Raw genomic sequence first — 72,089 nt, forward strand, 5'->3', positions numbered from 1 at the left:
AATAGCCTGCGCGTCTCTCCCCCTCACTCCCCAGCCTCGCAAGCATTCCCCCGCGCCTCGACAGCCCCGGTCTCTCCTGCTTGGGCCATAAACGCACCTCTAACGCGACCCTGTCTCCGAGCCATATCCCGTGCTGAACCCCCTCGCTCTTTCATCCCATTCATGGAACACCCCCTTTCTGACAACCCCTTCCTCCCTGCCCGATTGTCCAGCCTCATCCCAGGCCATCACCTAGCCCGACAGATGCAGTTTATTGCCCCCTACAGTAGGACCTCGCCTCACATCAAAGGAGCGGTGGTTAATCAATACCCTCACACCTCCAGATCCGACCGATCACCCACTTTCCCGTTCCCAGCGGAATGTCCAGCTGCGCAACAACCACCACATGCTGAGATTGGGGTGGGAACTCTACTGTAGATGTGTGTGGGAACGGGCCTGAACCGGGTATTCCAAAGATGCCTTTTCCGTACTTCAAGGCAATACCACGGATGTCACAAATGTAATAAAACCATAAAACCGTGTATAAGAAGCCAGGCCTCAGAGATGCGGTTAGAGCACCTCTTGAAGACATTGTGTGCGTGTCCGAAATGACAGGCTCTCCTCATGAGAAATAAAAATCTGTTCTTGCATTCCCGCTTCCAGCGCCCGTCTCTTTATTTGGTAACTGACCAAAATGGGAACTAAGAGGCGTCTTGTGCCAGCAGCCTGGGCATCGGTTGTAATTTGGGCTGTTTTTCCTCAACCGCTGCTGTTCTCCTGTAGATGTAGCCGGTAGCCCTTCGTAACTCGTTGTCATTGTTACACCCAAACAAAAGATATTATAAAATATATTATTTACGCAGCACAGTACAAACAGGACTGTATAAGAAAACGTCCACTGGCAACTTACTTGCTGCGGGATTCCATAATACAGACAAATAGTAGAGCTCTTACAGAACTTGAGGAAAAACAATACATCACCTACAGCGTATGCATAATAGAAACTGTATACATTTCTAAAACATAAAAACAGGTATAGCACTACAATAAAGAACCTATAAATATGTAACACAATATGAGTTAAAAAGACAGAATTCCAGCTAGATCTTTTGAGAAATCAGCCAGGTCATGTGATTGGCAGCGCTAGAGCAGGTATAAGTAGCACAATCCAGCCATAAGGCTGATACTTATCTTTGTTCATTGATGAGAAAAGGAACTGCGCATCGCACTGCTGCAAACCCAGGACTTACTGTGAAGTTAACTTTGATCTTTGTTGAGTCTTTTTCTTGAAACTGCAACCACCCACTAATCCGTAATGCCAATTAATCTGGGTTTTGACTGATCCCAAGCATCACTAGCTATGACAATATACAAGTACAAATCAGGTTAGTGCATTAATCTTACTTTTGTTTGTTTTAATAAGAACATTGTCCCCAGAGACAGTCCCAAACTACATTTTCTTTGAACCCTCGTCAAAACTTTAAGTTGAGTCATGAGGAAGTGACAAACTAATTTACCAAACGGAATTTGAAGAGACTTCACTTATTTAGAGACTGAGGGTTTATCGCAAGAGGAACTCAACAATCTTACCTGAAACCCAAACAACCTTGAGAAAGATGTAACATTGTAAGAAGTATCCCTCAAAGTGTTAACTCTGTGGTTGTTCAGTGAGTTGTATTAATGCGACAATTCTATTATGTAACTGGGTAAAAGGTTGTGCTGTAATGTATATCTAATTGACTTATATACGTCTGTAAAGGAACCCTATAATAGTTAGCACCAACTGTCACAAAACCTAAATATATTCTGCACTTACTCCAGTGAGTCAAAGAATTAAGCCAGATGGAGTAGAAGTTGGACATCATATCTCACTCTTTCCCCAACCCGCTTAGGGACAAATACCATCACTTGTTGACATAAGCTTATATTGAGAGGTGTTTCAAGAGGAATTGGGTGGATAGTCCTCACTCCTGCGGAAGACCAGGTGAGTGGCATTGTGTAACACTTTGCCCCCTTAGCTTGCACATCTTCCGCAGCTCTCCTGTGCTGAGTGTCTTCATCCTGCTCAGGGCTACCTCCATGCTTGCAAAAATAACAGAAGCAAACATTAAGGACAGGAATGAATTTAGTAAAAATGTAAAATGACTAATTAAAATGAAAAAGCCAATTAAAAATCCATCTTTTGCAGTCAATTTCAATTACTGTGTGGTACTGCAAAACATGAGACCTAGATCCCACCGCTGAACACCAATGCAAGCAATTGGGGGCATTAGTTAAGGATGGTGGTGACTTCCCACAATCAATTACCATAATTCTTGTCAGGGTTATCCGCTGAAGTCAATAAATTAACTTAAACTAAATTCCCTTTTAGCTAAGGTACAGAGCAGACAGGCTTAATTTGGAGGCCCTGTGTACAGTATTTGTGCAGTACCCAAAACAGTAATAAAGTCAAAACATAAAATAATACAAAAACAAAAACCAATTTAGAACACTAGAGTTTATTTTAATAAATAAAATGACATCAAAACGACAAAAAAAACAATATTGGGAACTGGAGAAAGTTTTAAATAAAAATAGCGCCAAAAAGCATTCATTAAGCACTAACCATGTTCTATTGCTTAACAATAAAATCATGTGTGTGAGATGCTCTGCCCGCATGTTTCTGAGTATTATAATACCATCTAGATAAGCAAAGGCGTGAGTTTATGGGGGTTGTAAGATTTGATCCAGGAGATGTTGAAAAGTGGCTGGACTCCTATGTAATCCAAAAGCTTGGAACAAGCCTTGGGGAGTGGGAATTTAGTTTTTCCTGGTCCTCAGGTTTTAGTGGGATTTGTCAATACCCCTTGGTTAAGCTAGTCCTGGTGATACACTTAGCTTCGCCTAAGCGATTCATTCCTCACTACAAGGCAATGGATAACCATAAAATTTAGAAATGTTATTGACAGCCTGAAAGTAAATACAAAATCTTATAAAGTCATCTGGATTGGGAACTAGCACTATTGGTGAACGCCACTCACTATGAGAGGGTTCATTGACTCCCAGTTCTAAAATCTTTTCCACTTCCTGTTGAATGCCTGTTCTGGGCTCAGGTACTCTATAAGGGAATTGTTTTGCCACTTTACTGGTTTCAGTGTGTGTTGGATGGAAAATAAGATGGGTTTTCCCTAATAATTCTGAAAAAATATCCTTAACTATTTAACTTATTTAACACTTTCGCCTGATGGGACTCGGTTAAATATTCTCCAGCATCCCTTGGAGACTCAGAAACTTTCCATATTCTTAAACCTCGGACAGTACATATAGCCTGGAGGAGGATCATGACACCTTTTCAAGAGCTTTATGTGAAAAATGTAGTCCTTTCTGGTCTTGCTAGTCATTCTAATTTAGTATGTGACTATTCACCCTTTCTGTAATCTGGTATGGGCCCTGCCACTCAGACTGGAGCTTGTGTTCACTAGTAGGTAGTACCACTAGAACACAATCATCAGGTAATAAATCCCTGTATTTTGCCCTTTTATATTGTAGTGTAGCTCCTATTTTCCCAATAGGCTCTGCGCATTGGAATAGTACCTACAGCAGTAAAGGCCTAGGCCAGACGTTAACTAGGTCTACTACTGTCGATACTAGACTTAATTTTTGGGTTTGCCAGCTAAGCTCAGAGTTTGCTAGAAACTTTCTCGAATGTTCAAGGAAGGATGAACTCCCCTGATTAGACAAGAAGGGATTTAGTTTCTGACAACCATAGAACATGACAACTTTGCTCTCCCCTAATCAAGAGTCAATCTCGAGAGTCGTGTGAGCACAAGGCAATTATTTTACTCAGTCAGTACGTGCATTCTTAGTCTCATCAGAATGTAGAGAAAAGGAAGAGACGGGCGTGTTCAATAAAAGATGTTATTTATTGATCAGTCTCTTTTCTGGTACAAGAGAAATGGATCGATATTATTGCAATACTTATAGTTAAGTAAAGTGCATACATTAGAAGCAATAGTATAAAATAATACTGTAAAAACATTGATATGGTTTCTGAGCCATATGATGTTTAAAATGATTAAAATATATTTACATACACATATACATTTTGACTAAACGTACTCAACTGGTGTTTCTAAATACGCCTACCCCGTGTACCTGACCTAAGTCTAATGCGTGGGCGGGAATAGAAAGTTACAGTTTAAGTTAAGTTTGTTTTTGCCAAGTGAATAACTAAAGAATTCTCTAGGAGGGGTTATTCAGTTCTGTACCTGGAATTTAGGATGAATGAGGAATGGTATCTCTTTCTCTGCTCTCGATATTCCAGGCTGCCTGCGAGGGCTGCCCAGAAGCGCCGGTGCTGGGTCTCTCGGCTTGAGATAGCAGCGCGTCTCTCAGCGCGTCAGGAAGGCGGGGCTGCTGCCTGCGGGGTCTGCTTCTGCTCTCGGCTTCGGCAAGTATGGCTGCTCCGTCTTGTCACCACGCGTGTGTTTGCATAGGGCAAGGTCGGCAATATTTATACCTTAAAGGTGCCGGGATTGACGTAAGGATGGACATAGGTACGTCAATAAAGATGTCATACGACTTGCTCGTTAGCACATTCTTTACTAAAGTTCTCTGTGAAATCAAAACAATGGCCGCACGGATTATCCAGGTTGTCATAGGTTTGATTTGTTATGAGAACGTCGTATGCCTTATCAGGGGCTGGAGGAATGTCGCTTGTCTAATTAGATCTCAAGCGTTATGACCTAATCAGATAACACGTTCCTGTGCCGTAGTGTGACTGCGTCAGATAACGGTATCTGCATCATGGGGGTTTTCTTGCCTCATGGGCTGACTGTTAGTTAACTAGCTAGTAAGTTTAACCAGAATAGGGTCAGGAATAGGGGGATCGAATCAGAACCTATAGAAATACACGACACCCACTCCACGCTAACTATGGTCATATCTACTAATCTATGCATAGTATAACATAGTACAACATACTATAGAGTATAGTGTATACCTTACCACCCCAAAATACATAAATGCATTTCGAAATTTTCAAATATACTGAAAAATTGCAGTCATATATATTGTATGCACTTAAGCTATGAATTAAATGCAAAAGTAAACACGCATTGTTATGTATTATTGCTTGTTGGTATATGAGAAATACACATGAAATGGCTCTTAATATGGCTATACAGAAAAAAAGTCGAAACCATTTCATCACATAAAATCTATTGCGAACATACCAGCGGGCAGCTAAAGTCTATAAAGTCTATAAAGTATCTAAAATAGAAATCTTAGTTCTCTAGGAATAGTCTCTTACTTTAAGCAGAAAATCAGTGTCCCGGGAAAAAATATATAGAAAAATATTTTAGGGGCTTGCTGAAAAAAGTTGCTGTCCGTGAACTGGATTGTAATTGTTCATGTGACTTTATTTTTAAAGTTGAAGGCCGAATTCAGGGAACGCCGTGTGCGAGTTTACTCAAAAGTCTCTATTTCTGTTCCGGAGAGAACATCATATCATTCAGGCTTTCGAAAAAACTGTCAACAGCTTCATGTGAAAGTTCCTCTAAGTCGGAAATAGGGGTAACCATGCATTCATGCGCATGATTGTCTCCATTGACATTCTGATTTGCATTGCTGACAGAAGGTCGTACCTGTTCGATGCTGCTTTCATCTTGAACTTCACTACTCTTCAATCGCAGTGGTGAAGATTCCAGGAATGCCGTCATCAGAATTGGCAGCCTTTGAGGGCAGCACAGTGCGTGAACCTTGGTAGGAACCAACAGTGTATCTGCATCCACCGGCGCATCCGATTGTAGCGTCAGACAGGTGTCTAACACGCATTCTTCTCCGCATAGCAGACACCTTAGTACAGGTAAAACACACCTTTGCCACATTGGTCGAAATGATAGAAACCAAGTCATGTTTAGGTCTCTAAGCCGGGATAGTCCCAGGATTTTTGATATCCGGTCCCGGTATCCAATGGCTAGGATCGTATCTTCCATTGTCGCGAGAGTTTGATCTGTGACATGGGTTGCCATAACGAAAAATAAGGACTAGGAATAGGATTCCTGCAATTAGTCCTAGGATCAGGGGAAGTCCGCCAAAAATCGAATGGACGAAGTCTGGAAAAATACCCAGTATGGCTTTGAATGGTGTTAATGCCATCGAAAATACTGTCTTAAATACCTTTGAGACCCCAGTGGTATCAGAAATATTTAAGATTTCGCTCAGAATTTCTGCGAAATGTACGGGGGAATTAGTTGATAATAATGTATGTATCTCTGCAGTCGTCCTTGCGACTTGTAGATCATACGTTTCTTTAGATGACGTGAGCCTTGTAGGCGTCTGAAGAAGCACTGTTTTCATTCTGCTTAAAGTGTCTATTCGAATAGAAGTAATTTTCAGACTGGGCCATGCCCTCGCCTCCCTGTCTGGAAAGGAGCTGGGGAACAAAGAACGTCCACAGCACTTGACCTTCGCCGTCGTAGTGACGAGATAAGGAGTCCCGGGCATAAGACTACAGCATCTGCGGTCTACAATAAGAATGTAACTCCCATTATAGAGTCTTTGAAAGAATGGTTCTATTTCAGTTGCAGGTGCGCCTTGCTGGTGACATGAAAGGTTGTATGAATTCCCTTCACAGGCTCCGTGCAAACTAATACCGTTACACAGAAGCGTGCCGCTTAGTGACATAGCACAATTGTTGCCACTAAGAAACACTTTCTGTCCTTTGTTACTGACACATGCATGTGAATAGGGCAGGTTCCATGTTGTTTTAAGGTACCCCTTTCCCAATTTCTCGTACATGCCAGCCTGTATATATTTTTGGCAGTATTGAAACCTGAAGGTTGAGATTGGAATATTTATGATTCCGTGGATTATCCATTCACTGACAGGTCGTTCTGACATTGTCAACGGTAATCTTTCTAGTTTTTCAATGCTCAAGATTGTATAATCAGCACCCTTCTGCGCCATACCGATCTGTCTATCAGTAAGGTTAAAGATTTGAAATAGTGACGTTGTGTTGATTAAACGCCAAGGCACATAGCCTGAACGCAGATTTTGTAACGTCCAGCCAAGCTGTACAATAGAACGCAATTGTGACTGACCATGTTGTAATAACAGTAAGTCTTGCGATAATATGTCGATTGCTGAAGACACAATGCTGTCCAATGAAAAAATTCTGGAGGACAGAGTCATTAACCCATTGTCCACTACAGAAAGTGATTTTTCCAAATTAATACGGTCAATTTCCCGTATTCTCTCTGCTGTCTCAATTTGAGTAACCTTCCAGGCCTCATTGTATGCTGCATATACAGAGGCTGCTATGAAACGCTTTTGACGCTGTTTGCGTGGTCCCATTATGAAATCACGCAAGTCAGCACCATCAGTAAGTAAAGTTAGGTGTTGCTTAATTTCAGGCAGTGTGGAAGTTTGTAGCCATTGAAGGCATAATTTGCCCACACTGTAGGTTGTTATTATCCCTGGGTGATGTCTTTGAGGATATCTAGGGTCTGGCCTGGTCATTTTGAAACCCTGTGTTTTATTCAGGAATCTATCTTGACAGTTATTTGTATCTGTGGGCCAGATCAACCATTGTTTCCAATCAGGATGTGTTCTGTTTTGGTTAAGTATATGGTTTATGTCTATTTCTTCATCTGTTTCAGAGTTATTGCTAAACATTATTGGCTTTGGAATAGACAGGTTATTTAAATCTTTGATTTTGGCTAAGCCAAGACAGGTGGTTTGTTGAACGGTGTCATTTAAAAATATCATTTGTTCTGGGATCATGCAGGCTCTAAACAAAGCTTCTATACCCTGTACTTGCCATTCTTTTGTACCCCAAACACTTTTCAAATCAACATGTTTGTCCCAATAATCAAATCCAAAAGTATTCATTTTTTCAAAGAAAGAATCTGAATATATCAATTTTGTGTTGGTTATCATGGTTTTCATCCCTGTCTTGTTTGACAATTTGTAATAAAATGTTTCAGCATTAGTTATGTTAAAACCTGAAAAATACGAATATTTGCCATACACGGTTCTAGAGCTCCCTTTTGGAGGTGTAGCACAATGTTCCCATTGATTAAAATTTAAAACATTTCTAGGTTGTGCAGATTTATGCAAGAAATGGTTACCATAATGGTTATAGCAGTACATGCTGTCATAATTTGTAGAACCCTGCAAATAATCATGTTTTGTAAATTTAGCAGACATTACTAAGTCAGACATCATATTGTTTATACTTTCAAAGTCCCAATCATCAGCAAATGAGTTTGATTTTGCAAAGTCACTCAAGGAGATCTTGATTTGGTGTGGATATTTCAGGATCTCGACCGGACCATAAATTTCATAGTCAGTGTTGTCCCAGGCTACCCCACCAGGTATTGGAATTGCTGTGAAGTTGGCTGAAGAAAGTTCTGAAGAAAGTTCTCTTTTCTCGACGTGTGAAGATGTGTGTGGTTTGAGGACCAAGTTGATGTTCTGACTTGCTGTGTCCATTTTAGCATATTTTCCCTCAATGAAGCGTCCCAAGGTAAATACCATGATGAGCCAAAGTATGAGGATAAATGCACCAAAACCCACCCAAAATTCAATCCATGGAGAAACTAGATATGTTTCTTTCAGTTGTTTCAAAAGTTCCTTAGCTTTGTCTTTAAAGGATTTTGATGATGGCTGTGTCTTTTGTTCGCTGAAGCCTTCAGAGGAATCATCGAAGTTGATGAAGTAACCGGATGCAGTTCTGTCAATTGTTCCAATTGGTTCAGGATTTTTGTTTCTCGCATTTTCACTTGGTACTTCTGTATAGATTGGTGTGTCTCTGCTAAATGTCTTTATTTGGGTTTTCAGAGGTCTAAGTTCTATTGCATTGTTGCATAGTCCTTGTTGTTCTTCTGTAGGCGTTTCGAATGTGATGAGCCTCTTTGATAGGACCTCTGTACTGGTAGCAAACCTTGGTGTTCTGCTACTTATTGGGAGTCCACTTGGCCTACTGTTGGTTATCGGCCACATGTTGTGGTTTTACCAGGTCGATGGATACAACTCGGTTCTCCTTTTTTCCAGCAAGTGGCGGTAGTACAACTGATCTTGTCCCGTTGACAGACAATACAGGAACTGCTTTTCTGTAAGAAGGCCCAAATTCCTTCTTTACCGCGATCTTCTCCCTGACTAGATCCCCGACTTTTGGAATCCAGACAGGTCTTGCTGGGACAGGTGGTGATTCTTCAGTGGTCGTTGGCTGTTCTTTCAACTGTATGTTGCTCAGGTCTTTTCTTGTTTTGTTTAAGTCCTGCAAAATAGCCAAGCGGTCTTTGACATCAAAGCTTTTTTCTGTTACCACTGAAGTCTGACTATCAAGGTCAGAGATCAACATCCTAGTTCCGAATAATAATTCGTACGGACTGAATCCCTTCAGAGAATTTCTTGGCAAGTTATTTAGACTACGTTGGACACTTATTAGATGTTTGACCCACCCAGCTCCCGAACCTAATATCCTTTCTATTATAGATTGCTTTCTGTCTTGGTTTTTTCTTTACACCATCCCATACCCTCAGGAAGGAAGTGAGAAGATTCCCGCTGGGCTGTGCTCATTTGGCCATTCTTTCCCCCCCCAGGCTGGATTGCCTGAGAAAAGGAAGAAAAAAAAAATGGTCGAACGTAGCATGCTCTTAGCGTATATGCCATTTAGACTCGCAAATCTTGTATAACAGTCCGGACGTCAGCCGAGTGCTGTGGATCTACATTATAAGTGGGAACTAGCCTGTATACGTTAATCGCAAGCCATTCTTTTTAGTGGTGATGTTATCTGCCTTGATACGACGAGGTATTAAACTGCTTCTCTCCCCACTGCGATCTCTGTTGCAGTTTGGGCAGTTTTTTACAAACATGGTGTAGTGCAGGCTCATGCCTGGCCACCAGTACCGTGATTGTAATTCTTCCAGAGAATCTTTTAATTTAAGGTGTCTGAGACCCTCGCCCATGTGTGCGTCTGCGATTAACAAGTTTCTCCTGTCCATGTTTGGAATCACTCTATCCCCCACTCCAGGGATTCGAGCAAAAGGAATGGAGTTTGCATCTATGATGTATGTGTAATTGAGTGGATAGTTGATCGGTAACGCCGAGCAGTCGCCTTTTGATGACGTTTTTACTGCCAGCAATGTTTCGCCGTCAATGTATTTTAATGTACGCTTTTTTCGATCTACGGGAGCCGGTTTACTGGCTGCCGCTGCGGCTGTTTCAGCCAATGAATTCCCTACAACGTGAACGCCATCACGCTGATGACTCAGTGAGTGTGTCACGTGAGTCTTTGGTAGTTCTTTTTTCAAAAGAGCTACCTGTTCCCAGAGCAATCTCTGCTTTATTGGTGCATCTGTGTCATCTTTGTAACCGTTCTGAATCCATGTCTGCAAATCCTGGTTATATGCTTTGACGCAGAAATATGAATCTGACACTATAAGTGTCGGGAATTCGCGATCCGCATTATCTAGCGCCATTTTCAAAGCTAATATTTCAGTTTGTAGTTCTGAATTAGTTTCTACTGAGTGTGATTTTGTTAATAGAGGTCTTAGTTTACCTCCGTGCCACACTTCTTTTGTAATCTCACATGTGGGATTGTATGCATGTTCTCCCCAAACGGAGGGTTGGGCATGTCCGTCTGTATAGATTACACAGGCGTAATGTCGTAGAGGCAGAATGTCGATTGGCAGAGGATACGTTTTTTCATATTTTAGATTTTTTAATTCTTCTAGTTCTGGATCAAAGAAGTAATATACTTTGTCCGTTGTGATTTTATTTACCCATTGTAACCATTCTGGATCCAATGTTGTTGTTGGTAAATTACACGGTGTTGTTAATGCCTCAAAGGCTGATTCTGCTGTTCTGACTGTGATATGTCTACCGTCAGCTATGTCTTTTTCTCTAGCTATTGCGGTTTGAACTGCTTGAACAATTTTTCCTTTGTTGTTGAATCTCTGTTCAGCTTTTGTGTACAAATGTGATTTGAATGCAATTGGTACCTTATCTCCCTCATTAGAGGTTAGGTATGTGAATCCGTATCTCCCTGGGATGACTCGGATCACAAGGTTGCGTGTATTATCACGGGTTTCTAATTTTGTTTTAATTAGCATGTCTGTTTGTAAGGATCTCAAAATTTCTGTGTGTGCTTGAGTCCAACTGGATCTTTTAAAGTCTGGTTTAATTAGATCGTAAAGAGGTTTGACCCTTTCTGCGTAATTTGCAATATATGTTCTTCCGAAATTTAGGAAGCCTAGAATTGACTGTAGGTTTTTTAGTGTTTTAGGAGCTTGGATTACGGCACATTTCTCTAGGAAATTGTCTGCCAGGCTTTTGCCTTCACTTGATAACTCATATCCTAAGAATAGGACCGTCAGATGGGCAATTCTGGACTTTTTGAAGTTGAATTTGTAACCCTCTGCAGCGAAACCAAGTATTATGGTGTTCACTCTTTTCAAGTGAGTCTCCAAGTCATCATCTGTTAAGTAAATGTCATCGACATAAGATAATGCTTCATCATCATATAGTTGTAGTAATTCTGTTACTCTCGCTGAGAATACCCCCGGGCTATTCTTGTACCCCTGGGCTAACCGACAGAATTGTTTTTGAGTGCCATTTACTGAAAATGCAGTTAAATATCTGCTCTCTGGTGCTATGTTTTGACAAAAGAATCCATTGGAGATGTCCAAGGTTGTTTTGTATTTTTTGCGCACTATGTTATTCATTAGTGCAGCACTGTGTGAGTTTTGCACTGCAAAAGTTTTGCAACATGTGTTAAGGTGACGGTAATCCAAAACTAGACGATATGAATTGTCTGGTTTGGAGACCGGAAACAAAGGATTGTTCATTTGTGAGGTGCAAGTTTCAATCACCCCTTGGTATTCTAGCTGATCTAGTATTTCATTTACTTGTTTTTTAGCTTCTTGCTTGATTGGGTACTGCCTTTGTGCAGTAGGTTGTGATTTTAACTGGACTTTGTGAGGAGGAGAATCCTCATCCCATCCTACATGATTTTTATATAAAGCAGGTGCTAAGGCCACTGCCCACTTTCTAGCAAGTGTATATTTTTTATGAATCGGTATTTGATTCGAGAAGGCAGGCATAATTACTTCTTCGCCATGAGGGCACTCCCTGACAAACTCTGGTGGCCAGTCTTTTTCAGCTAGAAGGATGTCATAGCCCTTGGATAGGTTATCCCAAAATAGTCCCCTTATTTTCCTAGTCTTATCTCCCTCTATACGTAATGTTATCTCGTATATTTTGTGGGGCTTGCTAACTCTGGTATCTGCAGTTTCCACTTGAAGGTATTCATTCGTGTCCACTGTCTCCAGATGATTCATAAGGACTTTGCGAGCTATGCTCACCTCTGCTGCGCTGTCTAGCATTGTCTGAGCCCATTCTCCGTTTTTCAGTTGTGTCCTCAGTATTCTCGGCATTGTTAACTACCTTGATACTGGCTACCTTCTTTTTTGGAAATTGTGATTTCTTTTTCAGTTGAGCAGGTTCCTTGTCTTTGGACTTGGCGTGCTCTTCTGATCGTCCTCTTCTTTCCGATTTCTGCGAGGAATTCTGAAAAGATTGAGAGGGACGTGTATCAATGTCTTGATATCTATCAGGTTTTTTAATATTATCCCTATTTCTAAGGTTATATCTATTCCCAGAGGGTTCACTCTGAGGTGACCTTTGTCTCGGGTTTGGAGATTTCTCTCTTCGCCTAGGAGACCTTCCTCTGGACTGGAATTTCTTTTCTTTAGGATTGGATTGTTTATTTCCATCCCAGTTCTTTTTTGGTGAATTATTATTAAAAAATATTTTTTCTGGACTTGTAGTCAGTTGCGGTTTTACTGGTATTCCACCTAGACTATCTCTGCCTAGTTCTTCATAGGATTTTTCTATGATTCTGGCAATTTCAGCTGGTTGGTCTGCTATATCTGTCTCTTTTAACCTCTGGCGGATCGCCACGTTTGCTGCTTCACCTTTTATGTTGGCTAGTAATATAGCCGAGACTTGCTTGAAGTCTTTCAGTAATTTCATAACAAGAGTTAAAGCAGGTTCTGGACCGTATTCATCTTGAATTTGTTTTAGCACATCTGGTATTACCGAAATGGATGGAACACCGTGCGTTTTTGTATAGATGGAAGCAAAGACTGTACCCCAAGTGTCACAGTCCTCAATGTGTGGTGCGATTCCCATTGGGAGACATATAGTCAGAATCCTGTGTTTTTCTAATGGGGTGGTGTCAGGAAACACCGCCTCTATTTGGGTAATTTTCTGTGCCAACCAGAATGGTATTTGTTCCCGTTTAGCTGGAACTTTACCTAGGCAGGATTGGATGTTCTGTGGTGTAATTTTATTTGTGTTCCCCTGGTGAGGGGTCAGCTGTGGAAGTTTAATCGCTGGCTGAATTGTTGAAGTCCGCATTACATACTGAACTAATTGTCTGTGAATTTTTAGTAGTTGTTTTAGCTGTATTAACAGCTCTGCTGCAGACATTCTTTCGATGTCTGGATGTGGTGTGTATCCGGCTAGGACCGGCCACGTTGCTCCTGGTCTTCCTAAAGGACCGAGCCTTGTAATGTGATTGTTATGTATTAGGGCGCCATCAAATAAGAGCAAATGCTCTTGGAATTTGAGTGGTACTTCCACCTCCTCGAAAGGAGTGTACTCATTAGGAGGTTCCTCTACTTTGTAATAGTGGAAGTACTTTGTTACAGCATTTGCTGCTGGAAAATGTATCCATGTATAGTATACCTCTGTCTGCCGATATTCGTGTGCCTCGATTACGAATATGACTGTACCACCTCTAGGTGTCAGTCCATTTTCTATAAGTTTTAGAGTTATAGCTCTCCTTTTGGCGACCTGGATGAGTATTATATCCGGGTCTGCATCGAGTGCTGTAGTATCAGCTGCTGCTATTTCAGTAGCTAATCTAATTGCCTCTCTTTCATCATCACTCTCTGCCATTTTACAGAAAGGATGGTATTATGTTTGTTTGCAGATCAGGTTTCTTTATGGAAACAGAGATTAGGTGCACAATATTCTGGAACTGTTTTATCCTTCAACGTTGACTAGACCAAGAACCATACATAGGAGTTCCCTCCTGCGAGGTTTTGGAGGATATAATTAACCTTTCACCCACTCCAGACGTCTTTGGAGTATTTGGGAGAAGGGGTCTGAGTGAGAAAGCACGACTGAGTTACTCTAAATGTCTTACGTTAGTTTTATCGCCCTTTCCAAACGCGTTGGGCGCCATGTAGTGTAGCTCCTATTTTCCCAATAGGCTCTGCGCATTGGAATAGTACCTACAGCAGTAAAGGCCTAGGCCAGACGTTAACTAGGTCTACTACTGTCGATACTAGACTTAATTTTTGGGTTTGCCAGCTAAGCTCAGAGTTCGCTAGAAACTTTCTCGAATGTTCAAGGAAGGATGAACTCCCCTGATTAGACAAGAAGGGATTTAGTTTCTGACAACCATAGAACATGACAACTTTGCTCTCCCCTAATCAAGAGTCAATCTCGAGAGTCGTGTGAGCACAAGGCAATTATTTTACTCAGTCAGTACGTGCATTCTTAGTCTCATCAGAATGTAGAGAAAAGGAAGAGACGGGCGTGTTCAATAAAAGATGTTATTTATTGATCAGTCTCTTTTCTCGTACAAGAGAAATGGATCGATATTATTGCAATACTTATAGTTAAGTAAAGTGCATACATTAGAAGCAATAGTATAAAATAATACTGTAAAAACATTGATATGGTTTCTGAGCCATATGATGTTTAAAATGATTAAAATATATTTACATACACATATACATTTTGACTAAAGGTACTCAACTGGTGTTTCTAAATACGCCTACCCCGTGTACCTGACCTAAGTCTAATGCGTGGGCGGGAATAGAAAGTTACAGTTTAAGTTAAGTTTGTTTTTGCCAAGTGAATAACTAAAGAATTCTCTAGGAGGGGTTATTCAGTTCTGTACCTGGAATTTAGGATGAATGAGGAATGGTATCTCTTTCTCTGCTCTCGATATTCCAGGCTGCCTGCGAGGGCTGCCCAGAAGCGCCGGTGCTGGGTCTCTCGGCTTGAGATAGCAGCGCGTCTCTCAGCGCGTCAGGAAGGCGGGGCTGCTGCCTGCGGGGTCTGCTTCTGCTCTCGGCTTCGGCAAGTATGGCTGCTCCGTCTTGTCACCACGCGTGTGTTTGCATAGGGCAAGGTCGGCAATATTTATACCTTAAAGGTGCCGGGATTGACGTAAGGATGGACATAGGTACGTCAATAAAGATGTCATACGACTTGCTCGTTAGCACATTCTTTACTAAAGTTCTCTGTGAAATCAAAACAATGGCCGCACGGATTATCCAGGTTGTCATAGGTTTGATTTGTTATGAGAACGTCGTATGCCTTATCAGGGGCTGGAGGAATGTCGCTTGTCTAATTAGATCTCAAGCGTTATGACCTAATCAGATAACACGTTCCTGTGCCGTAGTGTGACTGCGTCAGATAACGGTATCTGCATCATGGGGGTTTTCTTGCCTCATGGGCTGACTGTTAGTTAACTAGCTAGTAAGTTTAACCAGAATAGGGTCAGGAATAGGGGGATCGAATCAGAACCTATAGAAATACACGACAATATGCCTTTTGTTGTACTTGAGCATGTTATTTACTGATTAGTTTCTGCCATTTCTCGTAGCTTCCCTAGTCACATTTGTAACTGGGTACCATGTTCTAATAGGGTTTTACCTTCTTGAGATCTTTAAAATCTCTATTCATTTCTAATAAGGTACTTGGCTTCTGACCAAACAAAAGGTTTGAAGGGTGAACAACCTAAGCTGGCCTGAATCTTATTGCGAATTACAATGAGAGCAAAGGGTAATGATTTAGCCCACTCTTTTCCTTCGTATTTCCTTAAGAGTAAGCTTAAGGGTTCCGTTATATAGATCAGACCTTCTGTTTGGGGGTGTCAGGCTGAAGTTTGGAGTTCTTTGATGCCCAATTGTTTACAGACCTGCTTCATTAATTTGGAAGCAAATAAGGTACCATAGTCTGTTAACACTTCTTAGGAAAGCCTAACCGTGGCGAAGAAATCAATAATTGTGGTTGCTGTACTTTTAGGGCCTGATTATGAGTTTGGCAGTCCGAGGACCGCCAGACTCATGGTGGCACGGCAGTGGCAGTCTCCCAGCTGTTCAATTACAACTTGAGTGGTGGAACCGCCATTGGACAGCTGACGCAGCAAGGGAACCCCCGTTACCTAGAGGTGGCGCAGCGGTCCAGAAGCCACAAAATGCTTGGCGGGACCACCTTGATCCCGCCAAGCATATTACGAGTTTCCTCTCCACCAGGGTTTTAATGGCGGTTCCTGCTCCATGAAAACCATGGCGGAGAGGAAACTGGGCACCCTTGTGCCTCACATCCTGTGGATGCACACAGGGGGGCACAACATGTACCCCCCTGTGGTCATGCACACCAGTTCCTGCACGGCGTGGACTTTCGAGTCCATGTCATTCAGGAACTCTTTTCGGCATCCCATTGTGGTGCCTACTTTTAAAGGCACTGCTGTGGAACGCCAAAAAAAGCCCACCAGACACGAGTTTAACTTGTAATCTGGTGGCAGGCCTACTGCAGGTTTGGTGGTGCAATAGCAGGGCAGACCACTCATAATCGGGCCCTTAGTGTTAATCTTTCGATGACGGATGCGCAGCTTCATGATATGTGTTCAAACCTACCCAATCAATCATGGGTTTGTTGAGCACGACAACTCACCCGTTTGGGTCTCAATGTGCTGGGGAAGGGGGAGGTGCAGATTCCAGTGCATCAAGGAGGAGGTCTGTCAAAGAGCCGTGTTTTGAGGTTTTTCGTGAAGATGGTCTGAGGTGGAGCAGTAGGGTGTTCCAGACTCTGGCCGCGAGGAAGGAGAAGGAGCGGCCTCAAGATCTGGACTTACGGGTTCTGGGGACCACGGAGTAGGAGAGCTGGGCTGATCGTAGGGTCCTTTGAGATGCGTGGAATTCGAGTCAGCTGTTCAGGTATGCTGGTCCGGTGTTGTGGAGGGCTTTGAGTGTGTGGGTGAGAATCTTGAAGGTGATTCTAGCCTCGATGGGGAGCCAATGGAGTGTGCGCAGGTGCTGGAAGATGTGGCAGTGTCTTGGCAGTTTGAGGACTTGCGGTGGCGTTCTTGATGTTTTGTAGATTGCGGTTGAGTTTTTGGTTTATTCCGGCGTTGCTGTAGTCAAGTCTGCTGGTGACGAGGGCATGAGTGGTGGTGTTTCTGTGCTTGAGGGGGATCCATTTGAAAGTCTTGCGTTGGAGGCTGAGGGTGTGGAAGCAGGAGGATGCAACGGAGTTGATCTGGAGGTCCATTTTGAGTTCGGAGACCAGGATGATTCCGAGGTTGCATGTGTGGTCCGTGGGGGTGGGCAGGTTTCCGAGGGTGGAGTTCCACCAGGTGTCGTTCCAGGCGTCGGAGTGTGGGGTCATGATGAGTACTTCTGTTTTGTCAGTGTTGAGTTGTAGGCAGCTGCTTTTCATCCATTTGGCGACTGCTTCCATGCCTTCTTGAAAGTTGTGTGTAGTAACGTGACGCTACACAAACCAGTAAGTTCAAATACTTCTTTATTTCTTGTAAGTAGAGAATAGGCACATCCCCAGCTGCAGGCACTGGGTGAGACAAAGACTCCTCTCAGTGAGCGTTCTAGGGCCACCTTCAGTAACGTTCCAAGGCGGTACCAACAAGGGAGGAGAAGGAGGGGGGGAACAGGAGAGGGGAATGTTGGTGGAAGGTTACAACACCTCTTCCTCCCACCAGGAAAACAACATCAAGAGCAAAAACATAGATATGTGGCTGCAAGACTCTGTGGGAGTGTATACACGTATATTTTTTGAAAATCCTTATGCCACCCCGGGGTTTTGCGAAACCTGGTACTTCTTCTCAAACTGTGCTGATCTCCCTCTTCTTCTCTCGCTTCAGCACTGTTGTGACCACCAAGTTCTGCACTGGATTTCCCTGGGGCTACTCTGTCCATACTCCATTTCTTACCATTCTCCAAGGTCACCATGTTTTTATGCACCTCTCTTATCCTTTCAGGCGCTAAGTACTTGTCCCCTTTTCTACCCAAGCCATCCGGCTTCCTTATGTGCACCAACTGCCCTTCTCTAAGCACCTTTTCTCTAGTACCCCACTTCCTGTCATACCATTTTTTGTACCTGTCCTGACGTGACTCAACATCCCTTCTGAACTCCTCTTTGTTCACTCTGACTGGTTCTTTGGGAAATAACCAGTTAGGAGACAACTTGGACCCCGCTTTTTAAACTCTCAATAATTCGAAGGGGGAGTAACCTGTGCTGAGACTAGGTGTCCTGTGATATGACCAAAGCATGTCTTTTATGGTCGGTTCAACTGATATGTCCGACCTCCTAGCCAGTTGTATACACTCCTTTAACATCCTATTGGCTCTTTCAACCTTCCCATTGGCTTTGGGGTAGTAGAGGGGTGTGCGAACATGGTTAACTGACAGTTCTGCTAGAAAGACCTTCATTTCCTCCGACACCAGTTGTACACCGTTGTCGGTGATTAACGTGGAGGGGATCCCTTCTTTAGAGAAGGTGTCTCCTAAAAAGTCCAAATATAGCCTTGGTGTTATGCTGGACGTCCTCAGGATCGGTTTGAAGATTATGTTCCACCTCTCAATCCATCCAATGTCTGGACTACCGTAATGGTACAGCACATTGAACGGATTAAGTGAGGGATGTTGTGGGGGGGTTTAGGAAAAAGGAAGGAAAGGAAGGGGACAGCAGGGAGGGAGATCCGGAAGACACAAAGAGGGCAAAAACTCATGAATACCTTTCCTTTTCAGGCATTCTACATACAGTAATTCCAAGTGATACCTTAACCTTTCTAAATACCTGTAAAGAAAAATAATCCTTCTGGAGATAGGTAGGTGATGGTAGAGGATGGGATAGAGGTGTTGCTACAGTAATACAAAATCAACAGGGACATGTAACCTCCTGACATGCATGCATACACAGCGATATAGCGACAATTATCGGAGGAAGTAATAACATACCCCTAGCTCATTCCATGAATGCTTCACAAGGATCGAGAGTTAAGACTACCACTCCTGATCAATCCCTGTTAATAAATGAGCCAAAAACAATTGGATTAAACACCATGCATATCATACCATGTCCATCTACAGTAAAATAATCAAACTAAGTTGTTCCGGTGTTCACATCACACAGGGACCTTCTCCACTATCATGAAGCTTCTTTAGCAATAATTCATTATGGGAGTCAAGAGCTCTTTGCTCCCGCCTCTTGCTATACACAGTGCAATAGAGAGACAAGGTAAAGGTACTCAAAAGGGATCCGTGGATTGGTAAGCATCCACTTCTCCGTCGGTCGACAATACCGACCGGGTCAAATCCTTACTACCTTGAAGGTTTTGTCCCCGAAGAAACAACAAGAACAAGTGTGTCTAGCAAAGCCGCTAGCACGAATCAAATTCGTTTTCAAAAGACTGCGGTAACTGTATCCCGGTGCAAGCACCCTTACCGCACCCAACAACGAACCGCATCTGCAACGCCAGCTCGGACTGGAGGAATTCCCGACACTGAGCTCTGGAAGTCTTCCTCCTTTATGCTTCCGCGATCAAGTCTCGCGAGAACCGCAAAGGAGCATGGGAGCGGTAGTTCCCCACCGCGTCTTGCAGGGAAACGTAGTCCGTTCCGCAGCGCGATCATGACAGTACATCCCCCTCACATGGAAGGCAGCGTCAAGGCCCCGGTTTAGCAGGATGTCTCCTATGAAAAGCCGCCACCCACGCGGGGGAATGAATCCCCGCGGCCGGCTCCCACGAATTCTCCTCTGGGCCATACCCCTTCCAAAATACCAAATACCAAAGTTTACGGCCTCTGTACTTAGAATCCAACAGACTCCGGACCTCGTATTCAAGTTCACCATCCACCACCACCGGAGGAGGCCGTGAGCGACCCCGCACTCGAGATGGTTTTAACAGGGACACATGAAAGACTGGGTGGATCCGCAAATGTGAAGGGAGCTTTAGCTTCACAGCAACCGGATTCACCCGTTTAACAATGGTGTAAGGCTCAATGTACTTAGGGTTGAACATGCTGCGCTTCCTGAACTGTAGATTCCTAGTGGACAGCCACACCACATCCCCTCTGCAATACAACGGACCCTGCCTCCGATGTTTATCAGCGGCAGCCTTGTACTTAACTTTGACCATCTCCAGATGCTTCTGAGCCTTGGATAAAGTGTCACGGATATGCACCACTCTTCGTGCAACCTCAGGCAGTGCAGGATCAGCTCGTGGATGAACAAAAGGAAGGAATCTGGGATGCCTGCCATAGTTACAGTAGAAAGGCGTCTCCTTGGTGGAACCATGAGTGGCGTTGTTATATGCCACCTCTGCCAGCCATAGATGGTCCAACCAATCCTCCTTACCCTGATCCACGTAACACCTCAGATATTGTTTGAGGGTCTGATTCAGGCGTTCAGTCTGCCCATCCGTCTGTGGATGAAAACTAGTAGAGAGGGCAGTTTGAATGTGGAGCATCGAACACCATTTCCTCCAGAATTGGGCCGTAAACTGCACATCCCTATTGGACACAATCACACTGGGCAAGCCATGGAGACGCACCACCTGTGACACAAGCATCCCTGCCAGTTGCCCCGCAGAGGGCACTTGCGCACAAGCGATAAAGTGCCCCATCTTGGTCAAATAATCGACCACCACCAGAATCGCCGTACATCCCTGATCTCTTGGCAGGCCCACCACAAAATCCAGAGATATCCTATACCAAGGATCAGAAGGAGTAGGAAGAGGTTGTAGCAGGCCTTGCGGACGACCATGGTCTGACTTCATTCTAGCACATTGTTCGCAGGCGGAAACCCACTTCCCGACATCAAGTCTCAAGGAGGGCCACCAGAAATGTCTGAGTACGTGTTCAACCGTCTTGGCCACCCCTAAATGAGAAGCGCATGAAGAGTCATGGCACCATACAAAAACCTGCTTCCGCAACTGTACTGTAGGCACCAGTAACCGATTGTTATACAACGGGAGACCCCCATGCATTTTCCATTCAGGGTGTCTCTGAAGCCAAGTTTTCCAGGAAAAAGAAGCAACGCCTCTCACGACATCTTTCAAAAAGGAATCTGGCTGCATTGCACACAGGACCTTACCAGGGTCAATGATGCTGGCCACAGGAGCCCCTTCAGGAAGAACCACAGACGACTGACGGGTAAGAGCATCCGCCTTATGATTCTCAGCTCCAGGCCTATACGTGATGACGAAATGAAACCCAGAAAAGAACATCATCCATCTAAGTTGTCTAGGGGAAAGATGACGTGCTGCCGTCATAAACTGCAGATTGCGGTGATCCGTGTAAACAGTGACCACATGTCTGGCACCCATGAGAAAATGCCGCCACTCCAAGAAGGAGTCACGGACCTCCAACAGTTCCTTCTCGGAAATATGATAGTTCTTTTCGGCAGCGTTAAGTTTCCGAGACATAAATGCCACCGGATGGAGTTGACCCGTATCAGCACTTCTCTGAGACAACACTGCCCCGATTGCCACCTCCGAAGCATCAGCCTCCACCACATATGCCTTGTCAGGATCAGGATGAGCCAAGACAGGTGCCGACACAAAGGCCATCTTGAGAGCAGAGAAAGCCGTTTGCGCCTCCTCTGTCCATTTGAACACGGTAGCTTTCTTTAGCAGGTGAGTGATAGGTGCCACCAATTTCGAGAACTGATTGATGAAGCGCCTGTAAAAATTGGCAAAGCCAATGAAGCACTGAACATCACGGACATTGCATGGAACAGGCCAGTTCATCACAGCCGACACCTTTCGTTCCGCCATCTCCTGGCCATCTGGACTCAGGATCACCCCCAGAAACTGCACAGATCGTACATGGAAATCGCACTTATTTAATTTGCAATATAAGTTGTGCGCCTGAAGTATACCTAATACAGTTTCCACATGTCGACGATGGAGTTCCTCAGACTCGGAGTACACCAGAATATCATCGATGTACACGATGACATAATGATCCAAAATCTCGCGAAGAACATCATTAAGAAAAAATTGAAACGCCGCAGGGGCATTGCAGAGCCCGAACGGCATCACTAAGTACTCGAAAAGACCCTACCTGGTCTTAAAGGCTGTCTTCCACTCGTCCCCATGTCTCATTCTGACCAAGTGGTAAGCCCCTTTTAGGTCCAACTTGGTGAACACGGTAGCCCCTTTGACTTGTTCCAGTAAAACACTGATGAGCGGTAGAGGGTACCTGTTTTTGACTGTTATGGCATTCAATGAGCGAAAATCCACACACACCCTCAATTCTCCATTGGCTTTTGAAATGAAGAAAAGGGGCGAGGCTGCTGGTGATTTGGACGTGCGAATGAAACCCAATCCTAACAACTTGTCTAGATAGGCCCTCAAATGAAGAGTTTCCGGCTCTGTCAACGCATAAATACGCCCACTAGGAACCACTGCCCCAGGTATCAGATCGATCTGACAATCCTATTGCCTATGTGGGGGAAGCTCTTCCGCATGGGTTTCACTGAACACCTTTGCAAACTTGGAATATGCTGCAGGGAGTAACACACATTTTTCCGCAGCAGTAGCAATACTGGAGCCTCTAGCCAACGCTCTAGCGGGTATCATACATGCAGCATGACAGTGCTCCAAACAGTATTCGGACTCCATGAGCAGAGTTCTATTGCCCTAGTCTATGCTCGGATTGTGTTTCTCCAACCATGGTATACCAAATATTACTCCATACTGAGGGGCCCTGAACACGCTAAAGGATATCCTTTCAACATGTGCCTCTCCATATGATACCTCTAATTCCTCAGTTTTATACTCAACGGGGCCCTTACACAGCCTCCTCCCATCTACCGCATAGATTACCTCAGGGGACTCCTTGTGTATCAATTCGATACCCTTGCTCTGCGCTTCTTGAATGTCCATAAACATACCCGTAGCCCCGGAGTCAACCATAGCAGACATGATCACTGTTTACCAGCAACCATCACCCTAATGGGAATAAATAGATGACCTTTTGAAACCACATTTTCATCATACAACGAAGGGACGTATAAAGGACTCCAGGACACCCCTTCTTGTGTCTTAGAATCAATCAGTTTTCCGCCCCCGCTTCAGCCGTTGCGGAGGCCGCTTTAGGAGAGCGAAATCGATTACCCTTGGGTTTCACGGGACACTCTCGTACAAAGTGCCCACGTTTCCCACAATAGAGACAAAGCCCCTGCTTGCGACGTGACTCTCTTTCAGCCGGGGTTAAAGCCGTTCTAACAGCTCCTATATCCATCGATTCAGGGGCAGAGGCTGAAGGTATTTCAACCGGTTTGCTCCTCTCTCCAAGAGGCTTCCTACGTGTATCACCTCTTCGTTCGCTCAGCTTATGGTCAAGCCTCAATGTCAGATTGATCAAATCCTCAGCAGTAGCAGGTTGAGGGTCAATCTGAGCTATGACATCCTTTAACTCTTCGCTCAATCCCTGATGGAACAAAGAGACCTGTTTGTTTTCGGGCCAACTGGTCTCCGCTACTAACCTTCTAAATGCATTAAGATAACCCACCAAATCCTTGCTACCCTGTCTCAACTCTAGCAATTCACAAACTGCTGTATACGAGTCCGCCCTTCTGTCAAACACTCAAAAATTCCAGCCGAAAGGCTTCCCAGTCATGCAACAGTGGATCATTACGATTGATTAAAGGCACTGTCCATTGTGCGGCAGTCCCCACCAAGTAAGAGATTAAGGAGGCCACCTTAGCCTGGTTGGTAGGGAACGATTTTGGCTTACACGAAAAATGTAGCGCTATTTGGGTTAGAAACACCTGCACCTTCTCAGACTCCCCCTGAAAGCGTTCAGGAGAGGCCAGAGGGATGGAGACTGGCATCTCCACCACCACTGCGGTGGAAGGGGCCTGGGCGCCTGCATCAAAAGGGTTTCGTGGTAGACCATCAAACCTGGCCCGCAAGTCCGCTGTCTCTTGCCTTGACGCTGCCACTTCTAACTGAAGACTAGCTAAGGCAGCTATCACTTCCTCCATGGTAGCCATAAGTTCAACCCGACCGGGAGGACAATATTCGTGGGTCGGGAATTCTGTTATGCTGGACGTCCTCAGGATCGGTTTGAAGATTATGTTCCACCTCTCAATCCATCCAATGTCTGGACTACTGTAATGGTACAGCACATTGAACGGATTAAGCGAGGAATGTTGTGGGGGGGTTTAGGAAAAAGGAAGGAAAGGAAGGGGACAGCAGGGAGGGAGATCTGGAAGACACAAAGAGAGCAAAAACTCATGAATACCTTTCCTTTTCAGGCATTCTACATACAGTAATTCCAAGTGATACCTTAACCTTTCTAAATACCTGTAAAGAAAAATAATCCTTCAGGGGATAGGTAGGTGATGGTAGATGATGGGATAGAGGTGTTGCTGCAGTAATACAAAATCAACAGGGACATGTAACCTCCTGACATGCATGCATACACAGCGATATAGCGACAATTATCGGAGGAAGTAATAACATACCCCTAGCTCATTCCATGAATGCTTCACAAGGATCGAGAGTTAAGACTACCACTCCTGATCAATCCCTGTTAATAAATGAGCCAAAGACAATTGGATTAAACACCATGCATATCATACCACGTCCATCTACAGTAAAATAATCAAACTACGTTGTCCCGGTGTTCACATCACACAGGGACCTTCTCCACTATCGTGAAGCTCCTTTAGCAATAATTCAGTATGGGAGTCAAGAGCTCTTTGCTCCCGCCTCTTGCCATACACAGTGCAATAGAGAGACAAAGTAAAGGTACTCAAAAAGGATCTGTGGATTGGTAAGCATCCACTTCTCCGTCGGTCGACAATACCGACCGGGTCAAATCCTTACTACCTTGAAGGTTTTGTCCCCGAAGAACCAACAAGAACAAGTGTGTCTAGCAAAGCCGCTAACACGAATCAACTTCGTTTTCAAAAGACTGCGGTAACTGTATCCCGGTGCAAGCACCCTTACCGCACCCAACAACTAACCGCTTCTGCAACGCCAGCTCGGACCGGAGGAATTCCCGACACTGAGCTCTGGAAGTCTTCCTCCTTATGCTTCCGCGATCAAGTCTCGCGAGAACCACAAAGGAGCATGGGAGCGGTAGTTCCCCACCGCGTCTTGCACGGAAACGTAGTCCGTTCCGCAGCGTGATCATGACACTTGGTGTCAATGGTGTGAACCAGTTTATGAGTTATCCAATTTGAATAATAGTCAATAAGTACCAGAAGGTATCCATCTTGAGAACCCTTCATTAGGAGTGGTCCTGTGATGTCCAACCCCAACTTATCCCAGGGTACTTCAGGAACTTGTACGGGTGTGAGGGGTGCTCGCCTGATTGTCCTAGTCTTATCACTGAGCCCACACGCATAACACTCCTTAACCTTTTCTTCCATTAATTGATCCATTTTGGGAAACCAAAACTCAGCTCTCAATTTAGCCTTACATAAACTTCTACCCAAATGACCTTCATGAGCAAGATCCAAAATTTGATTCAACATACTTGTACGGGGAACGATCTTTCCTGACTTGTACAAGTTATCCCCTCCAATAGAAAGGTCGTCTTTTACATTCCAAAACGGTTGCAATTCACCAGACAAGTCTTTACATTTACTAGGCCAACCCTCGACGACCAATTTCTTTACTTTTTGTATTACATTATCTTTACTCATTTCAGTGTTCCACAGATCCATCGTGATAGCTGGCTGTCTTATCTCCACAGCAAAGTCTTTTTCCTTGGTACCTTCCCTTTCCTCCCTCACTGGGGCCCTTAACAAATAGTCAGCTACCTTGTTTTGTGGACCTGGGACATGCACCATTTTGAAGTTGTATCCTTGTAGACCTATACACCATTTGGCAATCCTAGGTGTCATACTCTCAATCTCTTTTTTGCTGTACAACGACAATAAGGGTTTATGATCCGTGTGTATCTCAAATGGAATTCCCCACACATAGAAATTGAAGTGTTTCACTGCCCAAAACACAGCCAGGGCCTCTTTTTCCACTGTAGAGTAATTCTGCTCTGACCCCGTAAGTGTTCTAGAGGCGAAGGCCACCACATTAATTGTTGAACCAAGTCTTTGAGCTAACGTGGCCCCAACTCCTTTGGCACTCGCATCAGTGAAAATTATAGTGTCTTTATCCACCTGAAACTTTCCTATATATGGTGCAGATATGATCACTTTCTTTATTTCCTCTAAAGCTGTGCTCTGTTCCGTACCCCATACAAACTCTACGTCCTTCTTCACCAGATCTCTGATAGGTTGTGACACCATCGCAAAGTTCCTTATGTCCTTTGACATGTACTCTGCCAATCCTAGGAATGCCATTATCTCTTCTTTATTAGACGGAACTGGAGCCCTTCTTACAGCATCCACAAGATCAATTTTTGGTTTTATGCCTTCTTCTAAAATAGTATGCCCCAGATATTCCACTGATGACACTCCTATTTTGCATTTGCTTTTCTTTGTTGTGAAACCCACTTTCCTCAGCTCCTCTAACACAGTGCGAGCATTGCTGTTGTGTTCCATCTCGCTGGAACCATAAATCAATACATCATCCTGAAAGCACAGTGTTTTCGGACAATCCTTCAACACATGTTGCATAGCCCTCTGAAATGCTGAGGCTGCAGATGCCAACCCAAATGGCATTCTTAAAAATTTGAAGTTGCCAAATGGGGTGGTAAAGGCAGTCAAGAGCTGAGAATCAGGATGTAGCCTGATCTGATAGTACGCAGAGGATAAGTCTAGAACTGTGAAGAACTTTGCCCCATGTATTGTACTCAACATTTCATTTATTCTCGGTAATGGGTGCCTGTCCACTAGAATATTGGCATTTAAAGACCTGAGGTCCACACACAGCCTAAGACTCCGCCCTCCATCCTTGGTGGTGATAACAATGGGCGCCAACCAAGATGAGCACTCAACCTCTTGTATGACCCCTTGACTTATCAATCTTTCTATTTCAACTTTTAATGGCTCCCTCATCATCAAAGGGATGGATCGTGTCTTATGCATTACTGGGACAGCACCTTCCTTCAAAACAATTCTGTGCATGTAGTTTTTCAATAAACCTAAATTCTCATTAAAAACATCTGAGAATTCTTCCACCAAGGTTGCTCCTATAGTAGGTGGCTCTATCAACATAACCTGTTCGTGATTGTTAGGATCTAGCTTGATCCCCAATTCCTTCTGATGCCTCCAGCCCAACAAACATGAACCCTGTCTGGCTACATACACCTTACCTAAAGTGTGCCTGTCTTTAAAAGTTATCCTCATTCTTGCCATGCCTTCCAACTGTATTTCCCCTTTATTGTAACCTTTAGGACAAATGTCAGCCCTTTCCAACTCTAATCTCCCCTCACCAAATTTCTCTTCTAGCATTTTTTTTATCTATTAGGGTGAAAGGGGAACAGGAATCTGCATACACTTTGAATTTCTGGCCATCCAAGCCTATTTCACAACTAGGATGTTGAATATCTGCCTCCGTTTTAGAATCTTTAATTTGGAAGATAAAAGTTTTCACTTCCTTTCTTCTTCTGGATTTTCTACCATATGCACCTTAGAACCAAAAACATTACAAAACTTAGCAAAGTGCCCTTTTCTGTTACATTTTCTGCAGGTCATATTTTTTGCTGGACACTTCCAATTGTTTGCCAGATGGTTGGCACTGCCACACCTGAAGCATTGCAATCCTTCCACCTTCTTCTTCAATTCCTCCCTGCTCTTGTTTCCAATTTTACATACAGCCTCATCACCTCCATTAGTTTTGGACTCATTTTTTTCCCTGGCAGTCTCTGTCCCTCTCATCTCTCTCATACAATGAGCCGTGTGTTCAAGCCCTTTAGCAATGCTGATAGCTTCCTCAAGATCAGGATTGCGTGTTAGTAGCTCCTCTTGTACCTTTTGATCATTGGTGCATCTAACTAATTGGTCCCTAATCAGAGAATCCGTTAATGTCCCAAATTCGCAAGTGGCAGACATACCTCTTAAAACTGCAATATATGAAGATACTTTCTCCTCTCTCTTTTGCACTCTTTTAAAGAATTTATGTATTTCTAAGACAACATTAACTTTCACCTGTTCCCCGAGTTTCTTTAAAGTGTATTCATATACGTCTCCTACCTGTTCTTCCTCTAAAGGCTCATCATCTATTAATCTACATGTGATGTCTTCAAAAACCTTTCTTCCTTGAATCCCTAAATTGTGTAGTAAGATGTGTTGCTTCCTTATACATGAATAGTTTCTTCCCCCAATGGCAATTAAGTACAATTTGAAAATACCCTCCCACCTTTTCCAGGGAATGTCAGGTTCCCCTAATTCATTGAGGAAAGGGGGTGGTTGAGACATACCTGAAAATGCCATAAGTAATTAGGAGAATCACCAATATCTCGTAAATAACTACAATTTATGTCAAGGGACCCAACTATTCCGCCCACCACCAGCACCACAGTTGAAACTTACAAACACTATTTACAGTTTTTTACTCCCACAAGAAAAAACATTCCCAGGCAAGAACTCTTAACCAAATATTTCTTCTCCTGTTCAAAACCTAAAGCTGGAGTACTATTCAGAAGTGTTCCATCAACTGTACACAAAGTACTTCATTTATTTCCTGAAAGGAAAATAGTCCTTCCTTTATTCCAGTGAAATACTGTTCAGCCCGCCTCACTGGGGAAAAAGAAGGCGGGAACCTCTGAAGTAAACACAGCGTAGAAGAGCTGTCCCTTCGTGTCACAAGATCCTACCGAGGACGCTCAACCCGCGCTTCTTGCGCTTTGTGGAATTTACCAGCAGATCTCCTCAGAAGTCTCACTAATTTAACTGCACTCCGGCAGATCCGCTGACAGCAGTTGGGCGCTCGGGACGCTCTTTATGAGGCGTTCGATCCTCTCGTCAGGCTGGTCATTCAAAGTGTGACGCTGGGGGAAGCTCCGCTAAAAACAGCAACTATACGTGCCAGGGGACTGATTAATGCCACAATACGTAAAAGTGACTTTCCCTTACGTGGTTGCTAAAGACCGACGGTAGCCATGGAACAAGCTGCCTCACTGTGAACTTCCTCCTTACAGGCAAAGCCGTACTTTCCTACAGGCCCCGCGAAACCACCAGGCAAGCTTCCCAGTCCAGCTGTAACATTTAATCTCGCGCCTCACAGCAAACTCTACGCCATCCAAGGCACATCCGTAAGTTCAGAAAAGGGCCATTTTTTCCGCTGGAGGGTTTCCCTGTCCACTCTCTCCTGACGAAGATATTTAACATGTGTGGAGTATACTTAAATGCGCACTCGCTGTCAGCGCTTACATAGCCACACACTTTCTGTGTTCTTTGGAACCCTTCCAGCCGCTCACTGAAACGGTGAATACACTTCACCACAGCCCAGGTGTGATTTAATCACCAGCTGACCTCAAGCCAGTCACCCTGCTCACCCGTCAGGACGCCTCACGCTGCCAAGAACGGCTGCTGACACCTTGGAATCTCCGATCACCGCAGGTCAAAGGCGCTGGACTGTCCTTCATAAATTTCAATTAGCCTGCAGACAACGCTTCACAGGGAAGGATGTGCCGCTGTCCCTGTCGCAGCATCCCGTCCTCGTCGCCACCGAAGATGTGTAATAACGTGACGCTACACAAACCAGTAAGTTCAAATACTTCTTTATTTCTTGTAAGTAGAGAATAGGCACATCCCCAGCTGCAGGCACTGGGTGAGACACAGACTCCTCTCAGTGAACGTTCTAAGGCCACCTTCAGTAACGTTCCAAGGCGGTACCAACAAGGGAGGAGAAGGAGGGGGGGAACAGGAGAGGGGAATGTTGGTGGAAGGTTACAACATTGTGCTTGGCTGCGTTGGTTTTGTTCGATAGGGAGAGGATGAGTTGGGTGTTGTCTGCGTATGAGACAATGTTGAGTCCGTGTGCTCTAAAGATGGGGGCGAGCGGAGCCATGTAGACATTGAACAGCATGGGGCTGAGTGAGGATCCCTGGGGGACTCCGCAGGTTGTTGGTGTAGGGTCCGAGAGGAAAGGAGGGAGTCTGACGCGCTGCGTTCTGCCGGAGAGGAAAAAGTGGATCCAGTCGAGGGCCTTGCCCTGGATCCCTGCGTCGTGAAGTCTTCGTATTAGGGTGCGGTGAGAGACTGTGTCGAAGGCCGCTGAGAGGTCGAGAAGGATGAGGGCTACTGTTTCTCCTCTGTCCAGGAGGAAGCTGATGTCGTCTGTAGCGACGAGGAGGGCGGTTTCTGTGCTTTGTTTGTTTCTGAAGCCGGATTGGGAGGGGTCGAGGATGTAGTACTCTTCGACGAAGGTGGGGAGTTAGCTATTGATGGCTTTGTCGATGACTTTCGCTGAGAACGGGAGCAGGGAGATGGGTCTGTAGTTTTTGAGGTTGGTGAGGTCCGCTTAGGGCTTCTTTAGGAGGGGGTTGATCTCGGCGTGCTTCCAGTCGTCGGGGAAGGAGGCGTTCGCGAGGGAGCGGTTGAAGGTGTGGCAAAGCATGGGTGCTATGGTGTTGGTGCTGTGGGGGCCCCGGAGTGGATTGACTTCATTGTCTTCAGCATGTCTTCGGTGGTGAGGGCTGTCCAGCTGTCAATCGTTGGCTTCAGGGTGTCGGGGTTGGATGGTGAGGGTTCTGTGTGTTGGCTGTCTTCGTCAAAGTTGTCGTAAATGTTCTTGATCCTGTGGTGGAAGAAGGTGCTGAGTTTGTCACAGAGGTCTTGCAAGGGAGGGATGTCAGGAGACTCGCTGGTGGGTTGGGTGAACTCCTTAATGATGCTGAAGAGCTCTTTGCTGTTGTGTGTGTGTGTGGAGATTCTGTTTTTCTTGTATTTCTGATGAGCTGGTGGTGGGTGTGGGTGGCGGCTCTGTAGTTGTTGTAGGCTTCTGTGGATTTGGAGTTCCTCCAGGTCTTTTCGAGGTGGCGGCATGTGTGTCAGGACTCTCGAAGTGGTGGTGGGGATGGTCTGTATCTTGAAGTGTAAGTCTTCCATCAGATCTGTGGGCTTGTTGGGGAGTGTGCTCAACCGGAGGGTGGACTTGTGGACGATGGCGATTCCTTCTCCAGTGTGGCTGGGGCGGTCCTTCTGGGAGCTCTTGTATCCTTGGGGAATGGCGATGGCGATGTCAGGTCCTGAAATTGTGTTGGTCCAGGTTTCGGTGAAGAATGAAACGTCCGGAGTAGTGCTGTTCAGGAAGGTCCCGGATTTCGGTGGTGTGTTTGTGCAGGGATCCGACATTGAGGAGGATGCATTGCAGGATCTTTGGTGCGGTTGTGTTCTTGCGGGCGGGTTGTGCTGGATCCATGGTCTTATCGGTGCTGCAGGTGTGCCGGCAGCGTTGACGGCTGAAAGGTCAATGTCACATCTATATTTTGTGACAAGCCGGTGGTCAGCTGATCTTGGTTGTCTGATACTTTTTGTGGCTGACTTTCTTGACTTTTACCAGTTTGTTGTAAGGTTTCTGAATTTTGTTTGGAAGTCTTGAATAACTGTTCTCAAGCTCACTCAAGCTTCTACCATCCCTCCATCAATTGATTTACTACAGCCTCCATTTTTGCTGTCCTAAAGATGTATGGATCGCACTTCTGATACCTCTTTTGTTGCAGATTCAGTTTTGATGGAGCAATTAAGAATCTATTAAGTGGTTTCATTAATTTGCAGGATGGATGCTGACGATTGACAGTGTGCATGAGTGAGGTCTTGAGGCGGAAAGCCGGGACCTGGTGCGTGTGTTTAGGCAAGTGTATACTGTGATTTTAAAACTGCACTTGTGTGAATATTTTGTGGAACTCACTTCGCCCTTTTAACAAAAACCCTCGTTATTATTTTGTATTCTATAATTTGCGCAAAAATTGTTTGTATTATCGGGCACTGACCCGCGGTCTTGCATTTGCTTTGCCTTACCCGTTAACCCCCTTCGCAGCTGATCGGCGCTGCCTGGGGTCCTGACCACCATCCGCCATCTTAGGTGAGGATCAGGGGTGAGCAGACTAGTGCTCGGCCCCTCCCGCCCTCGATGACATATAAATCCCAGAAACGCTACCGGCACACGATTGACAGTGTGCATGAGTGAGGTCTTGAGGCGGAAAGCCGGGACCTGGTGTGTGTGTTTAGGCAAGTGTATACTGTGATTTTAAAACTGCACTTGTGTGAATATTTTGTGGCACTCACTTTGCCCTTTTAACAAAAGACCCTCGTTAATATTTTGTATTCTATAATTTGCGCAACAATTGTTTGTATTATCGGGCACTGACCCGCGGTCTTGCATTTGCTTTGCCTTACCCATTAACCCCCTTCGCAGCTGATCGGCGCTGCCTGGGGTCCTGACCACCGTCCGCCATCTTAGGTGAAGATCAGGGGTGAGCAGACTAGTGCTCAGCCCCTCCCGCCCTCGATGACATAAAATGGTCCCCTTACCCAGGAAGCGCAGCGGACGAGCGCAGCGGGCGCGCCGGCGGCACGCCGAAGGCTCGCCTAAGGCGAGCCCGTCTGCGCCCGTCCGCGACAGGCCGGGACCAGGGGCCACAACCCCTGCTTCTCCAATTATCGACAAATCTGGTATGTCTGCACTGGTATATTCTAGAGGGGAACTTCTTAATCTTAACACAACTACTTCACTGGGCCATTCCCAATGTGCTAAAGTAGGACCCTTAAACACCATGGGCCCCTTTGGCTGCCGGAATTGCAGATGGGATGGTAATTATATAGACCGTCCAACATTCGAAAAAGCCCTTACTCTCGATTTCTCTTGCATCTATGTCAATGCAAGGTCTCTTCCTAAACATTCCATAGAAATATGGGATATGTTACAGGAGATCAAACCAGATTTTGCTTTTCTCACGGAGACCTGGCTTGGTAAGCATAGTACCCCTGACATTGCTGCAGCACTCCCCGTGGGGTATAAAATTGTAAACTTGAATCGATCAAATAAGAGGGGAGGCGGGGTGGCTATGATATTTAGAGACACTTCTTCTTGTCACCAAGAAGCAGCCACTCAAGTGGGTAAACATGAAGTCTTGATCTTCTCTATTTCTATAAACACTCAGGTGATGCTGGGTGGCACAATCATCTATAACCCTCCGGGGAGCACGACTGATTTCAGTACCCAACTCCTTGAACAAATTCTCCCTGTTTGTCTCAAACATAAAAACATTCTAGTCCTAGGAGACTTCAATGTCCATTACGATTTGCACGATAATCCATTAACTAAACATCTGGCAGCCGATATGGAAATCATGCAACTTACACAGAAAATAGCACACCCCACACACAGAGCTGGACATATGTTAGATCTTATCTTTACTAACATAGCAAACATCACTATTACAGACATAAAACCCTTGACTTGGACTGATCATCATAGGATTGAATTTAATTTCACCCTGTCCACAAAGAATACAAGACCAACTGTCCAGTCCACAAATAATTTAAGATGTTGGAAAAAAAATTCTGTGGAGAAATTCCAAAAATATTTTCATCATAATACTATCCTAGGAACTTCCAGTGAGCAAGAAATCCATCAGCTGCTAGATAATATTGGGAAAGCATTGGATCACTGTTCAACGCCCCGCGTAAAAGATCGACCCAGACGAAAAACGTCAGAGAAGTGGTATGGCCCAGATCTAAAGATTGCTAAAAGAAAATGTACCACATTGGAACACAAATGGAGATTAATCAAAATTCCTGAAGACAGACTTGCTTATAAAAACGAGCTGAAAATATACAACACAGCTATAAGGAAAGCAAAAAAAGATTACTTTTCGCAAAGAATACTAGATAACAGAAACTCCTCTAAGGAGCTTTTTAAATTAGTAAAAGAACTTTGTACCCCCCTAGCCTCACTTCAAATCTGACTCCCTCACAGGAGAACTGCACTAAAATTAGTAATTCTTTTAGCGAAAAAATAGATAAAATCTATGCTTCCTTTTTAAACAATAACCAGGAACAAGCAGAGTATCACGTAGACACCACTCTGCTGGCTAGTTGTTCTACTTTCGGCCCTTTCTCTGAAGAAGAAGTTAGCAAGGCAATGCTAGAAATCAAATCAGGATCCCCATTGGACGTATGTCCACATCACATTTTTTCTCAACTTACGCCCGTAATTTGTCCAACAGTAACGAAAGCTCTCAATTTGTCTCTGGATCAAGCTGAATTTCCAAAAGTCTGGAAAAATGCAGTAGTAATACCACTATTAAAAAAAGCCGGTGCGGATATAAACAACCCGGCTAACTATCGCCCCATCTCACAGCTGCCATACCTATCAAAGGTTCTGGAAAAATTAGTAAATAAACAGCTGTCAAATTTTTGGGAAATCAACAATCTGCTGGACGTCTCTCAAACAGGCTTTAGATCCAACAATAGTACTGAGACAACACTTCTTGCCGTGATGGACGATATTCGAACCCAGATTGATAAAGGAAAAACGGTTGCCCTGATATTACTAGACGTTTGATACCGTATCCCACAATCTTTTAATAAAAATGCTGGCCGCTAAAGGAATACAAGACAAAGCCCTGAATTGGCTGGAATCTTTTCTATCGGACAGATCTCAATCTATCTGTTTAGGTAATTTTACCTCCACTCCTCGGAAGATCAAATATGGGGTGCCACAGGGGGCAGCATTAAGCCCGACATTATTTAATGTTTACGTATCCTCTCTTGCGTCTATTGGCAAAGAATGGGGCATCAATATTTGCTCATACGCAGATGATACGCAACTGATGGTAACCCTCAATGGCGAAGAGAACGCCAAAAATAGGCTGCATAATTGTCTGTCAGAGCTATCTAATTGGATGCATAGCCACTATTTGAAATTAAACGCCGACAAATCAGAAATCCTCCTGTTCGGCGGATCCCAACAGCTTTGGGATAACACCTGGTGGCCTAATACTCTGGGCACTCCACCTAATCCAACCCTGACTGCTAGAAATCTGGGAGTTCATATTGACAGTATTCTGTCTATGAAACATCATGTCACCACAATATGTGGCAAAGGCTTTGCTATATTAAAAATGCTAAAACGTGTTTTTCCATGGATTCCTATCGAATGCAGACAGATCTTAGTCCAGTCATTACTGATAAGTAGGCTGGACTATGGTAACTCGCTGTTTGTTGGTATGGCAGACTATCTATTTACGAAACTACAACTTGTCCAGAATGCGGCAGCAAAAGCGGTCTGTAACAAGAAAAAATATGATTCTGCTAAGAACTGCTTGAGAGCTTTACACTGGCTACCCATGAGGCAAAGAGCATCTTTTAAAATGCTATGTATTGCTCATAAAATTCTGCATAAAACTGGTCCTAATATCCTGCAGAATAGAATCAAGTTTTATGCACCGGCTCGGAACTTGCGTTCACAATCTACAGCCAAAGCAGTCACTACACGAGTAAAAAGAGCCAGAATGGGCGGGCACGCTTTTTCGCACTTAGCCGCCAACATTTGGAATGATCTGCCAATAAATCTAAGGCTCACGGAATGTTATCCCACTTTTAGAAAAAAAATAAAGACTGCACTGTTCCCTAAAATAGAATAAACATTAGCCTCTGGTAATTGCTCACAGTTTGCTGTTCAATCTTAGCGCCGTGATATCCTGCAAGGATGAATGTTGCGCTTTAGAAGTACTAATAACATAACATAACATAACATAACAGAGACTTTAGAATGCAAAATTAAATTACTTCTCTTTTCGTAGTACAGGATAATTAGGTAGAAGCTCCAGGTAGATAAACATAGGAAACTTCCATCTGTCAAAGTCTCCTGGCTGACCCTTCTCCTTTCTCACCTCGCAGGGTTTCAGGCCAGAACCTGGCATAGAGGCTCTCTCCCATGGAAGAACAAAGAACAAACCAGCCAGGTAAGGAAACTGAGGTCTCTATCCCCTATTCCTTGTATTTGCCTGTCTTATAGTCTGTTGTTTTCTATCTAATTTTTTGTGCGTGCCTTCCCCTTGTAACTTTCTTTTTCCTGTCTTTTCTCTCTTGCTCACCTTCGCAGTTAGTCTAATTTTGCTTTAGAGTATCTGCTAATTATTCTCAGAGCGAACTGTTGTATAGCGTTTTAGGACCCTACTGTAATTTTCCCGATTCATGCCCTTATTTAGGTATAACTCACACTACCCTTATATAGACATAGACATCATACCCATATTTAGACATAGCCTATGCAGTCCTAATACAGGCATGGCTACTTCCACTAGTTCCAAAAAGCCACAACGATTTCTTGGAAAACTCAGGTTCAGAAGTCAGGGACATCCCCTTTCTTGAATATTGATTTGTCCTAGAAATCATGGCGTTTTCAAAGAACTACCGTTCTTTAGTGACGCTATTATGTCCGACTTTGCGTCAATCCAGGCACCTTCAAGGTATAAATATGCCTACACTTGCCCTAGCAAACACACGGTGGTTTGGAGCAGTTCGACTATCTACTTGCCCGACGCAGCTCGCTACAACAAGTGCCGAAGGAAGCCAACCCTCCAGCTGACGCACTGACAGAGAGGCTGCCTTTCTCTTGCTTAGAATCCAGCTCCAGTGTTTCCAAGCTCCCCTTGCGGGGTGTTGGGTAATCGAGTCCCGAGACAGAGATACCAGACCTCCTTTATTCTAAACCAAGGTACGGAGCTGATTAGACCCGAAGAGAAATCTTGGATAGATTCTTGGCAAAGAATACTAAACCTATACTACACCTCACTTACTTCTTCCCTCGTACTAGACTTAGGTTAGGTACATTGGGGTAGGCTTATTTTAGAAGCACCAGTTGAGTACTTTTAGTCTTTGTTATTTATGTATGTATTTTATGGCTTAGAAACCGTACCATGCTTTTACAGTATTATTTTATAATATTCTTGCTGTACGCATTATACTTTACAGACAGTATTACGATTGTAGCAGTTCATTTCTTCTGCATGAGAAAAAAGACTCTTCAATAAATACTTTTATTGAAAACGCCCGTCTCTCTATTTCGCTGCACCTCTGATGAAACGAAGCATGCACGATTGACTGAGTGAAATATCTATCTATTGTTTCCACGACTCTGAAGATCAGTTTTATCTTGGGAAAACAAAGTTGTCATGTTTATGCGCTTGTCAGAGACTAATCCCTTCTTGTTTATTCGAGAAAGTTTTTAGTGACCTATGAGCTTGCCGACACTCGCAAATTAAGTTTAATATATTCGATAGAGACCTAGTCGACCTAATTCCTACGTCAGTTCTATAGGATATAATATTCCAATGCGCAGAGCCTATTGGGAATATAGGAACTGCACTACATGGCGCCCAACGTTTGGTAAGGCACTAATTTAACACTAGATACTAGAGTAACTCAGTTGTGCTTTTCACAGACACCCCTTTTTCCCGTAAAATACTCCAATAGACGTCTGGAGTGGGTTGAAGGATAAAATATCCGCCATAACTGAGTAGGACGAAAATCCTATTTATTAGTTTTTGGTTTGTTCAACATTGAAGGATACAGTGTTCCAAAATATTGTGCACCTTATCTTTGTTTCCTTGAGGCTTGCTCTGCAAGACTTTCAACAAAATGTCGGATGGCAACACCGAGAACGGTGGACCGGCAGGCAATATCGCAACCGGTGGAACTGCAACTGCAACCCGACCGGGCTTTGACGTTACAGGGTTTAATGAAGATGACGCGGATGCTATAATCATTCCAGAAAATTTAAGGAAAACCATCACTATAAAGCTTATAACAAATGGCCTATCATCGAGATGTGGAAGGGTCCGTGGCGATCCGCCAAAAATTAAAAGAACTTGATGTAACTGAGCAACCATATGAACTGGCCAGAATAATAGAAAAATCCTATGAAGAACTAGGTAGAGATAGTTTGGGTGGAAAACCAGTTAAGCCCCAACTAACAGAAAATCCTGAAAAGGTTTTTATTAAAAACACTCTCACTACTCCTAAAAAGAAGTGGGAGAATACTAAAGAAACTTTTAAACAGAAGCGTTCTCAATCCAGAGGTAGGTCTCCTGAAAAGGAGCCCTCTGAGAAGAGGTATAACCTCAGGAACAGGGATAATTTGAGAAAACCTGATAGATATCAAGATACTGATACACGCTCCTCTCGTACCTTTCAGACTTCCTCACAGAAATAGGAAAGAAGAGGACGGTCAGAACATAAGGAAGAACGTGTGAAGTCCAAAGACGATCAACACGTTCCAAAAAATAAGAAAACCCAATTCACCAAGAAGAAGGTAGCAGGTCTGAAGATCAGACATGCCGAGGAGCTTGAGGACACAACTCAAGAATGGGGAGTGGGCCCAGACAATGCTGAACAGCGCAGCAGAAGTTACCATAGCTCGCAAGACCCTGAAGGATCATCTGGAAACAGTGGACTTGAATGAGGCTATTCAAGTTGAAACTGCCGATACCAGGGTTAGTGTACCCCATAAGTTATATGAAGTGACACTCCGGATGGAGGGGGACATACCTAGGAAAATAAGAGTACTCTTTTGGGAGAAGCTCTCTAAGGGTTATGACATTCTTCTAGCTCAAAAAGACTGGCCACCAAAATTTGTCAGGGAGTGCCCACATTGCAAAGAGATCATTATGCCAGCCTTCTCCAATAATATTACAATTCATAAAAAATATACATATGTCAGAAAAATGGGCTGTAGCCCAGGCTCCAGCATTATATAAAAATCATGTAGGATGGGATGAGGATTCTCCTCACCATAAAATCGTGTTAAAAACTCACCAACTGCACAGAGGCAGTATCCAGTTAAGCAAGAAGCTAAAAAACAGGTCAGGGAGATCTTAGATCAACTTGAATACCAAGGGGTGATTGAAACATGCACCTCGTCCATGAATAATCCTTTGTTTCCTGTCTCCAAGCCAGACAATACATATTGTCTAGTTTTGGACTACAGACATTTAAACTCTTGTTGCAAAACTTTTGCAGTACAAAATGCACACAATGCAGCACTGATGAATAACATTGTGTGTAAAAAATATAAAACCACATTAGATATATAGCTAACGGTTTCTTCTGTCAAAACATTGCACCTGAAAGCAGGTATCTGACCGCTTTCTCAATTATGGGAACACAGCGTCACTTCTGTCGTCTCCCCAGGGATTCAAGAATAGTCCAGGGTTATTTTCAGCCAGAGTAACAGAGTTGCTACAAATGTATGATGAAGCATTATCTTATGTCGATGACATCTATCTAACAGACGATGACTTGGACAGGCACTTGACCAGAGTGAATACCATTGTACTTGGCTTCGTATCTGAAGGGTACAAATTCAACTTTAAAAAATCAAGAATTTCCCACCTCAATGTCCTGTTTCTAGGATATGAGTTATCAAGTGAAGACAAAAGCCTGGCAGCAAACTTTTTAGAGAAATGTGCGCTGCTCCAACCTCCAAAAACGCTGAAAAACTTACAGTCAATTCTAGGTTTCCTGAATTTTGGAAGAACTTACATTCTAAACTATGCAGAAAGGGTTAAACCTCTCTACGAATTAATCAAACCTGATTTCAAACAAACAAATTGGACTCAAAAACACAAGGATATTTTGTGTTCAGTACAAACAGACATGTTAGCAACAAAACATTTACAGACACGCGTAAACATACACAACCTTGTAATCAGAATAATCCCAGGAAGATGCGGATTCACGTACTTAACCTTTAATGAAGGTGAAAAGGTTCCACTTGCTTACAAATCGCACTTGTACACACAAGCTGAAATGAAATTCACTTCAACAGAAAAAATTCTGACAGCGGCTCAAACTGTAGTAGCAAGAGAGAGCTCTCCAACAGGGTAAACGCATAAAAGTTGTTACTCCTGTACCTGCCTTGGAGGCAGTGACAAAAGCGAGCATTCCGAATGCAAAGGATTTACATCCAAGATGGATACAATGGGTTAACTCTCTTGCTGCAACAGACGTTGAATACGTTTTTGACCCATACTTGAAAACACAAGAATTTCTCCAATACGAACAAGAATGTCCTCTTCCCACTGAAATTCTGCCTCTAGAACAGTACGAATGTATAATTTATACAGACGAATCAGAACAGCCCGCAATTGGTGGTAAACAAGATTATAGTGCTGCGTGCGCAATTGTTAAAGGTCGCTGGCGCGATGGTAAATTCAGACCTATGGTTACAAAAACTCAATCTCTTGGAGACTGTACAGCTCAGCGAGCTGAACTACAGGCTTTCAAGATGGCGCTTGAAAATACCGATCGCGAATTCCCCACACTCATAGTGTGCGATTCGTATTATTGCGTTCAATCTTACAATGAATACTTGCAGAACTGGGTTCAAAACGGTTTCAAAGATGCAAAAGGTGGCACAATCAAGCATAAGTTGCTTTGGGAACAAGTAGTTATATTACAGAAAGAACTACAAAAGACTCCCGTGATCCATACACTGAGTCATCAGCGTGATGGCATTCACGTTGAAGGGAATTTATTGGCTGATGAAGCCGCGAAGGCAGCTGTGCAAACGGCTTCCGTAGCTGTAATCACTTGTTCAAAAACAAAAATAGACAGCGAAATAATGCAGGCTGTCGCCGCTTCCAATAAAGACAGCGGTAAAACGTCACCAAAAGGCGTTCCACTCAAGTACTCATATAAAACTGATGCAAATATTGTTCCTTTTGCTCGAATCCCTGGAGTGGGGGATAGGGTAAATCCAAACATGGAACATAGATCAGGACTAATCTTAGCAGCACATGAAGGACTTACCTCTGCACACGCAGGTGTTTCTGCCACAGTGTCATTAATAAAACAAAGATACTGGTAGCCGCGCATGAGGAAACAGACCAGAAACTATGCTTTGGAATGTGAAATCTGCCAGAAAATGAAAGTTTCAACTGTGAAACGCCCGGCGCAGACGCCCCTTCTAATTTCAGATAAACCATTAGCATGTGTTTACCTGGACCACTGTCGTCCCTTACAGAGGGATGGCAACTATAAATATATCATTGTCGCAGTGGATTCATGCTCAAGATTCATTTGACTGTGGCCTCAGTGCTCGGCTGACGCTCGAACTGTTATAAAAGATTTGCAAATCTTTATCGGCACAAACGCAATCTGCACGCTACATTCGGACCAGGGTCCTGCGTTTAGCTCTAGAGCTTACAAGGAGGCCATGGCCAGCTTGGGCGTTGCATTGCGGTACTCAAGTCCATTCCATCCTGAGGGAAATTCGCTTGTGGAAAGAAAAAAAAGTGACATAAAAGAATCTATAACAGCTAGGGTATTAGTCTCGGGTGACGGGCGGGTCAAACATCTAATAAGTGTCCAACATAGTTTAAAGAATCTGCCAAGAAATTCTCTGGGTGGAATCACTCCATATGAAATCCTTTTTGGTACTAGAATGATAGTCGAAGACCTCGATCGTCATACTTCAGTGGTAGAACAAAAACCCTTTGATATCAAAGACCGTTTGGCTGTTTTGCAGGACTTAAATGATACAAGAAGAAGTCCAAGCAACACATTACAGAAGCCAACAACCACTGAAGAAAAACCACCTGTCTCAGCAAGACCTGTCTGGGTTCCAAAGATTGGGGATCTGGTCAGAGAAAAAATCGCGGATAAGAAGGAATTTGGGCCTTCTTACAGAAAACCAGTACCTGTGCTAGCAATCCGCAGATCAAGAACAGTGTTACTGTGGCCCCTTGCTGGAAGAAAGGAGAACCCATTCGTGTCCATCGATCTGGTGAAACCACATCATGTGACCGATAATAAGTAGTAGGCCTAGTGGACTCCAGAGATGTAGCAGAAGACCAAATCTTGCTACTATCACAGAGGTTCCAACTGAGAGACTCATCACCTTTGAAGAATCTGCAGTAAGAAAAGAAGGACTATGCAACAAAGCAAAGGAACTTGTGCCTCTTGAGACCCAAATAACAGCTCGTCAAGACACTCCTGTCCTGTCTACAATGATATAGCCATATTAGTATATATGACAAGGGACCAAACAGCTCCTGCGATTTCAAGCAATCCGGATGCAATACCAACAATTGACAGAACTGCCTCTGGCTATTTCATCAACTTTGATATGTTTTCTGAGGATCTCAGTGAGCTCGAAACAATGCCAGCAAACAAAACTCTTAAAGACAAAATAACAGTACTTTCTCAGCAACTAGAAAAGACTTATCTGGTTTCACCATGAGTTGAATTTTGGATTGTGTTAGGTGTACTTTTTCTCCTACTTTGGCTCATTCTTGTTTTAAGTTTGGGAAAGCTGATAGACGGAAAATATAGTAAAATGGACACAGCAAGTAAGAACATCAACTTGCTCCTGAAGCCACACAAATCATCTCATCGAGAACAGAGACCTGTCATCAGTGAACATCACAGCCGTTCCTATACCTGGTGGTATAGCATGGGACAGAACTGATTATGATATTTATGGTCCTGCCGAGCTGTTGAAGATTCCACACCAATTTAAGGTTTCCCTGAGTGACTTTGTTTCACCCAGCACATTTTCTGATGATTGGGACTTTGACACTATTAATAATATGATGTCAGATTTAGAGATGTCTGCAAAATTTACAAACCATGAATATTTAGAAGGTTTCATCAGATTATGAACAAATGTATTGTTATAATCACTATGGTCATCATTATTTGCACAAATCTGCAAACCCAAGAAATGTATATATTTTCAACCAATGGGAACATTGTCCAACGCCACCAAAAGGTAGCTAAAAAACATTCTATAACAAATTTCCATACTTCTCAGGTTTCAATACCACAAATCCGGAAACATTTTTCTTTAAGAATGTTAATAAGACAGGAATGAAAAGTATGTTAACCAATACAAAACACATTTATTCAGCAGCCTTTTATGCCCAGCTGTCCTCGTTAGGTTTCGACTTCTGGAGAGACAACATAGAAACAAAAACTGTCTGGGGCTCAAAAGACTGGAAAGTACAGGGAATAGAAGCTTTATTTCGAGTCTGTATTATTCCTGAACAAATAATGTTTTTAAATGACACTGTTCAACAAACATCCTGTCTTGGCCTAGCCAAGATAAAAGATTTAAACAAACCGTCCATACCTGTACCTACAGCTGATATAAAAACACCAGAGGGAGGGGTCAACGTAACATCGATTTTACTTAAAAACAGAACTGATCCTGATTGGAAAAAATGGTTAATCTGGCCCACAGACCTGAATAACTGTCAAGATTGATTCCTGAACAAGACACAAGGGTTTACAGTAACTAGGCCAGACCCAAGATATGTCCAGAGACAACATCCAGGGATAGTAACAACATACAGTGTAGGAAAACTGTGCCTCGAATGGCTACAACAATCTACACTTACAGAGGTTAAACAACACTTAACTTTACTTAAAGATGGCGTTGATTTGAGAGACTTCTTACTAGGGCCTCGTAAACCATGTCATAAAAATGAAGCACGGAAAGTCACGCAAATGGAAACTGCAGAACGAATACGAGAAATTGATCGTATTAATTTAGAGAAAGCTCTCTCTGTAGTTGATAATGGGTTAACAACTCTGTCATCCAGAATTTATTCTTTGGACAGCATTGTATCCTCTGCCATAGACATAATGGAACAGGACTTGCTCATGTTACAACATGGACAGTCTCAATTGCGTTCTATAATGCTGCTAGGCTGGATGTTACAAAATCTTCGTTCAAACTATATGCCTTGGCGTTTAATCAACACTAAGTCATTGTTTACTGGATTTAACCTTACAAATAAACAAATCTCTTTGGCACAGAGAGGAGCAGACTATACGGTGCTGAGCATAGAAAAAATGGAAAGATTACCATTGACTGTTTCTGAGAAACCAGCCATAGAATGGATAATACATGGCACCATTACGTTGCCAGTGACAAATTTCCAGTTTCAATATTGCTTGAAACACATACCAGCGGGCCTGTATGAAAGGTTGGGTAAAGAATACATAACGTCAACCTGGGATTTACCATACACACACAAATGTTGGAGTGGGGGAAAAGAAGTATTTCTTAGTGGTACACAATGTAACAGCGCACTAAGCGGTACACTTTTATGTCAGGGTATTAAATTACACAGCGCCTGTGATGGTTCTTCGACCAACTTATCCTGCCACCTGCAAGGTTCTCCGGCAGCAGTGATAGATCCAATTTTTAGGCAGCTTTCCAATGGGAGCTACATAATGTTGAATGATCACAGCTGTTGTGGAATGATGCCAGGAATTGCCTATCTCGTAAGTGTGTCAGCCAGGGTCACTTGTTGTATGCAAGTATTGTTTCCTAAAAGCAAGACAGATGGGGAGTCCACTGTGGCCTTCACTGAACATCTCTTCTATTCAAATTGATACTTTAAGCAGAATGAAAGCCATTCTTTTGCAAAAAACTGCGCCACTGACCTCGTCCAAAGAGACGCATGATCTGCAGGTTGCAAGGACTACTGCGGAGATACATGCCCTATTATCAACAAACTGCCCAATACACTTCGCCGAAATGGTTGGTTGTATCTTAAACATGTCTGATACCAGTGGTATTGTACATGTATCCAGTGGTATTGTACATGTATTTAAGACGATTTTTTCGGGACTGTTAGCACCCTTTGAAGCAGTCCTGAGCATATTTCCAAACTTCGTGCACTCGGTGTTTGGCGGACTGCCTCTAGTTTTGGGACTCGCAGCAGGAATTTTATTTTTGCTACTTCTGCTTCGATATGGCAAGCCAATCCACCAACGACGCCCAGATCACCATGGAGAACACCCTTCTGGCGATGAGGTGTCGTGAGCGCATAATCCAAATTTTGGACTTGGCTCGTTTAAGAGATCTGAATACCACATAGTTTCTATCATTCAGACCAATCTGGCAAAATTGCATCTTACCTGTTCTACGATGCCTGCTATGTGGAGAAGAATGCGTGCTAGACATCTGTCTAACACTTCCATCAGCACTGCCAACGGATGTTGACGCTTTGCTTGGTTCGGTAACGGCCTATGCATTGTGTTGTCCCCAGCGGCTACCAATCCTGATGACGCCATCGGCTGACGGTGAGATACGTGGAACAACAGGCACACAGGTACCACCTACTGTGAACATTGCTAATGCGACTGGCGCTGACGGCGATGCTTCTCATCTGTGTACAATTGATCTGCTTAACGAGGTAGTCCAACTTTCACCTACAGTGGTAGATGAATTATTTTCAAACTTAGAAGACTTGATGTTTTCTCCTAACAGCGAGAATTACTTTTGAAATTAGCACACAGCGTTCTGATGAAACTCTGAACTCTACCTTCGTTTTTCAAAACAAAAACTCTGACTTTGGAACTCTATATTCCTAAGATTTAACTATTTTCCAAATTGAAAGTTTTTTTTGGCACAAAGTAATCTGCTTAAAGTAGAACTATTCTTAGAGAACAAGAATTCTTTGAATACTTCCAGGAGACAATATTTGACCTCGTTCACAACCAAAACAGTTTATATATTCTGTCATGGAATGGTCTCGACCTTTCTTCTGTATTAAGAGCCATTTCATTAATGTGATTTCATGATTCATTCTGATAGCATTTCCATAGTCATACTATATGCCTTTGAATGAAAATATTGCTTTTTAAAATGTGTACATCTCAAATGCTCATTTTCGTGTACAACCATTTGTACTTTTTTGTACCATTTGCATTTTTTGTATTTTTGTATTTTGGGTGGGGATTGTAAACACATGCTTTAGATATGTTTTTGCTTAGTATTTAGTAATGTCAAACATAATAAAGTGGAGTGGGTGTTGTATAACGTTTTAGGACCCTAGTGTAATTTTCCTGATTCATGCCCTTATTTAGGTATAACTCACACTACCCTTATATAGGCATAGATATCATACCCATATTTAGACATAGCCCATGTAGTCCTAATACAGGCATGGCTACTTCCACTAGTTCAAAGAAGCCACAACGATTTCTTGGAAAACTCGGCTTCAGCAGTCAGGGACATCCCCTTTCTTGAATATTGATTTGTCCTAGAAATCATGGCGTTTTCAAAGAACTACTGTTCTTTAGTGACGTTATTATGTCCGACTTTACGTCAATCCAGGCACCTTCAAGGTATAAATATGCCTACACTTGCCCTAGCAAAACCACGGTGGTTTGGAGCCGTTCGACTATCTACTTGCCGGATGCAGCTCGCTACAGCAAGTGCCAAAGGAAGCCGACCCTCCAGCTGACGCACTGACAGGGAGGTTGCCTTTCTCTCGTTGAGAATCCAGCTCCAGTGTTTCCAAGCTCCCCTTGGGGGTTTTGGGAAATCGAGTCCTGAGACAGATACCAGACCTCCTTCATTCTAAACCAAGGTACGGAGCTGATTAGACCCTAAGAGAAATCTTGGATAGATTCTTGGCAAAGAATACTAAACCTATGCTACACCTCACTTACTTATTCCCTCGTACTAGACTTAGGTTAGGTACATTGGGGTAGGCTTATTTTAGAAGCACCAGTTGAGTACTTTTAGTCTTTGTTATTTATGTATGTATTTTATGGCTTAGAAACCATACCATGCTTTTACAGTATTATTTTATAATACTCTTCATGCTGTACGCATTATACTTTACAGCCAGTATTACGATTGTAGCAGTTCATTTCTTCTGCATGAGAAAGAAGACTGTTCAATAAATACTTTTATTGAAAACGCCTGTCTCTCTATTTCTCTGCACCTCTGATGAAACGAAGCATGCACGATTGACTAGGTGAAATATCTATCTATTGTTTCCACGACTCTGAAGATCAGTTTTATCTTGGGGAATCAAAGTTGTCATGTTTATCAATCAATCAATCAGTGACACTTATAGAGCGCGCTACATACCCGTAGGGTCTCAAGGCGCTGGGGGGGGGGGGGGGGGGGGGGTGCCGCTACTGCTCGAACAGCCAGGTCTTCAGCTTCTTCCTGAAGGAGAGGTGGTCTTGGGTCAGGCGCAGGTCGGTCGGGAGGGAGTTCCAGGTCTTGGCGGCCAGGTAGGAGAAGGACCTTCCTCCTGTAGTCGTTCTTCGGATGCGGGGGACGGCGGCGAGGGCGTGGTTGGCTGATCGGAGGTGGCGTTTGGGAGCGTAGAAGTTGACTCGGCTGTTGAGGTAGCTCGGGCCTTGGTCGTGTAGGGCGTTGTGTGCGTGGGTGAGGAGGCGGAAGGTGATTCTTTTGTTGACGGGGAGCCAGTGAAGGTCTCTCAGATGTCCGGAGATGTGGCTGGTTCGTGGGATGTCGAGGATGAGTCTGGCTGAGGCGTTCTGGATCCGCTGGAGTCTCTTCTGGAGCTTGGCGGTGGTACCGGCGTAGAGGGCGTTGCCGTAGTCCAGTCGGCTGGTGACGAGGGCCTGGGTGACGGTCTTCCTGGTCTCGGTGGGGATCCACCGGAAGATCTTCCGTAGCATGCGTAGGATGTTGAAGCACGCCGAGGAGACGTTGTTGACTTGCCTGGTCATGGAGAGGGAGGAGTCCAGGATGACGCCCAGGTTGCGTGCATGGTCTGTCGGTTTGGGTGCGGTGCCCAGGGCGGGAGGCCACCAGGAGTCGTCCCAGGCGGAGGGTGAGGAGCCCAGGATGAGGACCTCCGTCTTGTCCGAGTTCAGTTTCAGGCGGCTGGTCGTCATCCACTCGGCTACCTCTTTCATCCCTTCGTGCAGGTTGGCTCTGGCGGCGGCGGGGTCGTTGGTCAGGGAGAGGATCAGCTGGGTGTCGTCGGCGTAGGAGATTATGCTGAGGTTGTGTTTGCGTACGATGGCCGCGAGGGGGCTCATGTAGACATTGAAGAGGGTGGGGCTCAGAGAGGATCCTTGGGGGACGCCGCAGATGACTTCGGTGGCCTCTGACTTGTACGGTGGTAGGCGGACTCTCTGTGTTCTTCCGTCGAGGAAGGAGATGATCCATTCCAGTGCCTTCCCCTGGATTCCGGCGTTGTTGAGGCGCTGCACTAGGGTGCGGTGGCAGACCGTGTCGAAAGCCGCGGAGAGGTCTAGGAGGATGAGGGCCGCTGTTTCTCCATTGTCCATCAGGGTTCGGATGTCATCGGTGGCGGCGATGAGGGCGGTCTCGGTGCTGTGATTGGCTCGGAAGCCGGACTGTGAGGGGTCGAGGGATCCATTCGTCTCGAGGAAGGCGGCCATCTGCTTGTTGACGGTCTTCTCGATGACTTTGGCTGGAAACGGGAGGAGCGAGATGGGGCGGTAATTCTTGAGGTCGGTGGGGTCCGCTGTTGGTTTCTTGAGTAGAGCGCTGAGTTCGGCGTGCTTCCAGCTCTCCGGGAAGATGGTGGTGTCGAAGGATGTGTTGATGATGTCTCGCAGGTGGGGTGCGATGACAGCGTCGGCCTTGTTGAAGACGTGGTGAGGGCAGGGGTCGGTCGGTGATCCGGAGTGGATGGAGTTCATCGTGCGGATGGTGTCTTCGGTGCTGATCGGGGTCCAGGCGTGGAGGGTGGTGGTGGGGGGTGGTTGTTCGGTCATGGTGTGCATTGGTTGGTTGTTGAAGCTGTTGTGTATGTCCGCGATCTTGTTGTGGAAGTATGAAGCGAGGGAGTTGCAGAGGTCTTGCGATGGGGTGATGTCGTTGTTTCCTGCGCTGGGGTTGGAAAGCTCTTTCACGATGTTGAAGAGTTCCTTGCAGTTGTGTGCGTTGTTGTCCAACCGGTCCTTGAATGCTGTTTTCTTGGCGGCGCGGATCAGCTGGTGGTGTTTCCGGGTGGCGAGTTTGAAGGAGGTCCTGTTGTCCGGTGTCGGTTCCCTTTTCCAGACTTTCTCGAGGGCTCGGCAGTTCTTCTTGGAGCTCTTGAGTTCGTCAGAGACTAATCCCTTCTTGTTTATTCGAAAAAGTTTCTAGTGACCTCTGAGCTAGCTGGCACTCACAAATTAAGTTTAATATATTCGATAGAGACCTAGTCGACCTAAGTCCTACGTCAATTCTATAGGATATATTATTCCAATGCGCAGAGCCTATTGGGAATATAGGAACTACACTACAGAACAGCCCTTTACTTTGCCTTGAACCCATCTTCTTTATTTCCTGCTAGGGTTTTGGGAACTATTGTTTTAAACAGGAATCCCCAATGAATTATTAGCTTTTCAGAGTTTGGTAGGTTATATGTAGCAACTTTGTCCTCTCACCAGTCTCTGCTGTGCATGCTCCTGTCTTACCTTCCCTCAAAGCCTATCAGTTCCCTATTGTTGCAGACTTCCGCTAACGTTTGAGACCAAGCCCGCCCCCTGACAGCCATCTGGCTCAGCCTAGCACTGGTCTGTCCCTTTTTGAACCGGGAGACACTTAGCGGGTATTGTTGCCTCCCATGGTGTTCATTGACATCAGGGCTCTCCTTCTTGTTACCAGTCCTTGTCAGTTGACTGCTGTCCCTTTATAACTCCTGCCTCTACCTGCTGTGCCTTTGGTATGGTTGGTTCCTCCTTTTCTTCTCCAATACCTCCTGGCAGGCCATCCTCCCCGCTTTTCCCCTTTTCTATTTTTCTTTTGGCATCCAGGTGAAGAGCTAAACAGTGTTTCTTCCATTTTGACTATCCTTGTCGTCGTTTGTTTTATCCCTCTTCTATTAGAATGTATTTTTCTATTTTTTTAGATGCTGTCATGTCTGGGTACTCTTGCTGAAACATGAAGACCGTCAGACCTTCAGGTAAGTCCTTTCCCTCACTACTTTGCTGTAAAATTTCAATCCCACATTTAAAAGAATAACTTTTTAAATTCTTAATGACCTGGACTCCTTCCTAAATGTGACATGAACACAGCCCCTTTACAATTCCTCAATTGTGCCATAGGTATTTTGGATTGGGGCGTTGTCTCCTTTCTGGTGCTGCTATATGTACCTGCATCATTCAACACTTAACATCCAATCCATCCGAAGGGCTATCTTTAAAGTGGCAGGCATCATGCATGAGACAACACACACAGGTACCCCCAAGCTATCTCAATCATAAGGTGAACCATTGCCAACTGAGGAGCAATGACATATTTACCCAAATTCCAGCCATAAAGAAGACTCAAATAATCCTCTTCTGGAAGTCCCCAAGCATCATTTGGACAACAAGATCCTATGACACATTAAATGAGAACATATAACCAGATAACTTGCTATTTCAGTTCTACCTGTGCCATTAACGGTTAAGGATTTAAAAATGTGAAAATTCCAGCAACCCTGCAAATCGCAAAAATCAACTTTATTATAGATGTTTGTGTTAACTTGTAATGCTGGGCAGCAGGCTCTTTCCTCTTCCATAAACAACAGTGTTTCTCTCTGCAATGCAAATGTAAAACAGGTGTTTGTCCTTCTGTAAATGTTTCTTGTTCTGAATTAGGAACCTTTCTCTTGTCACCACTTACATATCTCTATGGTGCTTAACAGGTAAAGTTGCTAATTTGTAAATGCAATTTTATTACTGTATTGATGAACTCAATCTGATATAAAGTGAATATGAATCCCTTGGCTCTTGTCTACACTTTAAAAAATAAATAAAATAATATTAAAATAAAAAATTAAATGGGAACAGGCAGCCTAGTTCTACAATAGTTTCAATTCATCATATCACGTTCCTCTGGCAACCCTTATGATGCCAGGATAAATGTCTTGCTGCTATATCTACCGCGCAGGATAGAAGTCGACAATATATAACAAATCCTATTTTCTTTGAAAAAACTGACCCAAATCTACAAGTCTAACGAAGGACCTGTAAAAAATACAAAATATCCACCTATAAAACACAAATATCCCCATAAACATAATCAAATAACAATAACTTTAAAAACAAAACACACACACACGCACACACACATACATACATATTTGTTTCTATAAAACATTACATTAAAAAATACATAATACATTAAGATCTACCGCACTAGACTAGCATAACTAAAACTACAAACTAATATTTAACCATTATTTAACTACTAAACACCAACCTATTCTAACTACACTAACCCTAACCACTCTCCCCCCAACTACTAAATCCCTAAAAAGTAATGAAAAATTATTCTTAGCTGGTCTGGGGAGCGGCAAAGGAGAACCACAATCACAGAGAAGCTTGATCAACCTAAAATGAGGTAGACAGATAAAAAAAGTAGGGTAGCAATATAAAAAAGCCACTAAATAAACAGTAAAAAAGACTAAAGGGCCCATTAGAATGTGAGGCAGATTGCCACCGCCCGCATTGCGGTGGCGATCCGCTCTACCTCCTTCCCTGCCCGCCACCCATTTCCCCCCGCCCCATTTCCCCCCGCCATATTAGTATGGCGGGGGTACCGCGGCGGACAGGAAGACCGTCTGCCGCTTTTCTGCCCGATCGACAAGTCGACCGGGGGAAAAAGGGTTTACTATGGCGGCGTGTCTGCTAAACAACGCCATCCATATCAGGATACAGGCGGGAGGCAGCCTTGGAATGCGGAATTTAAAGTTGCGGGCCCTCAGGGAGTTTGGGGGGGTGGGGGTGCACATGGGGCGTACCTATAATAATAATCTCCCCCTCTTACCCGCACCATAATCGTGTCCTCATTCCGCACTTAGCGGGAATCTCCACCGTGTCAGGCTTAGGACTCTGTGAGATCGCGTCTCGCGTCTCGGGTGAGTGAGGGAACCAGGAAGCGCCGATTTGCGGGCGCCATCTTGGTTTGGGGGGCATACTGATAGGTGTACAGGACTCCTGCGCCTGGAAGGGTATAAAAGCTCAACCTTCCCAACCTCAGGTCAGACTACTTGACCAGAACGCGCGGCTGCACCTACGATCGCACTGCTGATGTTTTTATTTATTTTAAAAAGCACCTAATTCTTTATTGCGCGCTCGCGCTGCTGTGTTTTAGCGCATTCTTGCCTCAGCGCTACTTAGTGTAATAATCTCCCCCTCTTACCCGCACCATAATCGTGTCCTCATTCCGCACTTAGCGGGAATCTCCACCGTGTCAGGCTTAGGACTCTGTGAGATCGCGTCTCGCGTCTCGGGTGAGTGAGGGAACCAGGAAGCGCCGATTTGCGGGCGCCATCTTGGTTTGGGGGGCATACTGATAGGTGTACAGGACTCCTGCGCCTGGAAGGGTATAAAAGCTCAACCTTCCCAACCTCAGGTCAGACTACTTGACCAGAACGCGCGGCTGCACCTACGATCGCACTGCTGCTGTTTTTATTTATTTTAAAAAGCACCTAATTCTTTATTGCGCGCTCGCGCTGCTGTGTTTTAGCGCATTCTTGCCTCAGCGCTACTTAGTGTAATAATCTCCCCCTCTTACCCGCACCATAATCGTGTCCTCATTCCGCACTTAGCGGGAATCTCCACCGTGTCAGGCTTAGGACTCTGTGAGATCGCGTCTCGCGTCTCGGGTGAGTGAGGGAACCAGGAAGCGCCGATTTGCGGGCGCCATCTTGGTTTGGGGGGCATACTGATAGGTGTACAGGACTCCTGCGCCTGGAAGGGTATAAAAGCTCAACCTTCCCAACCTCAGGTCAGACTACTTGACCAGAACGCGCGGCTGCACCTACGATCGCACTGCTGCTGTTTTTATTTATTTTAAAAAGCACCTAATTCTTTATTGCGCGCTCGCGCTGCTGTGTTTTAGCGCATTCTTGCCTCAGCGCTACTTAGTGTAATAATCTCCCCCTCTTACCCGCACCATAATCGTGTCCTCATTCCGCACTTAGCGGGAATCTCCACCGTGTCAGGCTTAGGACTCTGTGAGATCGCGTCTCGCGTCTCGGGTGAGTGAGGGAACCAGGAAGCGCCGATTTGCGGGCGCCATCTTGGTTTGGGGGGCATACTGATAGGTGTACAGGACTCCTGCGCCTGGAAGGGTATAAAAGCTCAACCTTCCCAACCTCAGGTCAGACTACTTGACCAGAACGCGCGGCTGCACCTACGATCGCACTGCTGCTGTTTTTATTTATTTTAAAAAGCACCTAATTCTTTATTGCGCGCTTGCGCTGCTGTGTTTTAGCGCATTCTTGCCTCAGCGCTACTTAGTGTAATAATCTCCCCCTCTTACCCGCACCATAATCGTGTCCTCATTCCGCACTTAGCGGGAATCTCCACCGTGTCAGGCTTAGGACTCTGTGAGATCGCGTCTCGCGTCTCGGGTGAGTGAGGGAACCAGGAAGCGCCGATTTGCGGGCGCCATCTTGGTTTGGGGGGCATACTGATAGGTGTACAGGACTCCTGCGCCTGGAAGGGTATAAAAGCTCAACCTTCCCAACCTCAGGTCAGACTACTTGACCAGAACGCGCGGCTGCACCTACGATCGCACTGCTGCAGTTTTTATTTATTTTAAAAAGCACCTAATTCTTTATTGCGCGCTCGCGCTGCTGTGTTTTAGCGCATTCTTGCCTCAGCGCTACTTAGTGTAATAATCTCCCCCTCTTACCCGCACCATAATCGTGTCCTCATTCCGCACTTAGCGGGAATCTCCACCGTGTCAGGCTTAGGACTCTGTGAGATCGCGTCTCGCGTCTCGGGTGAGTGAGGGAACCAGGAAGCGCCGATTTGCGGGCGCCATCTTGGTTTGGGGGGCATACTGATAGGTGTACAGGACTCCTGCGCCTGGAAGGGTATAAAAGCTCAACCTTCCCAACCTCAGGTCAGACTACTTGACCAGAACGCGCGGCTGCACCTACGATCGCACTGCTGCTGTTTTTATTTATTTTAAAAAGCACCTAATTCTTTATTGCGCGCTCGCGCTGCTGTGTTTTAGCGCATTCTTGCCTCAGCGCTACTTAGTGTAATAATCTCCCCCTCTTACCCGCACCATAATCGTGTCCTCATTCCGCACTTAGCGGGAATCTCCACCGTGTCAGGCTTAGGACTCTGTGAGATCGCGTCTCGCGTCTCGGGTGAGTGAGGGAACCAGGAAGCGCCGATTTGCGGGCGCCATCTTGGTTTGGGGGGCATACTGATAGGTGTACAGGACTCCTGCGCCTGGAAGGGTATAAAAGCTCAACCTTCCCAACCTCAGGTCAGACTACTTGACCAGAACGCGCGGCTGCACCTACGATCGCACTGCTGCTGTTTTTATTTATTTTAAAAAGCACCTAATTCTTTATTGCGCGCTCGCGCTGCTGTGTTTTAGCGCATTCTTGCCTCAGCGCTACTTAGTGTAATAATCTCCCCCTCTTACCCGCACCATAATCGTGTCCTCATTCCGCACTTAGCGGGAATCTCCACCGTGTCAGGCTTAGGACTCTGTGAGATCGCGTCTCGCGTCTCGGGTGAGTGAGGGAACCAGGAAGCGCCGATTTGCGGGCGCCATCTTGGTTTGGGGGGCATACTGATAGGTGTACAGGACTCCTGCGCGTACGGCTATAAATAATGAACATCTCCAGAGCGCGCAGCGTAGGCGCGCAGCGGGAGCGACGGCGGAGCGCCGGAGGTGCGCCAGAGGTAAGCCCGTTTGCGCCCGTTCGCGCTCGGTCGGGCTCAGGGACCAGAACCTCTGACCACCCACCTAGTGGCTTACAGACTTATTCCCGCTCGACTCTCCTCGCACTTAATAATGCCCTGCCATCCTTATGTACTCATTCTGTGAATTTAGCGACGTGTCGCCCCTTCTGTCAACATTGCCCTTTTAGACCTATGGAAGTGGATACTAATACAACAAAAGCAGAAGGCGCCTTGAAAATGGCCTTGGTCAATTGCCGATCACTCTCTAAACACGCAATTGAAATCTCTCTGTTAATCCAAGATCTCGGGCTTGATATTCTTTTTATAACTGAAACGTGGCTGGGAGCCACGTCTGGCCCAGACATCGTCCAGGCCCTTCCTCCGGGATATCTGATCCAACGTAGGGACAGAGAACTCAAGGTTGGAGGAGAGATAGCTATACTGTATAAGGAACATTTAACCTGCCGTATGACAGACAGCGCCATCCCTGACTGTGAAAGTGCACAATTTTCTATCACAGTATCCCCAGAAGTGTCATTCTCAGGACTTTTAATCTACCGTCCGCCTGGCTCAATTGGACAATTTCGTGAAGGAACCATTAAAACTACTATAGAGCTAGCCAGTAGGGTCTCAAACTTTATAGTACTGGGAGACTTGAATCTTCATTTCAATAATCCCTCAGATACTACTGCCACAGAATTAGCTAAAGATTTAGCGGCATGTGAACTAAATCTGATAGTCTCACACCCTACCCATTCTAAAGGGAACCTCTTAGACCCTATATTCTCAAACATTCCGGATTTAATATCAGCCGAGCCATACTCCATTCCTTGGACAGATCACATGGTTATTCCTTTCATATGGAATATGCCCACACCCGGCCTAGCAAAACCATCCAGTACAACGTTGGGCAGGAGGTGGACGAAATTAGAAGCCAATGACTGGGTAGAGGCATTGAAAACAAGTGAACCCCAGGCCAATCAGGATATTGATAGGGCAAATATGGACTTCAACCAATGGATCGAACTATCATTGGATAGCGTACTCCCCAAAAAACCTATCTCCAAAAAGAAAGGCCCTATGAAACAACCCTGGTTCACTTCGGAATTAAGGTCCCTGAAACAAGAATGCAAACGGTTGGAGAGGCAGTGGCGAAAACACTTTGAGGAAGAGAAAAAATCAATTATAGATTCGCCTTAAAGAAATATAAATCTGCTCTTAACGTGGCCAAATCCATTTTCTATGCAGAAAAAATTGAGGCCTCCGCCAACGCCCCAAGAGAGATGTTTAAGATAGCTAAATCTCTGTTAAAAGCTCCCGACTTGTCATCATCACCACTCGGTATGGAGGAAGCTGAGGCCCATTGTAATAATCTGGCGAATTTCTTTGCTGAAAAAATTCAAAAGATCCTCCTTTCCCTTCCGCTTCTTCCTCTGGAAGAACCAATCCCTTCCTTGGCAGACGGTACTGATAGTATCTTGCCCTGCCTCCCCTTCTTTTCTCCCCTCAGTAAGGAGCTCCTACCCCCGCTTTTCAACTCCATAAAAAGTGGCTCCCCGCTAGATCCCGCCCCTATGAACATCTTAAATCGAGCCCTGCCCAATATTAGTACACATATTATTCATTTAGTTAACACCTCACTTGAATCTGGGAAGGTACCTCAAGACTGGAAACTGGCCATGGTTAGGGCCTTGTTAAAAAAGCCACATCTCGATCCCCATGATTTCTCCAACTACCGTCCCATCTCCCTGCTCCCTGGCATTAGTAAACTTGCAGAGAAATGGGTAAACAAACAACTTGCATCCTTTTTGGAGACCCATAACTTGCTTCACCCAACTCAAACTGGGTTTCAAAGAGGACAGGGAACGGAGACGGCACTGTTGAGGGTGGTAGAGGATTCCAGGAGGATTCTTGACGCAGGTGGCAGCGCGGCCATTATCCTCCTGGACCTCAGCGCCGCCTTCGATACGGTGAATCACCGTGTCCTCCTGTCTCGTCTCAGGGGGATCGGTGTTAAAGGCAGGGCACTTATGTGGCTGGAGTCTTTTCTTGGCAACAGATTTTTCAAGGTCTTCTTAGGAGACAGCTGCTCCTCACCAATACCATTACAGTGTGGGGTGCCACAGGGCTCCTCCCTTAGCCCCACACTGTTTAATGTGTATATGGCGCCCTTGGCAGAAGTGGTAGCTCCCTTTGGAGTCCAACTAGTAAGCTACGCTGACGACACCCAGCTAGTTGTTTCTCTCAATCAGGTGGAGTCCCTCCCTTCCAATCTCTGTTGTTGCCTGGAGGCGGTAGCAAATTGGATGGACTTGTCCCACCTTAAATTGAATGGAGGAAAAACGGAGCTGATGCTCCTAGGGAAAAAGGCCACCTTTAACAACTCGATACATTGGCCCTCCTGTATGGGTCTTGGACCCACCCCAAAGACCGAGATAAAGAGTCTCGGATTTTGGCTGGATGCAGAGTTGTCATTTAAGACCCAGGCAAGGAAGATAGTAGCCACCTGCTTCGGACTGCTGAAAACAATTCGAAAAATCCTTCCTCAGCTACCCGAAACAGCTAAGAAAATCATAGTCCAATCCCTTGTTTTATCCAGGTTGGACTATGGAAACGCGCTCTACCTTGGAGCTCCTGTTTCGGTTATCCGGCAACTTCAGGTTGCCCAGAACTCCGCAGCACGACTACTCACGAGCACCAGCCATCGCTCTTCAGCCAGACCTGCGCTCTGTACCTTGCATTGGCTCCCCATAAAGGAGCGAATCCACTTTAAGACACTCTGCACGGTCCATAAAACACTCTACGGAAGAGGCCCCCCCATTCTAGATGACATGATTAGGCCATACAAACCCACCAGGAACCTTCGATCAAACCAACAAAACCTTCTGACAACTCCTAGGATTAGCAGGGCCCGCACAGGGGGCCGCTTGTTTTCGTACAACGCGGCTGGGCTGTGGAATGCTCTTCCTCCACCTCTTCGTCAAGAGCCCAACCTACTTGTCTTTCGAAAAAAGTTAAAGACGTTTCTGTTCCCAAAAGCTAGATAAAATAGACCTTCATCTTTTAATTCATCTTTTTCTGGTTAGTCCTAAGCGCTGGGATGCTCCCGAGTGGCCACGCGCTATAGAAGAGCCTTTTAATAATAATAATAATAATAATAACCTATGGTACCCCCTGCATTTGCATGCACTGCCTGCCATGTTGTGCATGCAAATGCACAACATGCATTTTTGGCATTGTAGTGGGCGGTGCTTTCAGCACCACCCGCTGCAATGTTAAAAATGCAGGATGCACCCGCCACTGTGGCTGGCGCATCCAAATTGCACATGAGGGACAGCCGAATGCATTGCGGGCGGTCCCATTTCCCGGGGCTAAATGAAAAAGTGAAAATATATTAAAAAGTACTCAAAGAAATAAACATATTCATTTATAGAACTCCTCAATAAAACGAAAACGAAACCTATATTCATAAAAAAATGTTTAGGAAACGAATGCCTGTGAAAAATGTGTCTCTTGTTAATCAAAAATATTGTATAATAAATAGTGCACAATATTAGAACATTGAAAACATATTTGCAAAAGTTGCTAAATCATGTAAAAATATGAGCTTCCCAACTTGTTTTGCACATATACACTTTTCTGTTTTTAATGATTGTATAAAAAAAGTAATACAAATATGTGGAAAATAACACTAAAAATAATAATGTCAAAAATGTATTTAAAATGTAACACTGTGGACCTGATTCACAAAGGTAATCTACACTTTTGTGTAAGTTTACACTTTTGAGAAAGGGCACTATATTTCGGTAGTTTGTAGTAATTTACACTTTTGTTGGGAACTTAGGGGGTCATTATGATGGCGGAAGGCCCGCCACCGGCAGCCGTGTGGTGGCGGGCCTCCCACCATCGGACCCCGATTTGCCCCCCATCCAGACTGCGACTGTGGTGTACGCAAAGACCGTCCGCCACGGAACCGCCACAGGCAATCGTTCCGAGCGGTCTGCATTCATAAAATGGTGGTGGTGCCTAGCAGGCACCATCCGCCAAATTAGGATGCCGGCTTCAGCCAGCCTTTCTGTGGCGGGTAAATCGCCATTGAAAGGCTGGCGGGTATTGGTTTTTGTTTGGGGGTGGTGTTTGTGCACTGGGGGGTACCCATGGTACCTCCTTAAATTTCACTGAACCAAGTAGCAGGCACCGTGTGGTGCCTGCAACATAGTGTAGTGAAATGCAAAACATGCATTTTTAACATCTCAGCGGGTGCTGCAGTCAGCAGCACCTGCCGCAATGTTAAAGTGCAAAATGCGACCGCCATGGTGTCAGGCGCATCCTAATTGGGTGTGCGGGACCACTACATGCATTGCTGGCGGTCCCGATTCCCACCACGATGGCGGGCGGACTCAGGTCTGCCCACCATCGTAATGACCCCCCTTACTCTTTTGTAGTAAGTCCAGAACTACACATGGCCAACCACTGGTACTGCAACAATCTCCCATAGAAATTAATGGCGGTAGGGACTTACTACAAAACATTAGTTACTTTAAAAGCGCAGTTTGTGAATACTGAAAAGTAGTTATCCTTTGTCGGGCTGTAAAGGATACAAGCCAATTTTCCACAGGAGCGAAGATAAATCCCCTTAACCTCCAAAAAACAGTGCCAAGAATGCAAGGTTGCGCACACTCCTGATGACTGTTTTCTAAAGGTATGGGGGAAAATCCAAGGAGTGCCCACCACTCTCCCCATACATAGGGGGAACAACAGGAAGGAAGCTGGTCTGTCTGGCGGAGTAAATGCTGTAGAGAAAACAGGGCAAGTAGTAACACTCCTATGCACGATTCAATAAACAACCATTAGTTCTACATTGACATGTGTTTAGAATCAAGGTTCACTTACACCAGCCACGTCCAAGGGCGTCTTTGAAGAAGGTTGTACTCGTAGTAAAGAATAGCCCAGGAATTATGATGCCAGGCCAAGTAGTTGAGGACTCAAGAAAAAGACGCTTCCATACACCATTCACACAAACTAAATAATGGGGGGAATGGAATTGAGGTGTAATGGCCGGCTCTTCAGGGAGGGGAGGGGAAAGAGCGGAGCATTCACACGCTCAAGAGAGGCGAAGCCCGGCCCGGCAAAATATTACTAAGCGGAGCAACACTCTCTCGTTAGGAAAAAAAGGAAACCAAATTACTGTGCAGAAATGCTCGTAAGTTCCCGCCAAAGCCTCAAAGGCGGGGAACAAGGAATATCCAGCAAAATGGCCAAGAGATAAAGCCTCCGAAGGAGGGCGGGAGAACTGAATGCTAGCGAGTACGGAGAGTTTAGGGAGACCTCCGCTACGGCTCGTGACGAGACTCCGAAGTAGAAGGAGAAGCACAGGAGGGTCTATCTGTACGAGGGAAGGCGGGAGTAAAGGGATTCTTCCGGGCTCTGCTCCAAGACGTCGGAGAGTGACCAAGAACTCGATATGCCACAAAGACCCAAAAGAGGTTTCGCAAGGAGGAAAGGAATCGGGAGCGTAGCTGAGACGCTGAGGGAACGGCGTTTCTCACAACCAGGAAGCAAGGAGGGGGCGTGGTAACGGATAGTAAGCCAAGCATTGGCTTACGGTCAGACGTGTCCCTTTACGTCTGTTAGGTATCGTCTCCAAAGAACACGATTTTCACAGAAGGTCTAGGGAATGGGTGCAAACGGACACTGGGGAAACCAAGCCTAACCACATGTCAATGTCTTTGGCACGGCCCACGCCGCAATGACCTAACACCCTTAGTAATTAATGGAAGAAGGGACTTACTACAAAACTACAAAAATATATTACGGCAAAAGTGCATTTTGGGAATACTGAAAAGTTGTAAAACTACAGCAAACTCTACTAATTACTACAAAAGTGCTATTTGTGAATAGCACTTTGTAATAAGTTTAGTAGTTCACACTGTAGTACTACAAGACTTATTACAAAGTGCAATATGTGTACAAAATGTGGTCCAACTGTAAAATAAAACTGATGTTACCGAACCAATGTCACATTATTTTATTTAAAAAATGCAAAAACACATTTACTATTCCCACTCTAATCTAAAACACAATGGGGATTGGGATGTACTTTAAAGTGATTAGATTTACTATTCCCACTCCGATCAAAGCTATAGTGGAGAAAATACTGGACTTTGCGGGGGTAGATGACATAATACCATTCCAATATAAACTGCATGGAACAAACACTTTGGCCCTGATTACGATGTCGGTCGGACGAGCGACTAACCACCATCGCTGTGGGCAGGTGTCCGTCTGACACGGAGTTGGTGGTCCCACCTGCCCTATTATGATTGGACCGCCATGCAGGTGGCCGGAAGTGGTCCCACCTGCCCTATTATGATTGGACCGCCGTGCAGGTGGCCGGAAAGTGACTTTTCCTACTGCAGAAAAAGGACTGCAGCACAAGCCACAGTAGGAAAAGGCACTTTGTGCACATCCATGCACCTTGTGCCAGGTACACGGTGAGTCGTACAAAGGCAGTCAGAAACAGACAACCTAATCCCTACGGCGATGCCTGTTCAAGCACCACTTTCATTGCAGGGATAGCAGTCTGACCGCCACCTTCACGGGATACTAGATCCTGTCACAGGCGGTGGTCTTCCCCCGACAGTAAATGGTCTGACCGCCGGTATCATAATCCGGAGGCCGGAATGAATGGCTGTCAGCCGGTCGGACCGCCATCAACAGGCTACCGGTGGTGGTCCGACTAGCATCCAAATTAGGCCCTTTGTCTTTAAAACATATTATTACAAAAATATATCCATATAAATATATATATATATGTTTAAAAAATGAATTTAACAATTAATTCCATAAAACCTCAAATAAATATAAAATAATATTGGTTTAAATTGATACAATTTATTATGTGCATAAATATTACCAATTTAAATTAGAATCTTTAAAACATACATTTATATAGTAATTTTAAAATGATACAATTACATCTTTTTAAACAAATACATAATTTATAAAGTATTACAAATTAAAAATAAGCTGAACATTAAAAATAAGGTCAACATTATAACTAAACATTATTTATTATGAAAAACAACATTAGATACATAAGCGAATTTGCATATTTTAGTAAATTTACAAACAAATACAAAACTTACAAAATATGACATTTTCAAAATTTAGAACATAAAACAAACTAATTTAAGTATTTATTACCTAAAAAAAGAAATACCAAAATATACATATATAAATGATAATAATGTGAACTATTTAAAAATAATATTATTTAAGACATTATAAGTTTAAAATATGTAAACGATAACAAAACCTACATTATAAAACACTCCCACCTTTTGCCCCTCTAACACCTACATCCTTCTATTTCAAAAATACTACATTCACACACTAACACATACACTAAAACTTACAAAGATTAGAAATAAATCATTGAAATAAATATCTTAAATAAAGTAAACATTCCATTATAAAATTTTGAATTGTCAAAATGATCATTTTAAAAACTTCCCACTACACACCCTCATGAAAACAACATCCCACTCCTTAAATGTTTAACCATTTTAAACAAAAAAAATTGATATAATATGAATAAAACATAAAATATTACAATAATATAGAAAAAAACTATGGGGCTCGTTGTGATGTTGGGCGGACGTGTAGCGGTTTGGAACCACCTGACCTTAGGTCCGCGGTTCTGACCTCAGTATTAGGAGGTGACCGCCCGCAGGGTGGTCGGAAACTTCAATTTTACTAATTGAGCTTCTACGGCAGCCGTAAAAGGCCCGCACCACTAGATGCAATAGTAAAAGGGATGTTTAGGCTCCATAGTGGAGGGCCATGGAAGAAGGGGGCCCTGCTAGGGGCCCGAAAGTCATTTTCCGATAGCCTTTCCATGTCGGAAAGGCCAACATGAGAAGGCAGTCAGAAAATTACATCATAATCCAGACGGTGGAGCTGACGCTGGCTCCGCCATAATTAAGGGGTTATACGCATTTCCAATGATCCGACAGGCTCAAGGAGACCGTTGAAACACCAGGGGACAGTTCCTCTGCCCAATGCCTCTGCCCGCTGCATCGTAATGCAGTGGGTGGACCGCAGGGACATATGTCGGATGGACCGCAGTAGCCAGTTGGTCAGTTACTGTTGTTTGACATCATAATCAGCCCCTCAATTACAAACGTTGATATTATATACAACTATCTTTTCACAAAGTATTAACCTCTTGGCTTCTAAGCCTTTGCCGCATAGAATGCTTAGCTCTTTTTTTTGCTATTTAGAGTGAATTGCACTTACGTCATCATAACATATTTTCATTCTTTTTTCCAACATACTGTGGATTCTAAAGCTACCCAGGGTTTGTGGATTTCGCTATAGGGAACTGAGTAAATTGTCAAAATATAGCATGTTCCTACAAATAGCATCAACAAAAGGTTTGCTGTGCTCATTTTTTGAGGTTTCAGCCTACTTCCAGTTTGTAGTCGCCACAAGTGCAAACCCCATGAGTGATCCTAGAAAGTTATATAAGTTTGCAAAGTAGACATGATTCTTGATTCAGCAAGGGGTAATTTTTGTAAATCACTCTTAGTTTTCCCCAAAAAACAAACTGTTAAAATAAAAAAAAAATGAAAATTAGCAGGAAAAGGCACCCATTTATGACATTTACATCTGTCACAATGACCAATTTACAAAACCAATACCCCATCCAACAGACCCTTCTAGTAGCAGAGATATATAGGGTTTGTAGGTTCCCTAAAAACATGCGATACCCAGAGACACCAACTGAACATTGGGAACCAACAATACAGCAATTCATTATGTACAACAAAAAGAATGAAAAATGTGTATGATGAAAACAATAAATTTCTAAAATGAACATAAGATACCGTGCTTGGGAACAGTGGGCTATTCGTACTCCTCCGTGTTGGACCTGGGCCTTTTTGCAAGTTTAATCCCTGACATTTTGTTTCCTATTTTTCTGACACTCTTTTTGTTGGCTTTAGGACTCTGGGCGCTTTACCAGTGCTGATCATTGCTAAAGTGCATATGTTCTCTATGTAAATTGTGATTAGGATTGGTTATGCATGATTGGCATATTTTATTTACTGGTATGTCCCTAGTAAAGTGTACTGTGCATACCCAGGGCCTGTAAATCAAAAAATACTAGTGGGACTGCAGCACTGGTTGTGCCACCCACATGAGCAGCTGTCTGTGAGTGCAGTTCTAAACTGCCATGATGACATGGCAAGTGCACCCACTTGCCAGGCCCAAAAGTTCCCTTTTACCATTAGGGTGTGTCCATGTAACCCCAATGGGCAGGGTGCAGTGTATGTCAAGGGTAGGATATGTACTGGTGTGTTTTACATGTCCTGATAGTAAAAGACTGCCAATTTCGTGTTTCACTATTGCAAGAAATAGCTCTCCCATAGGCAATCATTGGAGCTGCCTTGTAACGTTCAAATGGGAACGGCTAGAGATTTGGAGTTTGGGCTCCCTGAGCTCATGATTTAAAAACACATCTTTTAGTAAAGCTGGTTTTTAAATTGTGTGTTTGAAAATACCACTTCTACAAAATGGTCATTTTCTTGTTTACCCATCCTGTGCCTCTGCCTGCCTGTGGAATAAACGTATGGTTTAGACTGACAGACGCCTATTTGTGCATTCACTCTAGACAGTTACACAAAGGGAATTGAGGTGTGCCTTGCATATCCTGTTGGCCCATCACCAGGCTGATGGGCTTTCCTGAGCAAGAGTGGTATGAGGAACTGTCACCTGCACCTCAATAGGGCTGTGTCTGTCCTCTCACAATGCTGTTTCCACCCACCAGGAGTGTGTCTGAAGCCAAGACCAGGCAGGACATAAACTTGCACACTACAGACAATTCTTTGAAGAATGCCTACTTCATAGGTCAAAAGGGGTATAAGTATTGGACCTAAAACCCCAGACCACTTCTGGATCAAGAGGAACCTCTTCCAAGGAAAAGAGTGGAAGAGTTGTGAGGAGGAGTACTTCCCCTTTGCTGTGTGGTGCTTTGCTGGGTTGGCCTGCAGTTACTGCTTCTGCTTTGGGGAGGAAAAGGACTGGACCTTTGCTATTTATCCTGCTTGTGAAATTTCTCCAATGGCTTGTGCGTGCTTGCCTCCCGTTAAGAAGTCTCAGAGACAGCAAAGACTTCACCTGTGGCATTCGTGAACTCCACTGCTGGGAGTTCTGACCTGCCTTGTGCTTCTAAATCCAGTTATGGACCTTGGAAGGTTGTTCCTGCTGCAAAGACCTGCTTGAAAACCATCAAAAACTACTCATCGCCCTTCCAGCACTGCCGTGCGGGTGAGGAAATCGACACAGCATCTGTCAGCGGCCGAAAAAAACACTGCAGTTAATTGCACTGTTTCTCCGAAGTCCAAGAACCCCACACGGACTCCGACGCAAGCCCTACTGTGTGGCTGAAAGAATTGAAGCATCGTGGGACCGCGGCTGAAGAAATCAACACAGTGCCTGTTTGCCACCGCTGCATCGACCTCCAGAATGTCTGGATTTCCATGCATCGCACCTGTGTACCAAGTTTTTCCAGTGCTTCACCTGCAGACCAGAACCGTCTTTGATTTTGATGCATCGGTTCCCCCTACAGTCAAAATTCGACTCAACACTTCTCCTGTGTGATGCAAAACTAATTCATCGCCTCCCCAGTGGATTCAGGAATCGACGCATCACTGTGCTTTCCGACGCTCCCCTCCTCTGTTGCTGTTTTGCTTTGTGTGATTTTGACGCATTTGAGGTACTTTGTGTAAAATCACCGTATCCATTAGTTCTATGCACAGAATTGCTTGAAACCTTTTAAAAGTCATATTTTAAGTTGTGTATGTTGGAGTTTTATCGTTTTGTTTAGATAAAGATACTTTATTTTTCTAAACTGGTGTGGTGTCTGTTTGTAGTGTTTTCACTGTGTTACTATGTGTTATGTACAAATACTTTACACATTGCCTCTGAAATAATCCTGACTGCTCGTGCCAAGCTACCAAGGGGGTGAGCAGGGTTTTTCTGGTTGTGTAACTCCCTTATCGTGACTCAAAGTAAGGGTCCCTACTTCGGCAGGGTGCAAACTACTGCCAATTAGAGACCCCCATTTCTAACACTCTGAATTTAAGGTTACCCATATTATCGCATGATTTAAAGGATATTTTGCAAAATGGTTTATTTCGTGCACACTGGCTTACATTTGGAATCCACGAATGCAGAGAAATCTAATTGGTAATATCTATTGTTCCCACACGTCTCTAGAAAAAGATGGTATTTCACTTGAGTGGGTGGGGCTAGTTACTGTGCCACAAAAAGCCACAAAACATGACATGGAGACGTCTTATTTCATTCAGCAGACCTATGATTTTTTTCCAATGTGGTTAGGTGTGGAGTTTGGGCCCTAGCACAGCCACTACCCAGGGAAACCTACCAAACCTGTACATTTCTGGCAACTAGATGCTCTGAGAGACCAGCGTGGCATGACTTGTTTGGCTTTTGCCAGGTTTTCTTACCCAGAAGCCCTTGCAAACCCCAACGTTGGCTAAGATTACACATGTTCCTAACATTTTGGTGAGGGAAACTTCTAGATTCTGCAGGGAGCCACAAATTTTGTACCACCCAGAGTACCCTCATGTCTCCCATTGGGGAGGGTGTGGCCAAGCTGCCGACCAAGATGGCTGCATGGAGTTGAAGATCCGTCGGATATTTTCGTCATGTTTGCCCTAACTGGGATAAAAAACATGATCCACTGTCATTCGGCAATTACTGAGACTGATAACACCTTGGCAGCGACACTAAGGCAGAAAACAGCAGCGACGCCACTAAAAATAGCCATAACCTTGGGCTGACTACCTGACTGTGCCCACGGGGCAGCCTGCCTGGATGCCGACATTAAAACTCATGCTGGCTTTGGTGGGTGCCATCTTTATGCTGTTGTGATTGGAGGTCCCCACCCGACATAGTTGAGACTGACAGTGGACGACTTTGGAGGGCCTGGAACTGGGGTAAAGAATCCCTGGACGATCCGGCCTTGGGAAGCGGTGGCCATGCCTAACTGAGAAGAGCCTAGTGGAGTGGGGAAGAGGAGAGGACTCCACTGCAGTGAACGTGCAGAGAGCCACTGCAGAGGTGGTCTGCTGATTACGAGGTAAGACCGGTCCGAGTACCTACCAGAGGCCCCGCGGTGAGAGGGGCCACAGGTGGCCCTGGGAGGCCGGCGCAGGGCCGTGTCGGGCCGCTCACTGCCTCTAACAATTCGTGCACGCCCCTACTTCCTCTGGCACCTCGTGGCTGATTTCATCTGAGGGTTGTGGCGTGGGCCCTTTGAACCTGGGGCTGCCTGTACTAAAGGACATCCTGCATAGCTCTCGGTGGTTGGGCCTCAACGGAAGCCTCACAGTTACTGAGGTCATCGTAGCATGGGCCTGAGCGCAGAATACGCTGCGGGCCACTGATCTAAGCCTCACTGACCTGTGCATACCTAACCTGGGTGCACTGAGGGCACCAATACACCGTGTTGCGGTAGATGGTTGATTAATGGGTCAGTATCGGGGTGGTGCGTCGTTCCACTTTGCAAACCCCCCCCTCCGACAGGTGGCAGACGGCCAGTACTTGCCTTGGACGATTGATGTCTGCAGCCCAACATGGGTAGTCTAGGAGATGCACAGGCTCACCCGGGACAGAGGTAGTACCCCTCCAGCACCCCTCTGAACCTTCCCTCGAGCACACACCCTCAGCATTGTCGACATTGCTCCAGCCATTTGCTTCTGTTGCTGCCAGTGTAGGAGTGTCTACGCTGCCCCGGAGTGCCCAGGCGACGCTCATTAATCACTATTGGGGACAGATCGCTATGACCTTCACAAACATTGACTATGGTTTGGAGTGACCCCAAGCAAGGCAGTTTAAATTTTGACAGATTGAAACCTTCTGGTCCTACCCAGCACACAGCAATGGCTGAGCAAACCAGCCTGAGTGACGTGGGACCTACCCTGCTGAAAGGAACTAACGCAATTATGGTGGAACTGTAGTCGCACCTCCTCCCCATAGATAGTCGCTTTGACATACTGGATAAAAGACTGGACGCTGTGAGCGAGCATCTTGACCACGATGAGCACAGACTATAGGCTAACAAGGGTAGGATCTCGGACCTTGAGGATGGTGATGCATACACAACTAAAAAACTGGATCGCCTGGAGAAGCTAATGAAAACGGTAGCAACGAAGAACAAAGATTTAGAAGCTAGAAGCAGGCGGAATAACATTTGTATCCTGGGAGTGCTTGAATCTAGAAATACTGCCCGCCTGGATCTATTTGTGGAACAGCTGCTGACAGATAAGTTTGGCAAGGCCCCTTTCACTCTCACCATTGTGATAGAGCGGGCTCACCACTTCCTGGGCCCGCGTTCCTGCCCCAGCTGCCCACCATGCCCACTCTTTGCTCGACTACTAAACGCCAAGGACCAGGACAATACCTTGTGATCTGCCCTTTCGATCTTCCCAGACTTCACAGCATTGGTTCAGTAGGCCTGCAGCAAACACACAGGAGTTAAAGCCACGCTTCTAGGACTGGGACTGCGATATTGCATGATATATCCAGCATGTCAGAGAGTGGAGGTGAACAGCAAACAATGAATAGTCGACACCACAACGGAGGTGCAAGCCTGTTGTCAGCAGCATGCGGCGGCACATCCCTCATCCCAGTGCAGCTCACCCGGGGGATCACCAGCAGATGCACACTCTGGGGTGAACCTCAGATCTCCTCACAGTCTCAACATTTGAACATCCCAGTTGGAGAACCAGGCCTTATGGGCCGAGCGGCGCAGGGCACGCCTAATATCTCCGGGTTCACCTGCCTTGTCAGACAGAGACAAGAGGCACTCTGTTAGGCGTAGAAAATTGAGTTTATTAGCTGCAGCTAATCACAGTTGTCCAAGAAGTACCCTAATGGTATATTCTCAGGAGACTGCCACTTAACTCCGTGGCTCACAGTCTCTTATAATACACATATTTACAATGCCTACTCCCAAAACATACAAAACTGACGAATAGGAAAAGTTCGAAAACAAGCTATCAAGTATCTAAAACACACCCTCCTTTCAAACCCCGTGTGCTCTCCTCTCCTCAGGTTAATCAACACTAGTGCCCGTAATTCAATTTGCAGGTGGTAGAACATGTTTGTGTGTTTCAAAGGATAGTTTGTGTAATAAGAGAATACACGAAGAGAATAACGAAGGCCAGTCAAATGAGATAAAGTAAGAAAGAATGGTGGGATCCAAACAGTGGAATAAGATAAGGATTAATCAGTCTAGACATGGATTAACGAACTCGCCAGACCCTGACATCGGTTTCGTAAACAAGGACAAGGGGTTACTCTTTAACAGAAAAGACATGTAGCAGCTGGAAAAGCAAAAACACTGCGTTCGCCGTGCTGCCTGAGTGAGGCAACACAAAATGGCGGCTGGACACAAAATGGCAGCTGGATACGAAGCGAAGTCGAAAACCACAGAACCTCAGACCCTCCTTTTGCCATTACTCAGGCAAAGCACAAAGGACTCATGTTAATCTGAGTCGATGTCAATGGTCATGAGGTCACTGAACTGTTGCTGCAACATCATTTTAATATTCTCTGTTTTCTGTGACACAGGCTTTGGAACACACAAGGTTGCACAAAGTCCACAGAAGGCGGGGCCACACTGCAAACAGAGGCAACAAGAAAAGATGATCGCTAGAATCGCTCCAAGGAAAGTTAACACTTTCCATCCCCATGTGGACAGTAGTCGCCAAAACCATCCCATCACAGACCAATCTCCGGTGTCCTGATGAATAGACTCGGAAATCACATGTAACTTAGAAATGGCTTGGTATACTGTAGGGGCATTATCAGGAACGTAAACGCAGCAACTAGACCCAATTAATTTACAGACTCCTCCTCTATCTGCAAGGACAATGTCTAAAACCATTCGGTTTTGCAAACCCATAAGGCGATCCGCCTGAAGTTCAGCTGTCAGATTACTCAAGGCTCCAGAAGTCACATTTATGGTAGCCTCGACCACACAAACTAGTTGTCTAATGTTTCTGCTATTGACCATTGGACCCCAAAAAGGAAGAAACCCTTTGATAAAGTCTCCTCCCTCTTGTCCAGCAGTGTCTTCGGAATCAATAACCCCTCTACCATATCTCTTTCTGTGATGACTTGAAGGAGCAGTATATGTCGGGGGAAGAAGGAAAGCCACATACCATGTTCCCGAGAAATAGGTGGGACGCCATGTGTAGGCTCTATCGTGACAAATAAAATATGTACCTTGAGATGGTACCCGCGGTAAAGAATTCAAGGGTGTATAAATGTATGTATGGGAACAAACACTCTTTTCCTGTTTGTTTTTAGTGTTCTGACCATTTATTTGCAGACATAAGTTACCTTTATGACGTATGGTCCAAATTGGTGAAGATCTTCTTTGCCTAGCCTTATCAGTAAGACTAGTAACATAACGAGTCACATTCCAACCATCATATGCTCGTTTCTCATCGATGGGAATCTTACTAATGTCGGCAATTTTAGCCATAGTCACTATTCCCTTTATCAAAGGACTATAACTGAAATCTGCTCCACCATTATATGGACCGCCAGGAGGATATCGGAGTTGATTCTGGTATGCATTAGAAAACATAGCCAGATAAGCCCAAGCAGAACCTTCATATGAAAACGGAAGGACTAAGTACGGCATCCCTCTCTCTGTGTTATGGAGCATGAGTCCACATACCCAACAGTCAGTAGTGTTAACTACCAGTTGATGCTGATGTAACAACTGGATAACCGAATTGTTGAGATATTCTGTTCTCCTAATTTGCTCGTGATCTGGGAGTGCATAGAATTTATGCGGGGAAATAGTAGTAGGAGAAAGTAAAGAAACAGAAGTAGGAGCAGGTGCTTGCTGCATAGTGTGGACAATCCATCTTACACAAGCTAATAAACTACATAAACATACTAAAATACATAATGCTACGCCACATCGACTAAACAGTAGCTTCTTATACTTATTTCTTTTTATAATCTTAATATCACCCCCTTCCACTTGGTTCTCCATTTCTCTAAAGGCGTTGCTCACGGTAATCTTCCTGGATCACTTGGCTGTGATTATTAGCCGTCCTATGACACTGCAAGTCCTGTTGACCTAGTCACTATTCAGGTCACAGCCTAAGACTCATATCGTGACCCTGCAACTTGATGGATAGTGAAAAAAGGAAATGTCTTTTAATAAAAAATATAACCAGCAAAAAACAAAGTTCAATTGTCTTTGGTCAACCTAGGTCTTAGGTTGTACCGTGTTTTGCCAGGTATCGTTTGGTCTCGAAACAAGATCTCTGGGTTTGTCGTGTTCAGTAGCAAATGTGGTGGCACAGCTTCTTGCAACACGTCGTCGTCTTCTTTCTCAGAACTTGTCCAGTCCAGGTGTGCACTACTGAATGGTACAAATCGGGGTACTTTCTCACATTCACTATCACCAACACCCTCTCGCACCCACTGGTCATAAGGTAAAGGTAATGGTACCCTTTTACAGTGCACACCGTGGACCCAATTTTTCTTCCCAACAACTTTCACGGCTGTACCTGCCGTCAAAAGCACTTGTCGCGGCGGCCCCCAGCGAGGTAACAGATTCTTTTTCCTCTGGAAGTTCTTGACGCAGACGTAATCACCAGGTTGAATGGAATGACCTGACCCGATTTCGGCCGTTACCGACCGGTATTTGCAGATGGAGATGTAGGGGCCAGAAAAAGTGACAAATCGGTATATTTACTGATTCTGTAAATTTACCGATTCGGTAAAATACTGAATCGGTATATTTACCGAATCGGTAAATCTACATGTAGGTGGCACTGTAATCAGTGCCACAGGCCCTTACCGAATCGTTATTTACCATGGAATACTATTCTATGGTAAATAACGAATGCCTGTGTACATGCACATCTGTGCATGTACACCTGTGCCATGTGACACACATACATGCCCTTAGGGTATGTATGTGTGCCACATGGCACACAAGCCAGAATCAGGGGTGCAACAGGGTGTCAAAGTGACACCCTGTCCCCCTTGCAAATTCGGTATTTTTACCGAATCGGTATTTACCGATTCGGTAATTGACATTGATTCCTATGGGCCTCAAGGTCCATAGGAATCAATGACAATTACCGAATCGGTAAATACCGATTCGGTAATTACAGAATCCTACAGATTCTGTAAAAAATACCGAATTTTTAACTACATCTCATTTACCGAATCTAGAATACCGAATCGGTAAAATTTGGTATTCTAGAGTCGGTAAATGAGAATTACCTACATCTAGCCCTAAGTCCTAAACGAGAATGTACCGTTGTTCTCGTAGAGAGAAGTGCCAAAGGCAAGGCATCAGGCCAAGAAAGGCCTGTGCTAGCCTGAATCTTTGCTAATTTGAGCTGGAGAGTGCTATTATAACATTCTACCAAACCCGCTGACTGAGGGTGGTTTGCCGCATGGAATTTCGGTCTAATACCAAGACCCATACACACCTTCTTCATAATTTGGCCTACAAATTTACTCCCATTGTCACTCAGACAATGCGCGGCAAACCAAACCTAGGAAAGAATTCCTTCAAGAGGACTTTGGCAGTGGACAAAGCAGTATTGTCCTTTAGGGGGTAGGCCTCT

Source organism: Lissotriton helveticus, chromosome 9 (genome assembly GCF_964261635.1).
Source record: "Lissotriton helveticus chromosome 9, aLisHel1.1, whole genome shotgun sequence".
In the NCBI taxonomy this organism is placed as follows: Eukaryota; Metazoa; Chordata; class Amphibia; order Caudata; family Salamandridae; genus Lissotriton; species Lissotriton helveticus.